Source organism: Protopterus annectens, chromosome 8.part0 (genome assembly GCF_019279795.1).
Source record: "Protopterus annectens isolate FY-2018-M chromosome 8.part0, PAN1.0, whole genome shotgun sequence".
NCBI classification, from domain to species: domain Eukaryota; kingdom Metazoa; phylum Chordata; order Ceratodontiformes; family Protopteridae; genus Protopterus; species Protopterus annectens.
Window position 1 is genome coordinate 1,094,278,944 of NC_056741.1, and position 72,089 is coordinate 1,094,351,032.

Consider the following 72,089-nt stretch of genomic DNA (forward strand, 5'->3'; position numbering starts at 1 on the left):
ACATAAACCAGCCACGGGTAAAAGGTTTTTTAAATATTTAATAATAAATACTTAAAACACAAGAGAATACTACTACACCACAGTGCTATTCAAGAGTTCAGAGATCACACAGAAACTTAAAATAAATCAGTTGTGCAGTTCTGACATAACAGAAAAACACTTAGTCTAATTTTCTTCTAATTTCCTAGCTATTCCTACAAGAAAACATACTTCTGAAATAACTTACTTATGACAACAGGCAGTGCTGAGGTTGGATATCAAGACAAAAATGCTCACAGCATCTCTCTGAGCAATAGCTTTTAAAATCACTAACACATTTCTGCTGGGCCCTCCCAGATTACATCATGTTTGACACTTAGGTTTTCCCAGTATACACATTACATCACTTTGACACTTAGTCTGGAGTTCCCAGGCTAACAGGCTACATTATTTAATAATTTAACACCTGCTCAGGGAACTACAACAATAAAAGATATTTCACATGTGCTCTCTAGTAATTATTCCTTAAGTTAAAACAATAGAAAGAATGTGTTCAGCTAGCCTTAAAACAATAGGCAGGATGCTTACTCCAGACTCATCGACTCCAAATTCTAACTTCAAAGGACATATAAAACATAATTTTAATTTCAAAGAGCATTTGAAATGCTTGGTTTAGTTTTTCTTACAGCAGATGGCAATGTTGCTACAATCTTGAAGTTCACATTTTACAGTGTTTTCTTTCATTTAAGAAACAAGCCTGTATTTTATATTTATATTTACAAATGTCAGAATTATGTATCAAATTCTATTTGACTAGGCTGGCAGCCTTCACCCCCTCTCTACCAGTCTTCACAGAGGGTAAAGCAGTTTTTAAGTTTGGGGAAAAGTGTTTACTTCTGCAACTTTCATTTTTATAATTTTGAGTCGCCAGGCTCATATGTTAAAGTTTATTATGACTAATGGTGAAAATATGAGGAATGCTTTATCTGCAATTCCTCCCTGTGAGGTAAAATCTGCTTTGTGTGGTTTGGTTTCTTTTATTTTTCAGGTCACTAGTCATTTAAAGTGTGTTTATGATTGTAGATACTACATCCAGTGAGGCTGTCACTGGTACTGTGCTGAGGAGGTTTGCCTGGCTTTATTCCTCGGAATCTTCTAGAGAATGTAAAAATTAGCTTTTAAATTCACCTTTTGATAGAAATTTTGGTCCCACTGCTGCAAAGGGTATCAAAAATGTTATGACAGGATTAAGCTGATATACAGGGAATTTCTCAGATTTTTTTTTATCCCTCACTCTCTAAATTTTCCAAAGGTTATTTTGCTCCCTTGCCCAGCTGTGGCAAGAAACAAAATTCAGTGGCCTAATGGATAAGGCATTGCCCTGCCTAAGGCAGGTATTTTGTTTTTGAGTCCCATCTGAGGTGATATAATCTGAAGCTGGGAGGCTGGCATAATGGTTAAGGTGTTTACCTTACAGACACAAGGTGCAGGATTTGATTCTCACATAAGTTAATTGTCTAGACTTAAAATAGCCCACAAAGGCAGTTGGCCTAGTACTAGCCTACATTTAGGGTGGTAGTTTGGCATAATGGTTAAGGTATTTACCTTACAGACACTAGGCAGAGGTTGATTCTCACATGGGTTAATTGGTTAGGTTTAAAATGGCCCACAAGGGTAGTTGGCCAAGTACTAATCTAATCTATAATCTATGAACAAACAGTCTTGTACTAATCTAATCTATAATCTATGAGCAAACAGTCTCGTACTAATCTAATCTATAATCTATGAACAAACAGTCTTGTACTAATCTAATCTATAATCTATGAACAAACAGTCTCGTACTAATCTAATCTATAATCTATGAACAGACAGTCTCATACTAATCTAATCTATAATCTATGAACAAACAGTCTCGTACTAATCTAATCTATAATCTCTGAACAAACAGTCTCGTACTAATCTAATCTATAATCTGTGAACAAACAGTCTCGTACTAATCTAATCTATAATCTGTGAACAAACAGTCTCGTACTAATCTAATCTATAATCTATGAACAAACAGTCTCAACAATGTGCTGGTAAGCAGACATTATAAAAACAATGGTGAGGAGGTTCCCTAAAAGAAAGCAGTAACCCCCAAAACAAAAAAAAACATTTAAAAAAGTCAGAATGAGTATGAAAAGGGCCTTGTCCCACCTCCCACCCTGGCAGTCTCCTATCTCTTCCAGAAGTGAGATTGTCCAGTTCTCTCTCTCTTTGGGAACAGGTTGTTTCAGGCAAAAAGGTTCTGAGACTGACTTAGTGCGAAGAGATCCCTCCTTTGTAGGGACTTTTTCCACATTACCAGACCAAACCCCTCTGTTCCCTCCTCTCCTACAGCACATGCTTTATCAGGAGGGGGGTAATAGAAATAGTTCAAAAAACACCAAGAGCAAAAGAAAACCCCAAAACACAATTTCACCAGCACTCCACCAGCATTTCTTTATTCAAAAACCAGCGATCTGGTACCTCGGCAATTCACCTTCATGGATCACAGTACATTCTAATTTCAAACAGATATATATATATACATCCATCACATCATACAGCTGTCAATAATTCAATCAACTAATTAATTATATATTAAACATTTAAAGTAACAGCATTAATAAAGCTAACTAAATAACAATAACAAATAAGTATTAAACATAAATAAATACACTAATAAATACAATAATAAATACAAACGTAAATACAAAATATGAAATGTTGAATGATAAAATATTAAATACCCAATTCCTGATTCAAACCAAAGGGCCTAAAGTCTTAAACTTTAAAATCATCCTAGTTTCTAACTCTAGCAGTTTAGCCACAAAATCACCCCCTCTAGACAAAAAAGGCGTACCAAGCACACAAAATTTCAAACTACTAGAGGAATCACCATGTTTATCATGGAAATGTTTAGCAACAGGGCTAGCTCCATTATAATTCCTAATGTCTTTAAGATGTTCTAGAACCCGAATCCTAACCATACGCTTAGTTTGTCCTATGTACCAAACATCAATACAAGAACAGCCCAGCATATATACCACCCCTGTCGATCTGCAGTTGAAATAGAACTTAGGAACAAATGTTTTACCATTAATAATGTTTAAATTCATAGCTCTATCACTATGAAGTTTTATTTATTATTGTATTTATTAGTGTATTTATTTATGTTTAATACTTATTGGTTATTGTTATTTAGTTAGCTATATTAATGCTGTTACTTTAAATGTTTAATATATAATTAATTAGTTGATTGAATTATTGACAGCTGTATGATGTGATGGATGTATATATATATATATCTGTTTGAAATTAGAATGTACTGTGATCCATGAAGGTGAATTACCGAGGTACCAGATCACTGGTTTTTGAATAAAGAAATGCTGGTGGAGTGCTGGTGAAATTGTGTTTTTCAATAGAAATAGTTCCTCTTTCCCAATGGGGAAGAGGAGGTTTTTATTCAAGAATATTTCTGATGCCAAAAAAATAAAAAAAGAAAATGCCTGGAGATCAGTTAAGGGCCTTTTTCCTTAAACAAGTTTGTGATAATGCCCAAGTTCAAGATCCTTTCACAACACAATATTTTAGCCCTTCAAATCCATTTGAGATTTTTGGTAACCTTAGATTTAAAAGATGCTTATCATCACATTCCTATCCATTAAGGCTTCAGATGTTTCTTAAGGTTTTATACATCTGGATGACATTATCTACTCTGCCCCAAGAATGTTCACAAAGTGTCTAGCTCCAGATAAAGCACATTGCAGGCTACATAGGATCCACATTTTTCCTTATCTAGATGTCTTGCTTATCTGTGTAGACTCTTTTTTAAAGTGTCAGGTGTCTCTTCTCTCTTTGGTGAGAGATCTCATATGCAGGCTGGGATTCCAAGAGAACCTCAGTACAAACAGCTTTTCTTCCACAGGAAAAAAATGTATCTACATTGAGATCTATTTCAGGGTTTTTCCCCAGATCCCTCTGGTGGTACACATACAGCCACTGTGGACTGGGGGTTAGCAATATATTCTGTGACTGTTGGGATCTCCCAATGGGCAAGGGAGGAAATACAGCAGGAGTCTGAGTCTCATGGCATCTATGATTCTCATGATACCTCTGGCAGGACTCAACATAAGAAAGATACAGTGGTATCTGAAGTCTCTTTGGTCCCAGCACCAGCACCCATTATCTTTTCAGATTCCAGTTCTGGGACATTTGAGAAGATAAATCACTTGGTGGAGACATCACGCTCCCTGAATCCAAGTCTTTCATTCTCACCTCCTGCTCCAAACAACCAGTCACCACATTTACCTTGCAGTTTGCTAGGGGGATAAAAGTGTAGGGTATCTGGGACAACAAGCACATAAATGTAAAGGAGGACAAAGACAGATACAAGCACATAAATGTAAAGGAGGACAAAGACAGATACAAGCACATAAATGTAAAGGAGGACAAAGACAGATACAAGCACATAAATGTAAAGGAGAACAAACGCAGACACAAGCACATAAATGTAAAGGAGGACAAAGACAGACACAAGCACATAAATGTAAAGGAGGATAAAGACAGATACAAGCACATAAATGTAAAGGAGGACAAACACAGACACAAGCACATACATGTAAAGGAAAAGTTTGCCCTTATCAAGGCACTCAATTCTCTAAATCACCTTTGGTCCCCAGGGCCACTTCAAGTTGTTACAGATAATATCACAGTGATGTGATACATAAAAAGTGAGAGAGAACCAGGTCTTACCTCATTTGCAGACTAGACATGTTATCATGGGATATGGCTTGACAGCAGAATCTCACTCTACTTCCTACCTCCTACATTCTGTCAGAGCAAAATTGTGTGGCAGACAAGCTGGGCAGAACAAGGACAGGTGAAAGACAGATCTTCATGAATGGAAACTAGATTGGGGGCCTTCCAAGATCTGATCCATCTATGTGGAGTTCCTCAAGTAGGCCTTTTTGCCTTCCTAATGAACAATCAGCTGGCAAAATTCTGCTCCAAGACTTCATGCAACAATGCCTGAAAGACAGATGCCTTTTCCTTTCCTTTCCTTGGACAGGAATATTACCATATGCTTTTCTGCCCTTCAAGGTCATTCTGAAGATTCAGAAGGAATCCCCCAAAATAGAAGCTCATCTGGCTGACTCGAGGTTCTTAAGATTTAAAAAAAGTTTTACTCCTTGTTCTAGCATGACCTCTGCAAGAAGTATTTCTGAGTTGTAAGGACTTATGGAAGGTCAACCTTATTTAGTTTTCCACAGGACAGGGTTTCCTTGAGAAGTAATCCCTTCTTATGCTTAAAGTGGCATTCAAATTTACTTAAAGCCAAACTATCCATAGCCATGTGTTATTCCCTGAGCACGAACATGAGGGATACTACATACCTTTAATGTCCACAGACAGTTCAGTTACTATCTTGACATTACATTTTTCAGAACTTCTACTCAATTGTTCATTTCTTGTTAAGTTAAGGAGAAGGAGGAACCTGTGTCAAAGCAGACTGTTTCCAAATGGATATCTTGGGCTATTACCTTTTGTTGTACCCACCATGACAGAACTATTTCAGGCAGGGTCACGCCATATTCTATCATGACTTAGTTTCATCTATGGCATTTTGGGAAGGGTTGAATTATAGAAGTATTCTAGAAGAAGCAACTTGGTCCTCTGTACATACTTTTACAAAGCACAACAAGCCAGATTCCTTCTCCAGGTCTAGGTCAAGTTTTGCAAGGGCCATTCTCCAGAGTTTTGGGGACTCGTGTTTGTTTTTATTTATTTTTTCTTTTGTTTTATTTTCATAACATTTGTGGTTTTCTGGCAAATCATTTAGGAATGAAGTCACTAAATAATGACAGACATTGAGTTTCAGACTTCATACCCTTCAGAAAAATGCATGCTAAAGCAAGACCTGTTATTCTGTCAACTATCTAAGTTTATACAAGAGCAATTTTTAGTACTGTTTGTATGTTCCCCCAATATATTTGGCCATGTCCAGATTATCTGCATTAAGAGGTTGAGAGGTATGAGCAAATAAAACTTTATAGAATTAGGCATATCCAAACCTATCAAATGTTCCTGATTTTGGCTCAAAATGTTGCTCTACCCATAATAATTCCTCCACAAAATGACAAATTTGGAAGAAAACGTGGAAGGTTTACAATTAATAAATAATTGTAATGATCAGAGTTATAGATTACTTTTAATTTCAGAAATGTATGTAGATTCTCTTATTTTGTCAGCTGCTCAAGTTAACAGTACTAATATTAAAACGTGTCCCTTCTTTGACAGATTCCCAGCTGTATTGTGTGGCTATTTTATATTTTGGAATCACATTTTTGGTCCATTTTTCATACAATTGTGGTTTACTGGTAAATTAATGGCAAATCATTAAAGATTGAAGTCCCACTTCTATTTATGGTTTTGTCCAGATTTCTTGCTCTGAGGTTGAGAGGTATGACAAATGTGTCAGGGCCATCACCGTCAGCCAGAGACATTTCAAATTGTGACATACTTGTTGCACCCCACTCCCCCATGTAGTGACTCTGGATGTGTCCAAGCAAGGCAAGGAGCAGTTATGCAGTGTAAGTGTGCAGAGTATCCTCCCATCCAAGGTAGACATAAGAACTACAGTGGCTTTTCATCTGTCCTTGAGTTTGCAGAATGTTCTGGTTTTCTGTCATATTTTTGGATTTAGGACTATTGAACGAAAGTTCAATAGTCCGAATTGAAAATACTGGAGCACACTTTAACGAAAACGCTTTCACCGAAAAAGTGCTTTCATTAAAGTCCGTCCAAAAAAAAAAAAAAAAAAAAAAAAAGACTACATTTATTTTTATGCAGGGGGGCAAGCCCCCCTGCACCCCCCCACCCCTCTACTTTTATATTCTCACTCCGAAGTCGCACTACAGTGGGGAAAAGGGAATTCTCCCTTAACCGCACCGTAGTGCGACCGGCAAAACCAGCATACATAACTGAAAGTGCTGCTTTGGTGAACAGCACTTTCGGTTATGTATATTCGGTGATTTCTGCTTCGGCAGAAAGTGCCATCGGGGATCTGTACGGATCCCTATTTTTATATTGTTGATTTATGCTTCTTATTATTCAGAAAATGCATGTTGTTGCAGAGCCTCTTGCTATGTGTTTAAGTAGCAGTGCTTTAATGACCATCAGGTAAGCTTGTCTGAGATTGTAAAATGCAAGTAAGCTTTAATAAGCATACTGTTAAAGAATTACCAACACTGAAAGCCTTTTTGTTGTTGCCATGCAGAGAATATTTGCATAACTAGATTGCATATAAGCCTTAGGTATTGAAATGCATATGACAGTATTTGTAATAAAGGGCAGGATTACAGTATTTTCAGAAGCTTGCTACATTTGTTGGAGATTTGCAGTCATCTTTGCAGGCTTTACATGCTTATGTTATTAATCACTACGAGTATTCTAATTTGTACAAAAAAAAAACATTTACTTATATACTTGAAAGAATTGTCTTTTAAATATTGATCTGTCATATTAATTATTTTTTATTTCTTGGAGCTTTTCTCCCCGGGCCTCTACTGAAAATGGACATGTATCCAGCTAGACTAGCCCAGTCAACAAATGTAAAATAAAATAAAAATAAATAATAAAATAAAATAAATAAAATTTACCTGTAAACTAAACAGAATGCCACTCTATCATGTGTGGTCCATAACCTCTGCAGTAATCCTTTAAGCAATTTATCTTGAGCTTGTTTCTTGTTTGCTGTTTATTTTTTACTTTGATCACCTTTTCCCCTTGAAACAAGTAGATATTTTTTGTCAGGCAGCAGGTCTTTTTTGGATAAGAAACATTTTTACAAGTGGGGGTATCACAGAGATTGCTACTTTCAGCATGCTACTTGGTACTTTAATAAAGCTGAATATAAATTATAATTAGAACTGCGGTGCAAGGAGAAGTGGTTTGAGTTGAGTGCTGCTTGTTTTTGTATACTTAATTTTGACTGGCATTCCAGTAATGTATTTAAAAAGTAATTTCTTTTTTCATGCCTCACAACCTTTTTGTTTCCATCTAGATATTAAGTAAGCTGTCATGTAGCCAATGCAATGAAATATTTTTTTTCTTCTACACTTCATTTTTTCTTGATTGGACTCTCATAATGACAGTTTGGCATCCAAGGCAGCGTATTTAATTAAAGTCCCAGTTTTTGCAGTTTTTAGCATAGACCCACCCCTTTCTGATTTGCCACACCCCTCCCATTGGCCTCACTCATTCAGCTGTCTCCTGCAGCCCCCCTTTGAGTTGAAGCCACCAGCCACCTCTGATCAAATGTGTTATCAAGGAAGTAATTGTATGTTTGATGTATATTAAAACACACTTTTGCTGTGTCAGGAGTTTTACTGTTAATAACAGTTGGACCACATGAGAGCAAGATGTCCACTTTACCTGACATACCCTTCGTCTGGTCTCTTTAAGTAATACTTTAAAAAACACCTTCCTCCTTCGGTGGTTGAGGGGTATTAGCAGCTGAAAGAGGTAAGCGTGTGCCATTTTAGGCAACAGTCATCTTGCAGCTGTACCTACCCACCCCTCAAACTTTAGTTACCAAACTCGCCAAGGTACAATCACAATTCTCTTCACAGCAGAGTGGGTCTGTGTACACCCATTTATGTTGTTTACACTATATTATTAAGTACAGTTCTGAAGCAATAACATGTTTTGAAGCATGCTGTTTCCTTCTTCACAGTACACTTTGTTTATCACATTTTTGAGTGGATGACTGCTTTTGATTCATAATGATCCAGACATACTACTAGAAGCTACTGCCTCATTTCATACCAGATGCACAACTGAAATACTGCTCGTTTGCTCATTTCTCCCTTTACAATATGTAACCACACAAAATCCATGTAGTCCCACACTTGTACATCAAGACAATAATATACTATGAAGAACACCACGAACAATTACTACACAGGGGAACAGCTCGGATTAAAAAATACTGTAGTTTATTAAAACAATAAAAAGTTAAGCACTTTCATCTAAAAAGTATAGACTTCATTAGAACCCACTTACATATCAACTTGCTGTTTAAATAGAAAACACCACCAATAACATCCATCTTAAAATTACATTATTCATAACATGATTAATTAATTCAATGACATCATATCTCCCTCATGAATTATATAAGGAATTGTGAACACACACACACACACATATATATATATATATATATATATATATATATATATATATATATATATATATATGAAAGATGTACCATTTGCATCCTTGCTTCAATAATAGGTTTAATAGGAATATGATCATTAATACCAGGTGGGGTGGTGGCATTCAGGAGTATTTGCCATCTTACTTCCTTTTCACCTAATAATGCTTTCACATTACCCCCCCCCCCCGTTTGACTGATTCAAAACTTCTAAAAGGGTGAACGTAAAGGTAGAACAACCCCTGCTGTCCCTTTGTTTGTGTCTTTCAGCTTTTCCTGGTTAGGGGTCGCCACAGTGGAACTCCGGTCCGCTAATGATTGGCAGTAGATTTTTTATGTGCCGAGTTTGCCAGCCCTGACACACAATCATCAACGAAGGCACACCCATTCACGCATGCCTCCACACAGAAGACGCTCTAGTTGAGAATCAAATGGCACAACGTCTTGCTGTGAGGCGACAACGATACCGCAGCACCACCACCGCTGCCGTATGTTGATGTGCCTAAATAATGCATTATTTGCATCCTCCTTTCTAATGGCATACAAATGATCGTATATCCTATCTTTAAAATGCATCTCAGTTTTACCCACATAAAAACTGGGGCACCCAGTACACTTAGCAAAGTAAACAACATTCCGCATCTGACAATTCCAACTCTCAATATCGTTTTGTTCTTATTACCCACTACCAGGAAGTTATCTTCCAAAATAGCGTAACATTGACTACAACATCCACACTTGGTAGTACCACCCTTACCAGCCTGTATGGGTAGTTTCATACTTTGAAATTTCTTTTCAAATTACATCCTATCCTGTGCACAAACTTGGGTTCATCCCCCACTAGTGCAAAAATCTCCTGGTCACACTTCAGGATGTTCCAATTATTTCTTATAATCTTTTTAACTTGCCCTGTAGTGTCGTTAAAGGGCAATACACATGCTCTGCTAAACTTATTAATTGTCTTATCTTTCACCAAGTGATTGCTATTGCCCATTTCCATTCCCAACAAGGGTTTATACCTATTCCCCCACTCACTACTAACATATCTAACTGCATCCTCCACTACTGGTGTGGGATAACCTCTCTCCTTAAACATGGTACCTATGTATTTTAGTTCTTGGAACATCTCCTGATAATCGCAGGTCATACGAGCTGCTCATATGCATTGTCCCTTAACAATGTTTTTCTTTTGCCTAGTGGGGTGGCAACTGTTATACTCCAGGTAGGAGTTACTGAAAGTCTCCTTTCTGAAAATTCTGGACTTGAATCCCGTGATGGTTAGGGAAATTGTCCAGATAAGAAATGCCTTCCTTACTGGCATGATGTGTAAAAGACATAATATTGGATATTCCTATTTAGTTACTTTTCTGGCTGTAGCTGGATAATGTCTAAGTATTGTGTAAAACAAGGTCTAAGCCAAACATAAATGAGGGTGATTAGAGACAGTAAAGAAGCAGTCATTTTAAAGAAGGTAAAAAAGATAACAGTGACTCACACAAATCCCATTATACATCAATGGCATGGGAATTCACACATTCCCACATATAAAAGGAGCTGGACGCATGTAAATAGTTGATAAATTCTTCAATTTTACTCATACTTCCATCCCATAAAATAAACACATCGTCTAGAAATCTAACATAACTTCTAATGTTTTTGATACAACTGTTATTCAAAATGGTCTCATCCTCCCAGTCCAATAACAAAAGATTGTATATGTATGTACAAGCCTTAAAAGTGTCCAATTGCCCCTTTAAAAAAAAACCCCAACCTAATAGGAATATCCAATATTATGCCTTTTATAGGGGGATGATATTTTGAAAAATCCCTCTGTGTGGTTTGCATAAACACCTTCAAGGAGTGAAAGTAAATCCTTTGCATGTAATAAAGCTTCATATGTCAGTTCCCTACTATAAGGACCCACATCCATTTCCAGAGTCCCAGTTTATCTGTTGCTGTAATCATCCAAAAGGAAATTACCAGGGAGTGGGTAATGCTGTACATAACGATTTAGCGAACTTAAACTCATCTTAAGTCAAAACAAAACAAAACAAAAAAAATAATAGTAAATATATAATTGTACAGCATTACTAAGTATTCAAAAGTAATCCAAGCAAGGCAGGCAGTCTGTTTCATATATTATTATGACAGCTACTGAGTAGGGCAGGACCAGCTCGAATGTCACACTGATGGGGGAAGGGATGTGAATTTAACATGTGTACCATCAACACTTTGTTTTACAGCACAATAAACCACTCCCATGCCTGATAAAAAGTATATATATATATATATATATATATATATATATATATATATATATATATTTAGAAAGCTTGTGAGGAAATTATTACTTTATTTTTGTTTTACTTGGATCACTTGTATGTGTACTTAATAAAGGATTTTTGACTGGAAACAGACTGTCTGCCTTCCTTGGATTACTTTGAAATACTTAGTAATGCTGTACAATTATATATTTTCTATTATTATTTTTTGTTTTGTTTTGTTTTGATTTAAGACAAGTTTAAGTTCGCTACTTCTACTACTATTGTCTGATCTGATTAATATACAGTGATTAACTAGAAATATATGGACTGAAAAGTTCCTTACGCTGTCTTGTTTTTGAACCCACTACACTTTAGTGGGTTGTTTTGAAACTTTGGGGATACCACGGAGATTACTTGTTTTTTTGTTGGTACTTTGGTTTCTGAGACCAAGGTTTTGTTCCATCAAAGGATCCCTGAATTGGTGTGGAATTCCAGCATTTTAAGACATGGATAATGACAGGCTAAAAGATTTACTAACTGTACCTATCTGGAATGATGCAGGAGCAGATCAGATACAAACGGATACAGAAAATGGACAGGGAAGAATGGGCCCAGAAAATATAAATTCAGAGACTTTTTCTAAACTAGAAAAGCAACTGAAATGCATGCAGGGTCTCTACTGGGAACACATTTATTTACTACAAAGCATAGATAAGAAGAGATTACCCCGAGGACTTAGACTGAACAAAAGATCAATGTGGAAAAGTATGGATGATTCACTTTCTAAGGAATGGGAAGATATTTTAGAGGATGCCAGCTACAAACTTATTCGTCTGCTAGTAAGGAACAACCTTAGTGTGCAGGAAGCTACAAAGGCTGCCATCACATCTTTAAAAACAACATTGGAAAATGAGAACCACAATGACCTAGATGCTAAATTTGAGCTGCTTAAAAAAGAGTGAAAGGGTATGAGCAGTCCATTAAAGAAAGAAAGATTAATAAAATGAAATGAGATCAACTGGACAAAGATGATCCTGAGAGACTTACTAGGAGGTACAATAATAATAACAACAGCAACAGGAGAACCAACAACAGACAAGGTTTTAGTTATTACAGGGGATATAAGGGAAAGTATAATCATGCCAGCAGACCTCAACAGGATTTTTCCAGGGGAGATCCTTGGACAAAACCAGACAGGGGCACAATACAGGACCACCAGGAGACTGCCCCTCCAACATCTCATTCCCCACAATCCCAATACCCTCTGGCTATCAACACTCCGCAGAAGCCTTTGACATTACAGAAGGATCAGGACAGGAACATAAGCCACAGCGGCAACCAGAACTGACAGAGAGTTCTACAGGACAAATTACAGGACTACCAGGACAACCAGGACCACAGACAATCCAGCTACCAGGAGAAGCAGCACCTTCACAGAGACCAGTTTCTTCAGGAAGACCAGTATTGACAGCACAGACATCAACCACCACACCAATACCAAAGCCAGCACCAGTACCAGAACAAGAACGACGACCACCACCAGAGCCCCAGAGCTTATCCCTCTTACCAGGTCCCTCCATACCACAGCCACAATGAGGAATACTACTACAACCCATCGAGATTTGAGAAAGCAGAGGAGGAATTCCAGAGGTCTCATACTCTATCCACGAACTCCCAGGGAGACAGGAGAACCAAACAGTGGACAAACAGTGGACAGGGGTGAGGGAAATACAATAACTTGGCAATCCCGACTGGAACCCTGACTACAACCCAGGTCCCAGGCTCAGATGGAGGAACCAGCCACAATAACAGGTACAATAACAACAACAACAGATGCCACAATAACAGGTGCTCAACTTATCTGGAACCACTCTGTTAAATCACTGACTGAAGAGGAAAATAGTGTGTTGTCCAAAGGACTTACTTTTGTACCAAGCTGCAGGAATGAGGTTGCTCAGGTACTGATAGACCTTAAAATGTTTGTGAGGAAGCTCAACTTAAGGGTATATCTTCATGGCAAAAGTAATGACATTGAAAATAAGCCTTTTGATGAAACTATAAAAAGGCTTAGCAGCTATTGTCCACCACTACATCAACACTAGCTGCTTTTGAAGTGAAATGTGAGATGGATATCAGGAAACTGCTTAAAAAACCTCCTAAGAAAAAACTTTATAACACAGGCCAAAAGAAAAGCATTGCTTGAGCTAGGCAATGATAAATCCAGGCGTGTAATGAAGGCAGACAAGGGAGGAGGTATACTTGTGACTGATACCACTAGCTACAACCAAAAGATAGAGAACATGCTGGAGGATAACAGATTTTATGTGTCATTTACCATGGATGACATAAAAAGAGCATATGATTTATGGAACACTAATCTCACCACATTATGAGAAGAAAAACCTTTTACTGAAAATCTTTATAATTATTTATGGAGCCCATGCCCATGTTTACCTTACTTTTTTGGAATACCAAAGCCACACAAGAACAGAGAAGACCCACCTTATAGACTGGTGGTAGCAAGTGGAGGTTCCCTTACCAAAGCCACAGCCATTTACCTTGATTACTTGCTGAAACCTCTAGCAGAAAAGTAAGTCATACATAAGAGATTCAATGGATTTTTTGAAGAAAATAAAAAACATTACAGTGGAAGCTGACAGTATTTTATTAACTACTGATGTGGAATCCTTGTACACAGTGCTCCCTCTCAATTACTGTATAACAGCAGCTATGGAGTCTTTTAAGAAACATAATCGGGGTACACAGGCACAACTGCAAAAGTTAAGCAAGCTCATTAATCTTGTACTGGTCTTCAGTTTCTTTACTTTCAGTGGCAAACACTGCAAACAAAAAACTGGTATAGCAAGGGGGGCTGCCATGGCTCCCAGCATAGTTAACATAGCCCTGGGCAAATGGGAGGAGGACTTTGTGTTAAACAACACGGACCACATGCAGCATATGACATGCTATTTATGTTTTATTGATGACATCTTTATTGTGTGGGAAGGTGGCACCTTGCAGCTTGGAGACTTTATCACTTACCTCAATCAAACAACCCCCTTCCTGAAGTTTACCTCTTCCCATAGCTGTACTTCAACCACTTTCTTAGATATGCAGATTTCCAAGGACACCAACGATAACAGAATCACCACTGATCTATTCAGAAAGCCAGCGAGGGTTAACTTATTACTCCACAGTAAAAGACTACATCCTACAAAAAACAAGTATAATGTAATGAAGTCCCAAGGCTATAGATTAGCTAGAATTACCACAGAGATGGAACCATTTTTGAGAAACCTGAACAACTTAGAGAATGATTTTCTAGTGAGAGGCTATGAAAGTCAGATGTTAAAAAACATCTTGGAACCCATTATAGAACTGAAAAGGACTGAAGCACCTTCACTCAACCTCCCCAGTAGAAAAATGTTAAGTAATTCCACAGAGAATAACAAATGCAAAAATAGCTGCATCCTGACATACACTTTTGATTATCACAGTATCAAAAATAATATTGAAGAAAACTGGGACATTGTCACAGGAAACCCTTTTCTGATTAACATCTTAGGTGAAGCCCCATCATTTGTTTATAGGAAGGCCAGGAACATTAGAAGTTTTGTTGAATTTAAACCTAGACCATATGAGAAAAGCACTAAAAGATGTCAAACTAATTGTACATTTTGTATATTTATACAGCAAAGTGATAGTTTTTATTGCCCTTATTTAAAGTAGATCATTAAAACCAGTGCAGGGGGCGACTGTAACACTACAAAAGTAAATTACAGGGCACAGTGCAATGAATGTGATGCATTCTATGTGGGCAAGACTATAAATAAACTCAAGTGTAGGATTTCATGTCATCTGTCAGAAATCTGCTCTGGATGTAAAAATAATGCACTAGCCAAACACCTTTCTCTTCATAAAAGACACACAGGTTTTAAGTTCCAAATCCTGGATCGCATAGACATGGGTGATCTTGAAGGAGACATCCCGAATATTCTGGAGAAACATGAACTCATGTGGCAATTAAAGCTGAACTTTTTTAGGAAGCCTGGACTAAACTACAGCTGTTCAATTAAAAGTGCACTGGAACTTTGAAAATTGCCACATTGTTTACATGAATAATTGTATTTTATTTTATTTTATTCTACAAATTGGTTTTAAATACCATTTTAAATCAGTTGAAATTTAAGTGTATATTTTGTTTCCATCATCAAACATACATTTTTTCTTATTTTTAATTTTTTTTCTGGTTCTTTTTTCCACTTTATTCAAAATGATGTGTAATAACAATACTAACTAATTATACAATTATATATATTTTTATAGATTTTTTTATAGATTGTTTTTAGGGTTCTTGTACACAGAGCTGAATAAGTCTAGAAGGACGAAAGCGATCTTTGTTAACAATAGGTTATGAAAATAGAAATTGATTTTTCATGCAAAATGTATATGTATATATTTCTATATATTTTTTGATTGCCAAATGAACTAAGGTTGATATATTTCCAGCCATGTAATATATTGTCTTGGACAGACTTAATAATCTACTTAATAATCTGGTTAAATAAGAGGTACCACATCATTATAAATTTGATTTAAAGTACATAAGGGTTATATATTATTATGACAGCTACTAAGTAGGGCAGGACCAGCTCGAATGTCACACTGATGGGGAAAGGGATGTGAATTTAACATGTGTACCAATAACACTTTGTTTTACAGCACAATAAACCACTCCCATGCCTGATAAAAAGTATATATATATTTAGAAAGCTTGTGAGGAAATTATTACTCTATTTTGGTTTTACTTGGATCGCTTGTCTGTGTACTTAATAAAGGATTTTTGACTGGAAACAAACTGCCTGGCTTGCTTGGATTACTTTTGAATACTTAGTAATACTGTACAATTATATATTTTCTATTATTATTTTTTGTTTTGTTTTGTTTTGACTTAAGACGAGTTTAAGTTCGCTACTTCTACTACTCTTGTCTGATCTGATTAATATACAGGGATTAACTAGAAATATATGGACTGAAAATCTTCCACACAGAGAAGTTTCTTACACTGTCTTTTTTTTGGACCCACTACACTTTAGTAGGTTGTTTTGAGACTTCGGGGATACCACGGAGATTACTTGTTTTTTCCAATTAATTACAGTGAGACCAAGTTCATGTTTGGCCTGGTCAGATAAAAAGATGAAAGAAACATGGTCTTAGGGGCCTTGGCAAGGTCAATAAACACTGCTCCAGTGAAGTTACCTAAACCTACCCTGCAGAAGATAATGCTGATGACCTCCATGGTTGACAAGATTTGTGCAAAAATAGACTTTTCATATCCAGTTTTACTGAGATGACCATACTGAGTTAGACAATCTGAAGCATGCTCCTTGAAAATCATAAACACACATATTACCCACAACACATACTCACGCAGTACACTAATATACCACCACACATTCCCACATATAAAAATGACTTCATGCAGGGATAACCCACCTACACCATAACAGAGACTGAAAATCTGTTGAGACAAATTCCATGCTATACTTCTCAAGATACCAGTTATAATGCTTTGAAGTATTTTTGAATGTTTACTATGACTGAAGAGGCAAATGTATATCACTTGCTCTAACATTTTTTGCATTTCTTCTTTGTTTTTAAATTAACAAATAAAATATCTGCGTTGTGTAACCTTTCCCACTGTGTATGGGTTTCATAGTCAGTACCATCCTGTCTATTTTTACATGAAGTTAACAATTACAATATCCAGTTCACAAACTCACTTTTCCTGTGGTTCTCTCTATCTTTCCCAATGTAAGAGTTTAAGAGCATCATTTCCGAATTCTTTTTTCTTTTTTTTTCCTTCTTCCATGAATGATTCCCATTCCATAAAAAGTATTATGTGTTTGTCATTTATGCTACTGTTCCTAATTAGAATATTCAGAATTCTTGTTTTCCATTCAAGACTAATATTGTAATGTATCACAGCATAGGTGATGCCTTTCAGACCCATTTATTATAGCATTTCTGCTATGATCAACTAAAGTGTAACAAGAAAATTAACATTTAGTTGTTTTCTGTTTTGCTGTAACATAGGCTTTCCTTCTAATACAATTCCAGTCTCATAACTGCAATGGAAAAATGGGCATAGTAACTAACTCTATAAGTTTCCTAAGCATACAGCATGTATTACACTGATCACTCTACTTGTTCCATACTTATAAATCTCACACATACTCACATGCACACACACGGGCTGCCCATTGCATAAACCATACTGCTCATCACAAAATGGCTGCTTTAAGGCAGTCATTAAACTGGAGAGAGAGGACCATTTCCTGCAGCCCTGAGAGTGAAAAACCCACTGAAATAGGCACAAAGTTGTTGTAGCATATAAATAATCCAACTTTTGGAAGATGGATGATAAATGCATTTTTCTTGATTAAAGGGAAACCCAATCTCAGAACTTAAAAAAATCTAGTTTTTCACTCTTTGTTTTCTGATCTGTTTTAACACCTCAGAATCACTCTGGCTGCTTCTTACAGGATTTTAATAAGTTTTCTGAAAAAGGGTTGCCAATGGAGGCAATACTTCTCAACTGTACAGATTTTCAAAGACTGTCCTTATTTTGCCTAATATTTTGAGTCATTTCTCATAAAACTCTGGTGTTCTGGCCAATTATTGACAAATCTTTGAGAGCTGAAGTCAGAAAATAATGACAGACATTCGAGTTTCAGACTTCATACCCTTTAGAAAATTCATGCTAATAAAAAAAAATGTTGTTATATCAATTTTCTAAGTACGTAAGAGCAATATTTAAAAGTGTCCCTGTTTTTGGGCCTTTAACCCTACATTATTGATGGCTTTGTCCAGATTTCTTGCTCTAACAGGTTGAGAGGTATGGTCTTGACATATCAAAGAGATCTCATTTTTCTTCAAGCCTTTCTCTTTCCCGTGATCCATTTTAAGTCTGCTTTATATGAGTCATGCTGGACATAAGGAAGCAGTGATGTATTCTCATGCAACTGACATATAATGGGATTAGTATCAGTCACTGTCATCTTATATACCTTCGGTAACAGGACCAACTGATTGGACTGCCATATAGACCTTGTTGTGAATACAGATTTCATTTGTCATATGAAGATGCTGCAAGCTTTTTTTATTATTATTTATATTTTTACATATTTACATTATTTTGCATTGCGATATGCTAAACTATATGTGACTTTCTAGTCCCTCATTCCAGATACAATCAGTGGGACTATGCTCATTTATTTATGGATTATTCTGTTTTATTCATTTTCAACTAAGATCCATTACAAATGGAAAACAGAATGTATGATAAAGCATAATAGAAATGACACTAAAATATGCTCGCTATCGTATAAATTGCATTTCTGTTAGATTCTAGTCAAGGCTTACCCTAATAATAAACATTCAGTAGAACTGTAATGAAAAGTTATTTGAGATGGCTATGCAGACACTTGCCTGTACAAGCATGCATGTATGCACACAAACGCACATTCACACCTTTGACCAAAGGTTGTTTTTAATGACTGTGCTTCATTTTACACATTAGTAAGAAGATATGCTTGAGTAAGCACACACAATAAACACCCATGTTTTGTTGGGTTTTATTTTTTGTGTTCTGCAGATGTCAGAATCTAGCACAACTATAAATGAATGTGGCATTTTCTGTGATATCAGAAGTCTCCAGATGGAATCAGTTTGTTTGAAAATAACTACATGTAACTTGCACTTTATTCAATAAATATTTATGCAATTGTAATAAAACAACTTTCTGGTTTAAATATTTATTTTTCATGTATGTCAGGGGTATAAATGTAATCATTTGCCAACAACTATAACTGTATTTATACATATATTTTTATGTGTACATTAATCTGCCATTTAGTATAAGTGATGCCTGAAAAAGGTCATTTAAATCTGTTAAATAAACATAAATAACACAACTTTAGACCAATAAAAAGCATTATCAGTAACACAACTGTATGTAAGCTATTAACAGAATTGGATAAATAAGTTCATAAGTAGTTGCTAAGCTTGCAGTTCAGGGGACCATGAGGACACTAGACCAAATTCCCAGTTGTCTCCAAGCATGCTCTGGTTAATTGACTTGCCCTAGGTCACACAGTGGGTAAATGAGGACTGAGGGAATTAAACATTGTATCACAGAAGCTGCAGCTCACAAGCTTAACCTAATGTACAAGTTGCCATATGTAAAGACAGATCATGACAGTGGGCAGCAATTCAGCTAACACAACACTGTGCTCAGAGAAAAACTCCACCCTAGAACTAAAAAAAATCTGTTTTTTTCACTTGATCTTTGTTTCCTGATCTATTATAATACCTCAAAATCATTTTAGGTGCTTTATTTGTAATTTGGAATTGACAGTCCCCTCCTCCCACACCACCTCAGAGGTGTTAAAACTGTCACTGCACTGACAGACCCTTACAGAGTCAATTCTTCTTAGACTACAAAAGAAAACTCTGAACAAAGGCCTGCAATTTAGTTACTTTTCTGGCTGTAGCTGGATAATGTCTAAGTATAGTGTAAAACAAGGTCTAAGCCAAACATAAATGAGGGTGATTAGAGACAGTAAAGAAGCAGTCATTTTAAACAAGGTAAAGAAGATAACAATGACTCACACAAATCCCATTATATGTCAATGGCATGGGAATTCACAGTTACTCCCTTATGTCTGGCATGAGTCATACAAAGCATTATGGGAAAGAGAAAGGGCTGAGGGAGAACAAGATCACATTGATGCATCAAGCCCCATTGGTAGCCATGTTGTGGAAAACAGGCTAAAATTACAAATAAAGCACTTAGAGTGATTTGGAGATGTTAAAATAGGTCAGGAATCAAAGATAGTGCAAAAAAAAACAGATTTTTTTTTTAGTTCTAAGGTGGAGTTTTTCTTTAATTTCGGAAGGCTGTAGAACAATGGGCAAACATAACTGACAACAAGCATACCCAAAGACGTCAAAAATAGTTTAAGGGTGCATGAAAATATAATGTAATGTTAAGCAAAAAAGGAAGTATGGTGGATCAGTGGTTAAGGCTTCTGTTTCACAGCTCTAGGATTAAGGTTCTGTTCTTCTTTTGGAGATTGTCCTGTGTGGAGCTGGCAAGTTCTGCTGGTTCTACTATGAATAGCCAGACTCCACAATCCTGAGCAACAGAAACACAAAAAAATAATGACCAAAGCACATAAGGGTGAAACAATTAACTTTAAACATTTTTTGCAGGGAGGCAGTAAGCTCCCCCTCCAAAAATAATGTGTGTGTATGCGTGTGTGTGTGTGTGTGTGTGTGTGTGTGTGTGTGTGTGTGTGTGTGTGTGTATATATATATATATATATATATATGTGTGTGTGTATATATATATATATATATATATATATATATATATATATATATATATATATATATACACACACACACACACACACACACACACACACACACACGTATGTATATATATATATATATATATATATATATATATATATATATATATATATATATAAAGGGGGGGAGAAATTTTGCAAAGTGCCTGGGTTAGAATGACTATTTAAGAACATGTGGGAACCTTTGCAGCTTATGTTGACAGTAGAAATTGTATACGGAGTCATGTCTCTGGAAAGGTCCCTTGATAAAATGGAAAATAAAGTCTGATATGAAAATGTACATTTGGTGGGATTAGCAAAAGGAGGTGATGTTGTTGCTTTGGTGAAATGACCATAAGTAGGGCTTCCAAGAAAGCCTGTATGTGTGAATGTTACCAATGACAGGGGGAGATCAGACCCTCCAGGCAGGAAACCTTGTCATTAAATTATTAAGTTACATAAGTAAAAGAGCAAAACAGTGATTGGATGAACAGGGAACTGCTAATACAGAAGGAATAAGTAAGGGCAATGGAAGATTTATCATGCTGTTGTTCAGTGAGACAGAATGAAGGAAGGTTATCTGATGTCTTAAGCAAGCAGTTGTCTTGCAAAACTTCAGTACCATCAGTAGTGGCAGTGGTACAGAAGTTTAACTGATGGAAATCTCCTTCTATGATGGAAACAAAAATGTTTTTATGTTCTAAAACTGAAAGAGCTATACCCTAAAATTATCTTGTATATACAGTAAATCAGCAGCTTTGCTGTTTATACAAAGGACAAAGTAGGGAAGAGCTAAACAAATGTATTTTTTAACTTTGTTCCCAGAATGGCAAAAAGAAAACATGAATGATGTAAGTAAATTCCCAAGAACTAGTTTGAATCAGGAAATGAGGCATCTGGCAGAACTTTATAGGTAAGTACCAGGCAACCTGCCCTTGTGGGCCATTTTCCCTTCAAAGGTGGCCATTTTCCCTTCAAAGGTGAGAATCAAATTCTGTATCTTTAGACTATGAGGTAAACACCTTAAGCATTATACTAATCCCAAACCCTCAAAAAATTAGCTTTTCTGTGATATGAACACAGGACCTCTCTCACCTGAAGCAAAAATCATACCTCTACACTAAAAAGGCAGAGATAATATAAGTTCAAAGAAAAGTTCTAGGCTTGCAGTTTCGGGGACCATTGAGGAGCCTTGCCCAAATTCCCGGTTGCCCCCACTGTCTAAGTGACTCCCTCATGGTCACACAGTAAGAAAATGAGGGCTGAGAGAATCGAACTCTGTATCACAGGAACTACAGTTCAGTCTTAACCCTGTGCACCAACTGCAAGATGAGGTCTTGTTCTGCACGAAGTATAATCAAAAATGGGGAAAACATGCTTGTAGTTTGAAGTAATGATGTGACTGAACATTTTGTCATACAGTTAGAAGAAAAAATTGCAGAGGGGCAGAAAAAAGTAACAGGCCTCCTGGACTGCCTGATGGAGATGCTGGGGGGGTATGGTCCTCATGTACAGAGTCATGAAAACTGAGTAGCAATAGAAATAGATCAAGGTCCAGGGGTGATGACTCATGTGATGACCTAGGTGTATCTTTACTCAAGGAGGAAGAGGAGGAGAGGTAAATGGTCAGGGGGTAGCTGAAGTGGGAAAGGAAAAAGGGGAGACAGAAGCAGGAAATTCTTAAGCTAAGCAAGGATGCAGGCAAAAGGTTGCAGTGTAAATGGTGGCTTTGTGTATTAAATGGTGTGGGTGCTCTGATTTTTTTAATGTTCTTTTTTTGTGAAATTTATGTGCATTTTTGGCTCTGAAGAAGAATGAAGATGGGGAGACAAATACACAATCATTCATGTTGGAGGAAAACACATGGAGAAAACTGAAAGCATGAAGTACTAAGAAGGAGAACTGTCAAGGATTTGTCCAGATTTCTTGCACTAGTGTCTGAAAGGCATGGTGGGTTGAAAAAACAATGCACAACAATTTACCAGAAAAACATAGGTTTTATGAGGTATAGACCAAAAACATGAGTCCAAGACATTCTGTGAAATCAGGGACAGCTTCAACTTTGCTTCACCCAAAGACTCAAATGTTCCAATGTGTTTCATACAAAAGCACATTAGTCCTGTAAGACGTAAGTGTAGGGACAGTTTCAACTTTTTTCACACACTCACTAGAAAACAAATATTTTAACATATTCCCCACAAAAACACACTAATCCCATGGGGCCAGATAGCAAAATTACAAGATGGTAAGTTGTTTTTATCCACCATTAGCCCTCACCACCATTTATGAGCTGCTATCAACAATGGTTTGCCAGAAAGCCAAACGTTTTATAAAGTACAGACCAAAAAATGAAATAAAGTCAGGAACAGTCTGCAAAATCATTGACAGTTTCAACTTTGTTTTATATACTATCAGGATCCAGAAAGTAATACAGACTTTAAACTGAGCAAACAACAAGTTACTTTCATCCAGAGCCAGCCTGTAGTTCCTGCTAGATTGAAATTGTCAATGTTATATCTAGGTGCCTGTTGGATTAAAAAATACTTACCCCATGTTACCATAACCCTCTACATCAGTCTGCAGCTTTTCACTGCATCATTTAATAATTAAGAGCTTTCTAATCATTGCCTTTCCAGTAACTCATGGGAGGACAGCAAGCAAAAAGCTATGGCACTGTGCAGATGGTTGCTGGGGTAATTTAATTAATTAATTTATTTATTTTTAAGTATAAATTCTTTCTCTAGAAATAAATAAAGTAGTGTCACCAGCCTTTACTATGGATATGCAATTGATCAGTTGCAAAGTCTTATTTAACACCTCTCTCTTTTTTTAATTAAAAGCAAACTCAGTTCATTAATGTTCAACATATAAGTTAACTAAAATGAGTTGGTGCTGAACTCAACAAAACTTAAAAAATAAATGATTATGCTGGCTGATTTTGGACATTACAGGAGCTATGGGCCCCAGGTGGTTGCCCAAATTGCCCCTATTATAATCCTTCACTGTTTATCACATTTAGTCTTTCAGATTACTGTTTTATAAAGCTTTAGTACTCTTACCTTATTAAAAATCTGCATCTTGCCTAAACGTCCTAAAACACCACCCCTTGGGTGAAGAATATTGGTTTAAACTGACTTCAGATGTGATCTCAATAATGCAGTACTCAGCCACTGCAATCACAACTCAGTCGACCAGAGATATGTATTTTATCTGTACAGTTATAATAATTTTTCACCTTTTGACTCTCATTTTCTGAATACAACATATCTGGCTATCATCCTGCGGCTTTGGAGTAGTACTTTTCGGTAATATCACCGGATGGACATTTTCCTTCTACTTGCATGGCATGCCACTCTCCTGGGGGCACTGAATCATTGCACTTTATACAATATTTTACATGGCAACATACATCTTAACTTCTTTGTTCAAGAATTTTGTACAAAGCCAAAATAATAAATGGACATAAGCTCAAACTCAGGAACAGTTTTTAAATGTTACTCAAATGAACTTAAAATCAATACAACAAAAAGTTTTGCATCAATGTGCATTTTGTAAACAACAAAGGCATGATACTCTAAATGACCGGCATTGCTGAGTGACTGTAAAACTCGGTGATCTATCAGGAAATTAATAATTTTACAAGGTAGAAAAGGACAAAAATATAGGGTAAATGCCGGTAATCATGAACAATCTTTAAATGTTACTCTAATCACTTAAAGTTTAGTAGGACAACAAATTTAGCATTAATATGCATATTTTGAATAATAAAAAGTATGTAGCTGTACATGGCTGGCATTGACTGTAATGTTCTGTGATTTAAAAAGAAATCGAAACTTTTATGAAGGACAGGCAATAATATTAGGCAAAATCAGGGAAAACAAGAAAAATGTGGGACAACTGAAAGGTATAGATGACAGCATTGGTGTTGTCACTATCTCACTCACATGTGGAACCAAAGAAATATCAGCAATGTTGAAGCAATGTACAACAAATTATCAGGTGTGGCATAACTGTTTAGTACCTTGACAGTACTTAAAGCAGCTAGTCTACAAGCTCTGCCTTTAGCTGCTGGAACTAGAACTTTTCCAACTGCTGTCAGTACCTGTTTACTTGATGCCAGTACAAAAAAACCCCACAAAGTACCATATCTCATGCTACTGGTAACCAGATCCACTGCTGCTATGCCATATTTGTTTAATACTGGTGAGGATGTCTGCTTATGCCATTCCAATGAGTCATGGGAAGGCATGCTGCTGCTGCCAATGACTCGCTGCAGTTCTTTTATTTATTTAAATTATTTTTTTTTTTATTTAAAGAAGTGTTTATTTACTTTAAGTAAGTAAATAGATGGATAGATAAATAAATTATTTAACTAATAAATATAGTGTCCCTGTCTCATTAGCATAAATGGCCCATCCTGATCAAGTCCAGATTGTAGACAGAGTATGCAGAGATTAAGTGCATTCACATCATTTTTTTTGAGTAAAAAAAGTACTTTTTGCTAGCAGCTCTTATGTTCAGCTGGTAGACTAACTTAAATGAGTTGATACTTAGTGCTGAACATAAACAAAACTTTATTTGTTCTGAGTTACTGTAGTTGGCTGGCTGACCATGGGCAGCCTGCTTAACTTGACCCTATTATAGGCCTCCACAAGGAGTACATGGTGGTAGTTTGATTTAGGTGGTAGCACAAGGTGGGATGAAGGTAGCTATGCAAAGAAGGAATTTGAGGAACCAGAGAGGAACATAGTGCCTGGAATATTGAGGTGCACATTAAGGGGAGAATAAGGGAGTTAGTAAAGATGCTGCCTGTAGAATGTGATAGTGAGGGTAGGGGAAGTGAGATGTTTTGTAGGGTGCTTGGGACAGCAATTATAAAGTACTGATGTAAAAAAGGCATATATGTATAGACTGTCCTTTAACATTTCTCTGCTTTTTTTATGTTTTGCCTTTTGTGTAGGATTGCAAAGAGATGACAGTGAAAAAGTCCATGGGACGAAGCCCTTTTCTGAAAGTCAGATATAATGAGATACATTGCAATCAAATGTTGTTACTATGAACATGACACTCATGCAGAAGGAAAATAGAGGTACGACTGCTGAATCTTACACAAATGTACTGTATAAGCACATACACGAGGGCATGGATCGTGTCATAACCCAACAGAACCAAGATGCTATCCTCCAAAAAAGGAAGCCAATCTAAATCCCAACCATAAACAAACTCTATAACAGAAGGAAGAAGCTGTTGCAAAAAAGAGTAAAATTCCAAGATTGGAGGTACTCCCTAGTCAGCCTCAGCAAGAAGCTGAGATCCCTTATAAAATCCTCCAAAGCTAGTTATGAAAATAAATTCACCACTGATTCCAAAGACAGCCAGAAAGCATTCTACAGCTATGTCAAGAATCTCAATGGCAACACTCAGATCTGCTGTGAGCTACAGCACAATGGCACTAAATATACAGAACCAACTGATATTGCCAACGTCCTGGCAGATAGGTTCAGTGATAACTTTACCCCCTCTCACCCTCCAAAGGGCCCATCCTAATACCAGGAGAATGCAAAGCCCCTGTAATCACGGATGAACAAGTAAAGACCGCACTCTCCAAAGCCAAGAACACAGCAGCCATGGGACTAGACAACATCCCAGGCTGCATACTGCACGAACTACAGAACGAACTGGCACCCCACCTAAGTACCATGTTCAATCATAGCCTCACTTCAGGCAATGTGCCTATTGAATGGCACACATTGACGGTTATCCCACTCCACAAAGGGGGTGCCACCATGGTCCCTGGAAACTACTGCCCCATTAGCCTGATAAGCCTGATTTGCAAGGCCGTAGAACGTATCATCTTGGAACTTATAAATAAAGACATAGGTAACCTCCAAACCCTGGACGCCACTCAATTTGGTTTTGTAAAAGGTAGATCATGTCTACTAAACCTGATTGACCTCTTTAAAGCAGTCACTAGAGCCGTAGACAAGGGTAAGGTAGTGCACACAGCCTATCTTGACCTCGCCAAGGCTTTCAATATCATCCCCTACTCTGGAATTATAGATACCCTCACTAAACTGGGCGTACATCCCTATGTCACAAGATGGGTGGCCAACTGGCTCACTGACAGAACCCACACAGTAAAAGTAGCCAACTCCAAGTCTGATTTCAAACCAGTGATGAGTGGAGTACCACAGGGTTCGGTCCTGGGTCCTCTCCTGTTCAGCATCTACTTCTCTGAAGTGCAGGCCAACACAGAAGGTCTTTGGCTAACAAAGTTTGCAGATGACTGCAAACTGGGAGTCATAATAGAATCACCTAATGATGTAGACATTCTACAAAAGGGCCTCACAGAGACAGATGCTTGGTGTCAAAGTCATAGCCTCAAGCTCAATACCAAGAAGTCCATTGTCATGCCCTTTGGGAAAAACTTGGTACTCATGAACTACCTCATAGGCAGTAGCCACTAAACACTGAAAGTGTGATGAGACCTTGGGACACAGGTGGACAGTAGTCTCTCCTCTGACAACCACATTGCCACGGTAGTCAGGAAATCCTTTTATGTGGCATGCCTCATCACAAAAGGGTTCTCCTCTAGAAAAAAGGAGGTTATTGTTCCTATCTACTCATCCCTCATCAGACTCATTATAGAATACAATGCACCATTTGGCATGTATCTCACAAGACACCTACAACAATTGGAAAGGCCACAGAAATACCTCACTAAGAGGATTACTGGCCTCAAACAGATGCCATATGCAGACCATCTCAAAAACTTCCAGCTCTACTCCGTCGCATATCGCCTACTCAGAGGCAATCTCTGCCTAACATACAAAGCTATGTCAAACCCAGAGCTGTTGGACATGCTACACTTAAAGAAATCCCAGTCTCTCCAAACCACATGCTCCAGGGACCTAAACCTTGTCACCACAATGAACAGAACATGCTGAAGGGATAGATTCCTGTCCCAGAAACTTCTCATACTCTGGAACAAATTACCCATTCATGTCAAGCAAAGCTCTTCAATGGCCCTCTTTAAGAAAAATCTTGACGACTGGATGGGAAATAGAAAATTCACCCTGGGGATCACTTCTGCGGCACTACTTGACAAGGGCACAGGAAAATAATTTTCCTGTGTGGCAAAAGCCAGGGAACCTTTTTGGCTAGGCTTATATAGGCCCCAGGGCTGATAGCCTAGTACCCACCTATGAACCTGTGAAAAGTGCAAATTAATAATATCCAGCTTTTGTAATTGACTTGGAATTCTGTATTACTGGATTTCATATGCTGTATGATTTCATGTAAAGTGCTGATCAGTGTATGTAGAGAGATCGGATAAGGTACATACATGTAAGTAAGTTTAGGAAGAATATGATAAACGTTTAAGGTGAGTCAGTAGAAAATTTCCTGCTAGATATGGGTGTAGGAGAGTTCAGGCTGGGATTAACACTTGTGTAAACTATTGACTAGACAGAGGGACACCCAAGTAGTCTGCAGGCCAGGAATGTGGAATAATGGTATCCATGGATACATAAGGGCATTTAAGTCTTTATGTCTTTAGTGGGGGCAGACAGGAGAGGAGCAGAAAGAGGAAGAGAGGTAGCAACATGCAACACTGAAGGAGTTAAACAATCCTGTCAAAAGAGAGTTAAGTACTGGTCAGACTGAAGAAAGGTATGCTGAGAATAGTGTTGTTACAGGAAAAATAACTTACAGTGGAAAACATTGCAAGAGGCAGAAGACTATGGTAATTACTTCAAAGGGAGTTGGTTGAGATGGTACAGGGATGTAGAAAGCTGGAGAAAATTAGGGAGCAGCAAGAGAGAGAATCTTGATTAGGAGGAACTTTAATGTAGTTTTAAACTCTTAACGAGGCAGACTTTTGGGAGAATTAAATAGCCATAGGTGGTGTGAGGGAGCTGGAAGGCATGGTATAGAAGAGGTAGGGTTAGCTGATGTTTGGAAGGAACTGACAGAATTATTTAGTAGTGATGGTAGAGATCAAACCAGTAGATTAGCTGAGATGTTGCTTGGGAATAAGCCTATTGGAAATGTGAGATAGATGAGTGCAAAGGGGTATGGTATTTTGGATCATATCATGGTCAATGCAATGATGGCTGGTTGATATGAAAAAAATAGTTTGTGAATTTGCAGTGTGTGTGTGAGGTGGGTGTGTTACGAAGCAGCAGAACTGGCTTAGTATAATGCAAGAAGATGTAGTTTTGGAAATCTGGGGGAGATGAGGCAAGTATCCACATGGGGAGGGTTGCACTTGAAGCAGTATGTAACCATTTGTATGTTGATAAACCCAGAAATCTTCATTACTAACCTATCATCTATTAACTGGAACTTTCTGAAAGTCCTTCCCTTAGATGATGTTGTAAATTAACGCAATACAACTTTCATGAATATCCTAAATAGCCTTGCGCCCCCCCCTAGAAGGAAGAGACTAAAAACCAATAATATAATTTTATTATCCAAAAATAGAACACTAATGCAGGACAGAGAAAAATAATGGAAAGAAAGGCAAAAATATAAAACAGCACAATATCTTCAAAACTTCAGAATGTTTCGTAATTGTACTAAAAAGCAACTTAATATAGACAAAAAAAAATATATATATATATATATATATATATATATATATATATATATATACTATAATACCTTTCAGAATAATAGTAAACACAACCCTAAACAAATCTGGACAGCCATTAAAGAAATTTTGCATACCAGCGGTCATAAATTCAACCGTAACCCTTCTCCAATTAACTCATCACTTGAAACCACAATACAATTAAACTTTTATTGCATAGGTAATACAGCATCTCTCACCAAGATCATCATCATCTATTCCTAACCCTGGCTAGCAGCCACATATCACCACATCCACTTTCACTTTCACTTTCACCTACTCAAACTCAAACCATGCTCTACTTCAGAGGATGACTTTCCAAGTAAATACCTTAAAATAGCAGCTGATAACATTGCCTACCCTCTTTCAATCCTTATAAATAGATCTATCCAGGAATCTCATGTTCCTTCTCTCTGGAAAAAGGAGGAATTTCAATAGCTATTACTAACTTTAGACCAATATCAATCTTCTCCCCGCTCTCCAAAATGCTTAATGTACTCAAAAACAATTGACAAACTATGTCCTGCAGGAAGAACTCTGTCCCCCACACAACATGGCTTCCATCCTTCCCATAGTACAAACACTGTACTTCTAACCCATATAGATACTGTTAATGAAGCAAGAGATAACAGTGAACTAGTTTACTTCTTTTTTCTAGACTTGTCTAAAGGTTTCAACACAGTTTCTCACAGTAAACTTTTACTTAAAATGTCCTCATTAGTTCTGTCTCAGTCCACCCTTCTGTGGTTCAAAAGCCACCTATCCAAATGTATCAGTCAGTAAAATGGCACACCACCCTCTGTCCATACCTCCCAGTCACCACCAGTGTACCAAAAGGCTCTTTCATTGCTCCCCTCCTCTTTAAGATTCTCACCAACACCCTCCACACATCCATCCAACAGGCCTCCCTAATAAAGTATGCAGATGACTCCACACTCATTTGTATAACTGACAAGGTGGCACACCTCCAAAAAATTACTCAGGAAGCTTTCACAGCAATTGAAAACTGGCTTTGTAACTCACAGCTCATATTCAACCCTAAAAAAAAAAACTATTACTTTCCCCCCAAATCCCTCTCTCATGAAAACACACCATTTAAAGTCCTCTCTCTTGATAATACAACCATTGAAGTCACTTCTCATAGCAAATTATTAGGGATTATGGTGGATGATAATCTTAAATTCAACCTGTACATATAAAAATTGCATAAGAAAAAACTCATAAAAAACTAGGGATGCTTTATAGAGCCAAAAACTTTCTCACCAGCACAACTAAAGCTACACTTGCCACTACTTATCTCCACCCCACTTCTTTATGTTGTTCCCATCCTTACTAACCTTCAGTCATCACAAAAATCAAATCTTGAGCAATGCTGTAACAAATTTACTAAATTTGCAGCAAATACCCCTTTCAAAACCCACCACTATTTAGCACTAAAAAGCCTAAATTGGTTAGAACTCCCCTATCATCTATCATATACATGGCTTCTTACCAACTATAAAATTATCCAGAATACATCTGCTTGTTCAGCACTCATATTTTTAGTCCATTTCTCATAAAAGTGTCATTTTCTGGCAAATCACTGGCAAACCACTGAGGACTGAAGTCGGAAAATAATGGCAGACATTTGATTTTCAGACTTAATATCCTTCAAAAAATTCTCAGTAATTCAAAACCTGTTTATCAACTCTTCGTGTTTGCAAAAGCAATATTTAGTGTCCCTATTTTTGTCCCTTTGTCCCTCATTATTTGTGTCTTTGACTAGATTTCTTGCTCTAAGAGATTGAGCGGTATGACCAAGCAGAACACTTTTGTTGAAGACAACAAGCCAGCAGGCTTTCTTAAATCCTTTTTCAAGATGTAAGAAACATCAGTGGAAAAGCTTTTCATTTAAATACTTGGCAATAACCGTGAAACAATTAATCAATCAAACACATAGTTAAAGCTAACTACCTAAAATGTTTCATCGTTAAAGTGGATTTAACATTGTTTGAAACATTTAATTCAGGACTTTTATCTGCCCTTAGTTAATTTATCCAGCGGTATTCTATACATTCAGTTTTGGTTATTATATCGCCTTCTCTAAAATTAGAGGGTATACGTTATAACATCATGAACTTAAGAGAATGTGTATCATCAGAATCACTTATATCTTATAAAGGGCATTACTATCCAGCTTTCTCCGTATTTCAGATAGATGGTCACAAATTCTTTCTTTTAATTTCCTGTTAGTTTTACCAATATAGAATGCAGGACAGGAATAACATAAAGCAATATATACCAAATTCATGGATTTACAGTCTGAGTAAGCAGAACTTTTATTGGCATGTTTCTATATATAAATTTAGAAAAATTACAATTATTACAAGGAAAAGTCCCTTTGTGTTGACTTATTCATCTTATATCCATTTGATCTAATTCCTTATAACATAGCTATGCTTTAAATTCATACCTTTTTACTGACTAAACTCAGGTCTGCCTCCTACATGTTCATGCAATTCTTCAATACTTATGCTAGTGCTTGTTTAAGACATTTTAACCAGTTAGTGCATGTATTATAAGCTACAGTGAACCTTACTCTACTAGTCAAATACATTTTTCCATTACTATTATACTGCCCCTTCCTTGAGAAGAATGGTTTACTCATAGGGGATCACTCCCTCATAATTCCATTCTTAATATTATTAAGTCCAATTCATTATAACCCTTCTCTTTAAAATTGATAATAAGGCCTCCCATCTGTTCCTTAAGTACCTCATCTTCTGTATTTACTCTAACTATATGTAACATCTGACCCCTAGCCACATTATCAAATACATGTTTAGGGTGCATACTTGATCTATGCAAATATATCATAGGTTAATAGGTGTGTACTAGGCTAATGGCCCTGGAGCCTTTACAAGCCTAGCCCATAGAAGTGCCATGGCATCATGCTGCCCAACATTAGTTCCCAGTACCTCTATCAATTAGAGCCACTGGAGTGATCCCGGGGTGAAGTTTCTATTACCCATACACTCATCATGATTTTTCTTGAAGAGGGACAGCAAGGTGCTCTGCTTGAGTCTATTCCAGAGCATGGGCAGTCTCTGGGTAAGGAACCTGTCCCTCCAGCATATTCTGTTGATTGTGGTAATGAGGTTGAGGTCGCTGCAGCGTGTGGTGTGGAGAGATTGGGATTTCTTTAGATATAGCATTTCTAACAGAGCTGGGTCAGACATGGCTTTGTAAGTCAAGCAGAGATCACCTCTAAGTAGGGGATATGAGACAGAGAATTGCCGGAGTCTTTTGAGTCTGCCCATGTAGGACATGTGTTTAATGCCTAGGATCCTCTTCATGAGGTACTTCTGTGGCCTAGCCAGCTGTTGCAGGTCTCTAATTAGGTACATGCCAAATGGGGCATTATACTCGATGATTGGTCTAATGAGGGAAGAGTAGAGAGAGAGAGAGAGAGAGAGAGAGAATGACCTCTTTCTTCCTGGATGCAAAACCCTTGGTAATGAGATGTGCCACATAGAAGGACTATCTGACCACAGTGGCAATGTGGTGATCGAATGAGAGGTTGCTGTCAACCTGCGTCCCCAAATCTCTTATAACGCCTTCAGTGTTCAATGGGCTCTCATCAATGTGGTAATTAGTGGGAAATGAGTTTTTACCAAAGGGGATGATAGCGCATTTTTTGGCGTTAAGCTTAAGGCCATGGTTTTGACACCAGTCATTGGTCTCAGTGAAGCCTTTCAGTAGGATTTTAAAATACAACCAAGACGACTGATCCAAGAAGTAAGCAATTTTAATGAAACACTTAGTGCCTCAGCTTGCACAGCCTTCCAAGAGTAAAAACACTACAAAACACTCTTTACTTAAATACAGCATATTGCATAGGACAATTAATCAATTAGGCATACAATTTAAATCACATACTTCCAAATACATTCCTTATTGAGTCCATGAGGCTCCAAAGTACCATACTTTAAGTTGTATTTGTTGCCTTTCTGTAGGATGTCTGCATCACTTGGGGAGTCAATAATGGCTCACAGCTTGCAGTCGTCTGCAAACTTGGTCAGCCAGAGTTCCTTTGTGTTGGCCTGGACTTCTGAGAAGTAGATGCCAAACAGGAGAGGACCCAGGACCAATCCCTGTGGGAATCCACTCATGACTGGTCGGCAGTCTGACTTGGAGTTCGCTACTTTCACACTGTATGTTCTATCTGTGAGCCAGTTTGCAACCCACCTAGTGATATAGGTATTTTTCTTTACCTCTTTCACACAAACCTTAGTTTGCTGGTCAGTATCCTGCTTTGTTATGTTAATATCAAAAAAATTGATGTCATGTACAGAGATCCATTTCTTAAAATGTAGAAATCCAACAGCATTCATCAAATATTCAATGTAAAAATCAGGTTCTGTTTCATTTCCATTCCAAACAATAAAAATGTCATCCACAAAATGTTTATAGAAGTACATAACATATAGATATTCAATCTTCTATAAGAAAACATATTCCTTCTCCCACAAAGTCATAACTGTATTAGCATATGTATTAGCCACTGGAGTTCCCATGGCTACACCTTGTTTCTGTAGATATAATTGATCATCAAACAGAAATACATTATTAACAAGCACAATTTCCAGGACCTCATGTATTTGACTACTAATCAGTTGGCTGTAAATATTTAAATACTGCCTAACATATTCAATCCCAGAGTCATTTGGTATGACTGTAAGTAATGAATCAGCATCAAATGTAACAAATACATAACCCTTATTTATTTATATTTATTTATTTATAGACATTTGGTGACCGGGAAAGCCTGACTGGGTCAGGAAGCCATTTTCAGTGGAGGCGTAGGGGACATGAAATATTTTACAGTTATAACTAAGCAATGCATACATTTCTAGAGGAAAGTACAGGCATTAATAGTTGTTAGTTATACCTAAGCATACATACGTTCTTAGACATTGTACAATTTATCATGCGGCTAGATGATACAAATTCTAGTTAGAGTTGTACGGTACTATCAGAGAAGACTAGGTAATACAAAAACATAAAATACAGTAGTTTTGCTTTGTATGTATAAGGATAAAAGTTCAGTAAGAGTAAGACACAGGGAAGAGGGTATGATTGTTTAAAGACAGTAGCAGAAGTGAGGGATAATTGAGAGAGTTTAAGTCACGATAGGGAGGTTAATATGAATAGATACTCTATGAGGTATAGGAAAATATTAAGGAGAGGAATTCAGTAGGGAGGTAATGTGATAGATATTAAATGAGATGTATGAGAATATTTTAGTGAGATATTTGTTAAAAATAAGTAGTCATAGTAGATAAGGTAAGAAGATGTATGAAAGTAGTTTAGAAAATCTAGAAAGGGGGAGTTAGAGAGAATTAAAAACAACTTTCCAGGTGATAGGATAGGAAGAGAGTTAGTGATGGGGTGGTAGAGGAGATGTAACAGGAGTGGGAGAGGAGAAGTCAAGAGAGAGAGATTAAATGGGGTAGTCTTTAGTTAAAGACCAAGGGCAGATGTGAGTGTTGAGAAAGCGATTTTTTTAGTGTAAGTTTGTAAGTCTTAAAAGAATCTAAGGCACTGATATTTGGAGGTAGGCCATTCCATAGTCTTGCAATGACATAGCAGTAGAGGCTATGTCCAGCTCTTTTGCTGGGTTTATATACATTTAACAGCTGCTTATTTGTGAAATGGAGATTTCCGGATGGGGTATAAGGCTGTAAGATAGGTTTTAAGGCAGGAAAGTTGTCCAGTTTGGATATTACTTTATGAGCAAGAGATAGATGTACAAAGTTAAGGTAATGGGGAAATTCTAGCCAGTTTAGTTTGTTAAGAGCATAACAGTGGTGGGTGAAGTAAGATGTCCCAGTTGCAAATTTAGCTATTTTATTATAACATGATTGAAGCTTGTTCTTTATGGGCATATGGAGGTTGGTGAGAATGGGGGTCCCATACAGGAGGGAATGGAGCATGGAAGGTATTGGAAAGTATTTTTGGTGGGATTATCCATGAACTGTTTGCATCTATAAAGTTTACCAAGTTTGAAATGTGTTTTTTTTTAATTGTACTAAGTATATGTTGGTCAAATGTAAGTGTATTATCTACAGTGATACAGCGTAGCTTTGCATGAGTTACAGTTTCAATTTCTGTTTGATTTTGAGAGTATATTTTGAAATCCTGTGCAAGTGGTTTTGGTAAGAACTATAATAGCTTAGTTTTACTAGGAATGAACAGTGACTGTGCTTCATTTAACCAGGTTTCAATCGAGATGAAGGCATCTTGTGCCATTTTTAGGTGATGCTGAAAGTTGTTGGAGGTGGAGATAACAGTGGAGTTATCAGCGTACTGAATTAGTGTACTTTGAAGGGAAGCAGTATGAAAGGTTAATAATGAAAATATTGAAAAGCAAAGGTCCTAGAATGGAGCCTTAAGGAACTCCTGTTCTATTAATCTGCAATTCTGACAGGCTAGTTTGCCACCTAACACATTGTCTGTTGGTTAACTAATTGGAGAACCATTTTTGGATAAAGTTGAGAGCAACCTAATGTAGATAGCTGTTGTAATAGTTTATGATGTGACACTGTATCAAAGGTCTTTGATAGGTCTAATAGGATTACTGATGTTAATTGGCCAGCATCTGTGGTTTTGTTTACAGTATCTGTGAAGGATAGTACTGCTGTGGTAGTGCTATGTGCTGGTCGAAAACCATGTTGGTAGGCACAAGGAGATTGTTATCTAAAAAGATGTTTTATTAGTTGCATGTATATTCACTTTTCCAATATTTTAGATAAAGGGGAGAGGATATAAATGGGTCGATAATTTGATAGTTCATTTGTTTTTCCTCTCTTGTCTAAGGGAATGATGATGGATTTTTTCCAAATTATGGGAATTTCAGATTCTGTGACAGATCTATTAATCAGAATTCTGACTGTCTAGGCTATTGCGTCAGCAGCAAGTTTTAAATATTCAGATGGGAGGTTATCAGCTGAGAGGTAGCAAGGTTTTAGTTTGATAAGAAGATTGTGTATTAAGAGAGGTAGGTATAGATTGTAGAGAGAAACTAGATGACATAGGGTTGACTGAGGAAGTATCCATGGAGAGGGGAGGTATTTATGCTGGGGTTATTATTAACTGAGTCTGGTAGGATTTGATTTTCTGTGAGGTAGGAGTTTATATTAGGTGTAGAAAAGTTTACAAGTTTAAGTATACTATCAGTATAGTGGGAGATGAACACATCAGCTATTTGAGAAGGCTCTTTTTCTGGGTCTGATGATGGGTTTTGTGAGGTTCCATGGGTAAGGAGTGCTGAGATGGTTTTCCACAATTTGGGGGGTTATTGGTTTGGCTGGATATTTGTTGAGAGAAATCATTTTTTGTCAGCAATGACTATTTTTTTGCCTTATTATGTAGCTGATTATATTTAAGTTGGTTGGTTTCATTTTTAATTCTATGCCATTCTTTTTAGGCACAGTCTCTAGATAGTAATATTTGTTTTGTGGCTTTTGTTAGCCGGGGCACATGGTTTCTTTTTGTCCATTTGGTTTGGAGAGGAGCTAAGCTGTTAAGGGTGTCTAAGAAGACTTTATTGAAGTAATTTATAGCATCTTCCAGTGGTAGTTTTTTAATGGGGACTAGTTTATAGCTTTTAAGATATTGTTAAATAAGTGTTGATCGAATATGGTTAAATTTCTTGATGTTTTATAGATATGGGGCTTGGTTTCATGAGGAGGGGTCCTATAGATATATGCTGGTAAGTGATCACTTAGGGTATTTAGGAGAGTGCTGGAACTGGAATATTTATGGGGATCTGTTACTAAGATCCAATCTAAGGTTGCACCTAGCTGATTATTTGTTTACAATTGTTTATTTGTAGGGATACTAAGAGAATATCTGCATTACAAAAAGACGAGACAGGTTTGGGGAGGGGAGTTATTACAAAGGTGTTACAATAAATTGACGCTACACCACCTGCTTTTTTGTGGGTTCTGTCATTTCTTAAAATTATATCCAGGAGGGACTATTTCAGTGTCTAGAATGTGTGGTTTTAACCAGGTTTCATTAATTGCCACTATATCTGGGAAGTAGTGTGTAAGCCATGAATGAAATTCAGTGATTGTATTGCATATACTATGTATGTTTAGTGTTATTAGTAATAAAGTTTTAGAGGGGAAGATTGATAGTAGGTGGGAGACCGTGTAGGTCTAGGACTGTGATGAATATCTCCACAGTGTGAAAGTTTGAGGAGGTAGTTTATGAGATGATAAAGAAGGCTAGCTTTATTAGTGTGCTTGGATACCTTTGTAGGATATTATTTGAGTTTTGGTAGGGGTAGGAAATAATTGGATTTTAATGAGATTAAGGTGGCTCTTATGTTAGAGAAACTATCTATGTGGATATGAAGAGGTAAGGCCTGGGTGCCTGTTTTTATATGTGCAGGTATTAGAATGCACCTGAGGGAGGTGGATTGTATTAATATGTCTAATAAGGTGAGTAGGGATATTGCGAAAATGATGTAGTGTGATGGAGAAAGCATAGTGTTGAGTTAAAAGGGTAAGTAAATTAGGTATAGAGGTAGAGAGAGTAGAAAGAAAGAGAAGAGAATTATGAAAATTGTAATAGGGGTGTCACAGTGGGAAATCCTGCTAGCCAAGCTATCTGAAATTTTGTAAGTAATTATATGTAATTTGAGAATATTAATATGATTTATATAGAAGTGTGACAGAAGGAGATACTGCAATCACTTTGTAAATAGTGATATGTCATTTGTGAATATCAGCAGGATGCAACTGCTTGTGTTACCACTATATTAGAACTGTATGTCATATTGTATAGACTTGCGCTGAAGAGATATTTTATACAGTATTGTAATTGTTTAGATTTATGTATTTTAACAGGCGATTAGCTTGCAAAACTTAAGAATAGTTGAGATTGAAGTACTTAATTGATGGGCCATAAACAAGAGATGTTATCTTTCAGTTACAGTCAACAGGAAACAGGATGTCTACACTAGGGATCTCTCTATGTTGTTTTGTAAGTGTTTTATTGTTTTATGTCTTCCAGCAGTTGCAGACTTCTCAAGGCTATGCACTTTCACAGAGAGATCCTAAATGCTACCAGCTGCAATGGGGGGGGTTAGGCTGGGAAAAGAAATTAGGTGACAAAAAGTGATGTCATGCTGAAAGTAGCCCAGCAGTGATATCAGATATTATTTTAAGAGGGCAGGGCATTTTGTATTTTTGTCTTTGGCCTGGAAACATCCACTCACCACTTCTGCCTGCTTGTTGTTCTGTAAGTAAGTTTTTAGGGCATAGTAACTCTTTTAGATTCAGATAGGAATATAGTAAAGTATAGCTTAGATGTTTTCTTCATTTATTTGAGACTGTCCTGCAATATTGTTTTATATATTTTCTGTGATTTTGAACTCTGATGTAACTGATTACTTACTGAGTATTCTATTGTTCTTTTATTATTTATTATTAATTATATTTAAACCTATCATTGTGGCTGATATCTGTGAGACATATTAAGCCCATAGACTATGTGCATATCTATTTGCTGACATTCATCAGGCCACTTCTAATAGCCTGGCCCTTGGTCAAACTATCATTTGGATTAATAGTAACATTACACAGTAGGATTGGCCACTCTTTGCTAAGGGCCTTAAAGCAGCTGATAAGTAGTGTCTGGTGGTGGTGGAAATTACCTTATAGTCTGGGAAGAAGGGGGCATAGCTAGCAAATCTGTACCAGCTTTTCCCAGGTGTGTGTGTGTGTGTGTGTGTGTGTGTGTGTGTGTGTGTGTGTGTGTGTGTGTGTGTGTGTGGGTGTGTGTGTAAATCAAACCTCAAAGTGTGTGTGTGTGTGTGTGTGTGTGTGTGTGTGTGTGTGTGTGTGTGTGTGTGTGTGTGTGAGCTACTTGGGCAGGGACACAAAGCACTGGTTGGACAGAGAGGGTGCTGGAGATCTTGGCTTGGCCACTCAGATGGGATCTCAACTCTATAGCTGTACCAGTGGGAAGTCTTATCTGGGATCTGGAGAAAGAGGGAGAAACCAGACCCAGACTGATTGTGGTCCCTGTGTGCTCTTAAGGAAAATTGCACTTTACTGTGCATGTACTTGTCATCTTCCCAGTGTGTACGTCCCCCACTGTTGCCAGTGGTGAGAATTGAGGCTCCTTGATTGCTAGGCCAGTGCTGGGGTGTCAAATGGGTAAGAGTACAAGTGGAAGTAAAGTGGGAAAAGAGTTTTTTTGTTGTTAGGAGAAAACCTAAAGGAAGATGAAGAAATTACTATTTCATAAGTGTTAATAGAGTTAATTAGCTGAGAATTTATTGTGTACTGTTGGTGAGGGGGAGGAGTTATGCCAACTATAAATGTAATTGATTAGGGGGTGGATGGGAATGGAGATAGAATAGGGGAGCAGCGTGAGCCCCAGCAAAGTGAGGGATGAATGGAGTAGGCAGAGCCAAGCCAAGGTAGATGCAGGCAACAAAAATAATCTTTTGTTATCAGATAAAATTGACAAGTTGACACATGAATATATGAACAATCATCTGTAGCACAACACCAGACCGTTACTCTGAAGGAGAGATTGAAAGAAGGCAATAAAAATGGTGCAAGATACCTACAGGGTGTTTTAACTGATGCAAGGCATGCTGGGAGGTAAAACAAAACCAGAAACTATACCATGAGAACAGGCAGTTCAATGTGTAAATACAATGCCCCTGTTTGCTGGACCTGACCAATGGAGATAGGACAGAAAAAAAAAATCAGAGCAGTTGTAATTAAAGGCAAAGGGAAACTATGTACTACATATGTGAAAGTAAGATAACCTGGTAGAAGTAATAAATGGGACAAGCTGTAGGTTAAGAAAAGCAGAATAATGACCGAGAGGGAAAGGTTTCAGATAGCTTAAAGGTGGAATACAAGTATAACTAGAAAGAGAAACTGGTAACACAGAAAATAGTGTAGTAGCAGTATTGGATCAGTGATGTGCTTACAGCCAACACACACAGATTACCAACAGGAGATAAGTGCAAATGACAATGTACATTAACTTTTGAATGCAGTATTGCTAAACTTTAGTCTGTCAGTGTTGCAGCAACAATTCTGGCATCAGGCTGGGCAAAGCAGCATTCTGCACTGTGGATAAGCTGGTGTAAATCCTTTAGTTATCAGATAAAATCCACAGATTCAAGCATGAATATATGAACAATCATTTGTAGCACACCACTGGACCTTTACATTGAAGGGAGAGATCAAAAGAAGGCAGTAAAGATTATTCTGTTCATATAACTGATGCCATTCATATAACTGTTGTAAAAAATCTTTACTGTTAGTAATATGACTTTTGGAAAACTTTAACTAGTCTCTCAGTATATATTCAAGATAGTGAGAGATAGGTTCTGTTATTCATCTTCTAGCTGAGACAAATAGGTCTCATAGGCGAATTTTGTTGATCTTTATGTATCTTAGGAAGATCATAGTAAATAGGTGTAACAGGTTTAGGAGTGAAAAAACTCAATATGTTTACACTTACACATTTAGATACACTGTGTGTGTGTGTGTGTGTGTGTGTGTGTGTGTGTGTGTGTGTGTGTGTGTGTGTGTGTGTGTGTGTGTGTGTGTGTGTGTGTGTGTGTGTGTGTGTGTGTGTGTGTATACACACACACACACACACACACACACACACACACACACACACACACACACACACACACACACATATACATCACTCCTGATCTTACTAATAATCTAATTTAAAGACGTTTGTGTAATAATTTTGTAAACATTTGAGTCAAGTGTTGAGTGACATACTCTTTATGTAGTTATCTTTGTTCATTACCACAGTTCTACCCCCTTTATCAGGAGATTTGATGACAATTTACCCCCTTTATCAGGAGATTTGATGACAATTTCCACATTCCTTTCAAGGGCAGTGAGTGCTTGTCGTTCATCAGCATTTAAGTTCTAAAAGCTATGCTTAAAATTACCATTTAAAACCTATATCATATAAATCATTCTCACATGCTTTCTTAAGCACTAGGACAGCATTATTACTAAAAGGTATAAATGTACTTGGTTTACGAGGATGGTTACTCTTATTTTCAGTTTCTGTCATCCCAGGAAAATTAAGTTTCAAAGTAAGTTTCCTTGTAATGAGTCTAAGGTCAGTAAAAAAGTCTGATATAGTCCCTGCAGAAGTAGGTATAAATCTTAGTCCCTTCTGAAGTGCTGAATGCTCAGCTTCAGTTAAGCAGTATGTAGGTAAGTTAAAAACAGAAAAATTCTCAACAGTTAGCTCTCTCACAGAACAAGAAGAGGATCAACTGCAGAATGCTACACAGAAAATAAGGGATTACCTCGATATTACACACAAGTTTAGAAAGATTGCTATTAAGTAACTGTTTTTAGATAATAACACTAGCGCCAAAAACTTTTAACACAACTCAGGCAACAGAAGTAGAAAGGGGTGTCGCCAAGCTTAAGGAGCCTATAACAAGGAAGGTAACTAGAGATCCTGTAGAGGTAAATATTACAGAAATTCTATGAAAGTCTGTATAACGCAGAGAAATATGGAAGTCAAGAAACGATACAAATGGAAATGTTTATGGTAGAATGAAATATGCCAAGGTTACAGTTAGATGAGGTTCAATTACTAATGGTTAAGATAGGAGAAGATGAGATAAAAATTGTGATGTATAACCAATCTACAGGAAAGTCCCCAGGAATAGATGGCATTCCTGTAGAAGTTTGAAAGCTAGTAGGAAAAAACTGCTAAAGCTCTGGAAGTTTTGGTTTACTGTATTTTAAAAGAAGGATAAGTACCAACATCCTGGAAGTAATAGCTGTACTATCTAAAGAGGGTAAAGATCAATCAGATCCAGTTTCATCCATTTCAATACCAAACCATGATTATAAAGTGTTCATGTCTATAATGGCTAAAAGAATGGCAAAAGTAATGTCACAATTGACAGATATGGATCAATGTGGCTTTGTGGCTGGGAGGGAACATTTGACAACATTAACAGAACACTGATGATCCAGAAAGAAGCAGAATGTAAGAAAATACCATTGCTGTTGGTGGGCCTTGATGCAGAGAAAGCATTTGACAGAGTAAGCTGGGAGATTATGAGCAGGGCAAGGGAAGCATTTGCATTTCCTAAATAAATAATATGGTTGATCAAGAGAATATATGAGGGATCAGAGGCAAAAATGCAAGTGGGTGGGGTCCTCTCTGATAATTTCTGCTTGAGCAGAGGAACCAGGCAGGGGTATCCTCTTTCCTCTTTGTAATTTGCATTATATTTAGAACCAATGGCAAAGAAAATAAGGGACTCATAAATTAAAGGATATAATTGGTATGGTAGTCAAAAAAAGCTGACTCTGTTTGCGGATTATATTATTTTATAGGTGACAAAACCAGAAAAAGACATTACAGTGTTGTAGAACATTATGAGGCAGTTTCATATCTTTTCAGGATACAAAATTAATGAAGCTAAAACAAAGCCAATAGCAGTAAATTATATATCCACATATGAATTGGTTTAGCAATATCCATATTTATAAGGACATGATAAAATGAAGTATTTAGGAGTATGGACTAAAAATTATTGTGGTATGGTAGCTAAGGATATGTAGGGAGAGACTCAACAAAAGATAATACAAAAACTGATAAAATGGAAGCTTTGTTATATGGATATGGATAGTAAGAGACCAGATGGCTTAGTGGTTGAGGTCTTCGCCTCCAATGCACAAGGTACAAGGTTCGATCCTGACCTCCGACTAATGCCTGCTTGGAGTTTGCATGTTCTCTCTGTGTCTTCGTGGGGTTTCTCCCATGTTCGAAAAACATGCTGAGTGTTTCCATCTCAAACTCACCAATGAATGGAGCTGTGGGCAGCAGCACAGACTCTACATGGTGCCCAATGGGGGGAAGAGTTTTAAAAAGACCAACCGCTTTGGGCATCTATTGTGGTGCGCAGTATCCTCAAGATAGGAGAACACGGATCACAAACTGCACGCCGTGGTAGGGCTAGCCACTTGACGGTGTAAAATATGGCTCTAGGTGATTCGATCATGTTGACTGTCACCACAAAATGGACATGGGTAGTTACCAGTGACCCGGCCTACTCTCTGACCCATGCCAGGGACCCATGGTGGGAGGGGTATATGTGCCCCTATTGGCCAGTGTGTGCCCACCATAAAAAAAAAAAAAAAAGCCCAACAGCCCTGGGTCAATAGGCTACTGGCTGGCCGGTGTCTAGTTGCCCAACCTGGATTACCTGGGATAGCTCTGTTGAGTGAAAGTTGGACATAAAACCAACCAACCTGCCAAACATGAACTAAGAATTGCTACACTTAATGTAGGTTCACTGACAGGATGCAGCTTAGAAGTTAATGACATGATGATACGGAGGAGGCTGGACATCCTATGTATCCAAGATATGAGATGGAAGGGCAGTGCAACAAAGCCACTTGGCTTGGGATCCAGACTCTACTACTCAGGTGGTGGACAGGCTAGAAATGGTATAGGTATTGTGGTGAGACAGAGGCTTCAGAAGTCAGTGAGGGATATCATCAGAATTAATGACAGACTCATGGCAATCAGACTCCAGTGTAAAAAAGAGTGCATTCAGACAGCAGTTTCAGGACCTACTAGATAAAGCAGGACAACATGAATTGGTGTTGATAATGGGTGACTTAAATGCACATATCGGGACAGACAGAACAGTATATGAGGACTGCCTGGGTCCACATGGGTTGATCAATAGAAATAAAGAAGGAGAAGCCATTCTAGACTTCTGTCTGGCAATGGCTTGATAGTAGCCAACACATGGTTCAGAAAGAGAGACAGTCACAAGATCACATACAAGAGTAGCCAACATGCAACTCAGGTAGACTTCCTCCTAGTAAGGAAAAGGCACTGGGGTAGAATCCATGATTGCAAAGTCATCCCCAGCGAAACAGTCGGTTAACAGCATAAACCAGTAGTTGCCACAATCAGCTGCAAGCAGTGGTCAGAGAAGGCTCTAAGGTCAACACAGACCAGACTGAAGACCTGGAAGTTGACTGGAGAGAAAGTACAGCAGTTCAAAGAATTACTCAGGGCTCTAGCACCCCAAGAAGAGGAGGAAATAGGTGGAGTTGAAGAAGAGTGGCAGCGCCTAAAAACAGCATGTGTTAGGACTACAGATATGTGGTCGAGCCAGGTATGGAAACAAGGTACATAAGGAAAGCTGGTGGTGGAATGCAGAAGTGCAGGAAGTAATCAAAAGAAAGAAGGAGTGCAGGAAGACATGGGAGATTGAAAAGACTGACCAAGCTAGGAAGGACTACTGGTTGGCTAACAAAGAAACTAAGAAAGAAGTTGCAATAGCAAAGAATAGGGCATCAGAGGCACTCTATCAGCTTCTGGAAAGTGACTCAGTAAGGGGCACAAAGAAACTAAACCAGGTTGCAAGGCAAAGACAGAAAGATAAAGAAGATAGTCAGACACCCTTCATAAGGGATTCCAGCAACAACCTGCTTACCAGCCCACAGGACATCAAAGGCAGATGGAAGGAGTATTTCCAGCAGTTTCTGAATGAAGAAAACCCCACAGAAGCGGTACTACCCCAGAAACAGCCTACAGTGAGAGTAGAAGAGGAGCCCAGCTTAGAAGAAGTAAGAGCAGCACTAAGGAAAATGAAGTCAGGGAAAGCAGCAGGCTTAGACGAGGTCACAGCAGATATGATAAAGATGCTGGGTGTGCTAGGGGAGAAATGGCTCCTGAGGGTACTAATTGCAGTGTGGAGAGAAAGGCATATTCCAGATGACTGGAGAATAAGCATACTCATGCCAGTGTACAAGAACAAAGGGGACATCCACAACTGTGGACAGTACAGAGGCATCAAACTCCTACCACATTGCATGAAAGTTCTGGAGAGGGTGATTGATAAACGGATACGCAGAATGGTAGAATGTAAGATGGGAGATGAACAGTTCAGATTCAGATCAGGATGCAGCACAATTGACCCAATGTTTGCATTGAGACAGATACTTGAGAAGAAACTAGAGAAGAGGAGAGAGTCAACTGGGCTTTCCTAGACTTGGAGAAAGCATATGACAAGGTCCCAAGAAAGCTGATTTGGGCAGTACTGCGGTGGTTTGAAGTCCCAGAAACATTGGTAGAATTAGTACAGGCTATGTACAAGGACCCAGTGACTCAAGTACGAACAGTGTTTGGCCTCACTGAGGGGTTCCCAGTGGGAGTGGGTGTACACCAGGGTTCAGCTCTGAGCCCACTGCTGTTCATACTGGTAATGGTCTACATCAGCAAACAGGTTTGAGGGGTCAGAGCAACAAAGCTGCTGTATGCAGACAATGTGGCAGTACAGGCAGACTGTGATCTAGAACATCAGCAAAGGATAAGAGAATGGAATGCAAATCTGAAGGCACATGGGATGAAACTAAGCACAGATAAGACAGTGGTAATAGCAGCATATTGGGAAATCAGAAGAAGCTGAGAATAGAGATAGATGGGAAGATAGTGGAGCAGGTAAACAGCTTCAAGTATCTGGGAGGGGTGGTTGAGGAGAAGGGTAGTCTAAATGAAGAGGTCAAAGCTAGAATCAGAGGGGCTGCAGCCAACTGGCATAGAGTATCAGGTGTATTATATGACAGAAGAATGCCAAAGAAGCTGAAAAGTAAGGTGTACAAGACAGTGGTACGACCAGTACTACTGTATGGTACAGAAACTTGGGCAGTAAAGGCAGAACAGTTGAAGAAGCTAGAGGTGATGGAAATGAAGTGCCTGAGAAAGGTGGTAGGATGCACACTGCGGGACAGGCGAAGAAATGAGGACATAAGAGCAGAAGCCAAAGTAGCTCCAATTGCAGAAAAGATCAAAGAAAACAGATTACGATGGTATGGGCACATGTGTAGAAAAGCAGAAGACAATCTGGTGAGGGAGATTTGGGACAGACAGGAAGAATGTAAGAGGAAGTGAGGGCATCCAGCAAAGAGGTGGATGGATTGTGTGAAAGAAGATCTGCGACAGTCAGGCATGAGTGTTGAAGAAGGCAGGAGAGTGGCACTAAATCGAGAGAGAGTTGGCGACAGTTAATACGATACCCCGACCCCATGTAAATGGGAAAAAGGGGATGATGATGATGATGATGATGAGTAAGATACAAGCAGTTAAAATGTTTTTAGTCCCATTAGTTTTAGTCCCATTAGTCTTATACACAGGTCAGGCATATTTGTATAAACCAAAGGAGAAGTTGTGAATAACAATTAATAAAGGAAGGACTTTATCTGGGAGGGGAAGATGACAAGAGTCAAGTGGTATAAGGGTATAAGATGATTCTTCTAGTAGAACAGGGTGGATTGGGATTACCCTATTTGAAGGGGTATTTCAGAGCTACACAGTTATGGATCCTATACATAGCACAAGCAGAAAACTATAATTCAAAGTGGAAAGGGATGATGAAGAAACAGGGGGGAAGATCAAGAAACAAGGAAAGACTGGGATTTTGGATGTAGGACTTTAATGAGAATAACAATAACCATACAGACTATTATATCTATAAAGTAGCAGAAAGTATCTTAAGAACTAAACCAACATGGGAATTGAGAAAGGAGATTCTGCCGATAGGGATGACTGCAATTAGGGATATAGACAATAGGCAAGAGGGGGCTGGAATTTATTGGAGAAACTGGCAAAAGGAACCAAGGTATTGGGAGCAAATAACTAGAGAAGGGAAGATGATAGCATGAGAAGACTCCAAGAATTTATTTGGCTTTCAGGTTAGAGATCACCGTCCCTATCAAGGATTGATATCAGAGTATCAGCAAAGAGAAAGAAATAGGGGGTCCTAAATGAAACACCAGCACTGGTAGAGTTTTTAGTAGAATCTAGAACAAAAGCAATTAGTAGAGCATATAAAAGATTGCATGACAACTCTAAGAATCAATCACAGGAGATTAGAAAGGATTGGGAATAAAGAGAGATTGGATAAGCAATTCACAAAGAAACACTGGGAGGATATATGTATGTCTCCCAAATATGCATCAAAATCTAGAAGATTTAGGATTTGTGCTTGGAAATGTTTACATAGATATTTTATACCCCAAGCAGACTGCAGAGATTTTTTCCTCAGGTAGACAGCAAATGTTGGAACAGTAATAGGGAAGAAAGAGGTAATTGGAAACATATTGTCTGGGAGTGTGGTGAGTTGGTGGACTTTAAGGATTCTCGGTGGTAGGCACTGTTTGAGACATTGGGTGGGCAGATTGGTGTGATGAGGGACTTGATTTTTCTGAGCTATGATATAGAATCACAATTACCTAGACATGGTAAGGCCTTTCTGTGTCTAATCATGGTGGCTGCCAAAAAAGCAATTACTAGAAAATGGAAATCAAAATCTAAACCAACTATACGAGAAGTAGTCAATATAGTAACAGAGATAAAACAACTGGAAATTAGATTTTTTGAAAAGGGTAGGAGCAAACTTCATAGGAAATAACAGGAATTGTGGGAACAATGCATACAGGGGAGAAATTAGGTTTAAAAGAAGGCAGGAGTTAAATGGGCTATGTAATGTTTGACTGAAAATGATTGGGTAGATTATAAGTGATGTATAACGTTTAGAACTGGGAGTGTATCAGTATGGATTGTGATGTAAAATGCTTGCAACTAGGATTGTGTCAGTGTGGTTTGTTTTCATTTATATAAATGCATAATTGCCTATGTGACATCCGGCTATATCCCACTGCACTGCCATCAATTAATGCGATGTCCAGCCAATACCCAACCAGACTGCCAACAATAAATGTGACGACCCTTGCTATCCTGGGTCAGTAACTAAGGAGCTTCAATCCTCACTATTGACTCCAGTGTGAGACTGTCAGTAAAACAGGAGTAATAGTTCACAATTTCCCATAAGAGCACAACAGGAACATGCTCAATAATCTGGGACTGGACTGTGTACTTCTGTAAACCCTTAATATAACTCCCTATTACACACTTCAGAGCAATGTGTCACAGTTTAAGACCTGTGACACACTTGCACTCAAAGTAAATTTAAATCTCACACATCCAAACACTTCTAGGAAAGCCTGAGACAGATTTCCAGCTGTGTCCAATCCCCAAAATAATAGAGTAATGCTGCTACCAATCAGAGAGCATTTATGGCCTTCTAAAGGGGTGTCCAATTATGAAAATTAAATACCAAAGTAAATGATAGCTATGACCAGAAGTGACCAGGCCTTTAAGGTGACCTGGGGAGTATCAAACAGGTATAAGCACTCTCTAATCTCTAAAGAACACACTGATTTCCAGCCACAATGTGTGTGTGTCTGTCTTTCAGCTTTTCCCGGTTAGGGGTCACCACAGCGGAACTCCGGTCCGCTAATGATTGGCAGTAGAGTTTTACATGCTGGCTTGCTGGGCCTAACACACAACCTTCAACGAAGGAACGCCCATTCACGCATGTCGTCACACAGTAGACGCTTTAACTGAGAATCGAATGGGCAACGTCTAACTGTGAGGCGACAACGCTACAACGCTACCGCAGCACCACCACCGCAGTGATTTCCAGCCACAATGTAAAGTAATGAAAAACTTTTAATAACAAGTACAATAATTACAAGAATGAAAATCAATAACTTTCAATAATCACCAGAAGTGTAAAATTAAACATTAGGATAGATGTCCATCACTCTAGAAAAACTCCATCTTGATAACTAAGCTTTCCTAATCCAAATAGAGAATACTGTCCATGATCTAATCTAACACATAGCAGCAATGTGCAGGCTTACAGTTTTTTTGGTGATTTCTCTTTCCTTCAGGTGACTGCAACTCTTCACAAACTGCTCATCTCTTGACAAACTGCAAAGCTTAACAGTCTCAACTGTCTTATTTTTTTAAAATTAACACTCAACTATTAGAAAAAATATGTTTCCTCTCAATCAGCTGTTGAAATAGTCACTGAGCAAGCAGGAACATTCTAATGACATCACCTGCTGTTCAGCTGATTCTCAACAGTACTTTAGAATCTCCCTCTTAAACATGTGCAATTAGAAATGTATCAAAACACTGACAAATTATTTAAACATTTTGTTTAAACAGGGAAATACTGAACATTTTAAAAACCTTATTTGCATATTCACAATTAGACATGCTGGTATACAATACAAGTTAATCTGAGAATATACACAAATCTCCTGCCAAACATGCTAATACAGATGACAGTGTTTTCAGTTTCTTCACATTTCTCCCCCCATTATGACTCAAGCACAATTTTCAAGTGACCGTTGAAAACCAATGCTTCAGAAAAATTTGTCTATCTGGGAATATCAACCCACTCCTCTCATGGACGATCCATCCACATTGGCATTATTAACTACAGTGTGATGTTGCATGGTCATATCATAAGCTTGTAGTCCTAGACTCCACCTCAGTAACTTGGCATTTTGCTTACTGACCCTATTAAGCCATGTTAGAGGATTATGATCTGTGAGTACAGTGAATGTTCTTGCATAAAGATAGGGCTGCAGCTTTTGCAATGCCCACACTATGGCCAAACATTGTTTCTCCACAGCTGCATAACACTCTTCTCTAGGTTGGAGTCTACACCTCAGATAAACCAGTGGGTACTCTTCTCCTTCTGTGGAAACTTGGCTGAGCACAGCCCCCACCCCATAATTGGAAGCATCTACCTGTACAATAAATTCTTTATTGTAATCTGGGCTGGCTAACACAGGGGGGGGGGGGTTCTCTCAAAATCTCTTTTAGTTTTTTGAATGCCTGTTCACAATCTATGGTCCACACTAACTTTTCTGGTTTATTCGTCCTAGATAGATCCTTAAGGGGTCCAGCTATTGTACTCTAATTGGGCACAAATGTCCTATAGTACCCCACTGTCCCTAAAAATGCTCTCACTTGTTTCTTAGTAACAGGATCTGGCTATGCTTGAATAGCTTCCACCTTAACAGGTTCTGGCCTCATTTTAGCACTTCCCAATCTGTGTCCTAAGTAAGTAACCTCTGCCATACCCACTTGACACATGCTGGGTTTAATGGTTAATCCTGCTCTACTTAATCTATTTAAGACCTCCCTCATATGTTGGAGATGTTCCTGCCAGGAATGGCTGTAAAAAAAAGTGGTGTCATCCAAGTATGCTACAGCATTTTCTCCTGTTCCTACCAAGATATGGTCTACCTCCCTCTGGAAAGTTACTGGGGCATTTTTCCTTCGAAAAGGCATCTTAGTAAATTCATGCAATCCGTAAGGGGTTACAAAGGCTGACATTTCTCTAGCAACAAAAGTCAAGGGTACCTGCCAGTACCCCTTAGTCAGATCAATAGTGGTCAAATACCTAGCCCCACCCAGCTGTTCTAGGGCTTCATCTGTCCTCGGCATGGGGTATGCATCTGACTCTGTGCAACTATTTAATTTCCAGTAAGCTACACAGTATCTCACACTACCATTCTTCTTTGGCACTAGCACTACTGGGGAAGCCCAAAGACTGTTAGACTCTAGAATTACCCCCAGTTCTAGCATTTACATTACTTTTTCTTTCAGAGTCTGTTTCACTCTCTCAGATACTCTATAAGGAACCTGCTTAATAGGTTTTTGGGGTCCGGTGTCCACATGGTGCTGCACCAAGTCAGTACACCTAGGTTTCCCTGTGAACATATCCCAAAATTCCTGCAATACCATTTTTATCTCCTGGACTTGATTAGGAGTTAACTACTGCAATATGGCAATCTCTTCCACAGAGGTGTCAATACTAGCCTCACCCAAAGGATCAGTTACCATATCCCTTTGAGACTCTTCCTGCCATTCACTAAGAATGCTCAATACTAGGGACTCCCTGTCATGATAAAGTTTCATCATATTCATATGGTACAATTTCTGCCCTTGTCTCTTACCTACCAAATTTACCATGTAGTTCACATCATTGATTTTCCTCACCACCTTAAACGGTCCCTTCCAAGCTGCTTGTAACTTGTTATGTCTAACAGGAACAAATACCATCACCTTCTGTCCCTCAGCATACTCCTGGGTTGAACATTCCTGTCATACCACACTTTCTTTTGTTGTTGGAACACTGCTAGGTTCCCTTGAGCTAAACCCAGGAGCTCCTTAAGTCTTGTCCAAAAGTTGAGCATATGACCCACAAAAGACTCCTTGTGAGATTCACTCTCACCTTCCCGCTCATCTTGAATTAAATCTAAAGGTCCCCTTTCACTATGTCCATATAACAACTGAAAGGGTGAAAAATCTGTAGATTCCTGTGGTACTTCCCTATACGTAATGACAGATGGGGCAATTACTTGTCCCACTCCCTTTTAAACTGGTCTGCAATTCCCCATAGCATAGTCTTAAATGTAGTGTTTACTGTCCCCACAAGACCATTAGTATGGGGATGGTAGGGGGTGGTCTTCAGATGTTTCACCCCACAATGTTTCCACAGACAAGTCAGCAGGTCTGACATGAAGTTGGCATCTTGGTCAGTCAGTATTTCCTTTGGAAAACCTACCATGCTGAAGATTTCTTAGCAAAGCATTTGCCACCTTCTCTACCTCAGTAGATGACAGAGCCACTGTCTCAGGATGTCATTAGCATAGTCTACTAACACTAAGATGTATTTCTTTCCTGTAGAACTTGGAGTGCTTAGGGGTCCCACAATATCCAGGGATATCCAGGGCCACTCTCTGAAATGGCTCTTTGATAACAGGCAAAGACATTAATGGAGCCTTAGCCTTGTCCCTTGCTTTATCAAGTTTTTGGCACAGTTCCCAAGACCTACAATATCCTACCACATCCCTCGCAATCAATTCCAGGCCAATAGAAATTGTGCATAATACATCTCTTAGTAAGTTTTATGCCCATATCACCTGAGAAAGAAATGTCATTTGCTATGGCTAAGAGTGGCAGACAGTAAGCCCTAGGCACTACCAACTGCATATCAGCTCACCTTCTAGCCCACCTCCAGGAGTCCAATCTCTATACACCAAACCTTTGTTCCAGTATACAGACTCCCCTTTATCTTGAGCCTTAGGTGCCTCCTTACCCATCTACCTCAAGCTTTGTAATGTAGGTTTCATAAGTTGAGCCTGTCTCAACTCTACTTTTGTGAACTTCCCCAGCTCCCCTTCCACAGGAAGCCTAGTCACTTCTGACAGCTGTGCCTTGCTGTCACTCTGGGTATCACCACTCACCTCCATCCTCGCAGTCACCATGTCCAAGGGAACATCAGTACCTTCCAGCAACTGTGGCTCACTTTCAGACTTACTGAAACAGCCACCACCCCAGTCTCAGCTTCAGGTATGAGACCTTTCTGGGACTCTTCCAGACTACTAGACATACATGCCTTTCTTCAAGCCTGACTGAGTGTCACTGCATTTACACAAGATACTGCATTATCAAAGTCATTCCCTATTAGAACATCTGCAGGAATATCATCAAATACACCTACTTGCTTGTTTCCTCTTCTACCCTCCCAGTCAAGAGGAACCCTAGTCAAAGGTATTTGGAATGGGGTCCCTCCCAACGCTCTGACTGGAGTGGACTGCCCAAGCAAGTATTGCTCTTCTCTAACCACTGCAGGGCTCACAATGGTTATGTCAGAAGCTGTGTCCCTCTTAGCAGTTACCTGTTTACTATCTACTAAGATAGGATATAACTTTTGGTGATAATTTGGCACCCTAGTTGTTTCTAAACAACTTACCACTGGCAGTCTGTCATCACCACTTGCTGGCTCCCTCACCTTTTGTTTCTCACCTTGTCTCAATGGACATTTGACTGCTATGTGGCCCCTGTGGTTACACTTGAAACATCTAATCCCTAACTGTGCGCTTGGATTAGTAGTTTCCCACATTACAGATGTACTCTGTTGGAGTGGTTTACACTGCCCCCTGTGGGTTTTCTTATATCCATGTACAGCACTGGGTATCCTTTCTTCTGCAGTGGTGCTCTGCTTGCCAAGTAGAGAACCTCTTTTCTCCCCAACTCCTCTGCAGAGTTGCACTCACGGTCTGCTAACCAGACTTTCATATCATTAGGCAAAGTACTGAGGTGTTGTTCCCTCACCAAAAGATCTGCCAGTCACTCAAAAGTGGTGACCTGACACCCACTCACCCATCTGTGAAAGTAAGTACTTAAGTCAGCAGTATAATCACATACACTTTCATCTGCTTTGCATCTGTGTTCACAAAACGTTTTTTCTATAAGCTTCAGGTGTTAAATTAAAACAATCTAGAAGACAGTTCTTAACTTTAGCATAATTCAAGCAATGTACATCAGACAATTTTGACATGGCCTGAACAGCTTTACCATGGAGTAAGGGAGTCAGGAGCCAAACCCAGAGCTTACTGTCAACATCATATTATCTACATACTGTCTCAAAGATATGAATAAAAGTCAAAGTCATCCTCATCCCTGTACTGAGGAAAAAGTTTACTGACCTGTACAGCTTTTGGAGTCCGGTTATTCCTTCCCCCATTACTTCCATGACCCTCTTGAAGGGTAAGAAGCTTCACTACATGCCACCACTGTCTCTCATTCTTCTCACTCTGTCTCTCATTTTCCTCAGCTTCTACATGCATCCGTCTCTGTTCAGTCTCCAGCTGTTGAGCGTCCAGGCTCAGTCTCTCTACTGATTCCAGTTCAAGACATTTGGCCTCCAGTTCATAATGACGCCATTTCTCCTCAGCCTCCAGTTCATATAGGCATTTCTTCTCCCTTTCCTCAGCTTCCAGATGTTGCAATCTCTCCCTTTCTTCAGCCTCCAATTTCAATCTCCTTAACTCCAGATGGATTATCAGGTTCTCTGAAGAAAATGCAAACTGTCTTGTCTCAGCAGGCTGCACATCAGCAACACCAAACTGATTATCCTCCGAACAGCTGATCTGAGCTTTGGCTGCCACCAAGGCTGAAATAATTTCTTACTTGGTCAGGTTGGCATGCAACAATCCTATGGCTTCACACTCCTTAGCCATCTGAATCTTTGTCAGCTTGCTAAAAACTTCTGCTGACATCCTTGCTTGTTATACCTGACTATCTAACTAAAGAAAATAAATAAAACTGTGGTGGAAATGAAATATTGAATGTTTACCTTGTGGCTGTCAAGAGTGCACACCTTAATGAGAGCTACCCTCAGGCTACTGGAGTCCAATTAAAAATCCCACACCACTTGCACCAATTAAATGTGACGTCCGGCTATACCCCACTGGGCTGCCACCAATTAATGTTATGTCTGGTCAATACCCCACCGGACTGCCAACAATAAATGTGACTTCTCTTACTATCCTGGGTCAGTAACTAAGGAGCTTCAGTCCTCACTAGTGACTCCAATGTGAAGCAGTCACTATAACAGGATTAATATTTCACAATTTTCCTCTAAGAGCGCAGCAGGAACATGCTCAATAATCTGGGACTGGACTGTATACTTCTGTCAACCCCCAGTGTAACTCCTTATTGCACACTTCAGAGCAATGTGTCACAGTTTAAGACCTCTGATACACTCACACTCAAAAGTAAATTTAAATCGCACATATCCAAACACTTCTGGGAATGCCTGACACAGATTTCCAGCTGTGTCCCTTCCTCAAAATAATATGATAATGCTGCCACCAATCAGTGTCTTCATGCCTTTCTAAAGGGGTGTCCAATTATGAAAATTAAATATCAAAATAAATGATAGCTAGGCCAGAAGCAACCAGGCCTTTGAGGTGACCTGGGGAGTATCAAACAGGTATAAACACTCTCTAATCTCTAAAGAACACTCCGATTTCCAGCCACAATGTAAAGTAATGAAAATCATTTAATAATAAGTACAATGGTTACAAGAATGTAAATCAATAACTTTCAATAATCACCAGAAGTGTAAAATTAAATTGTAGGATAGAAGTCCATCATTCCAGTAAAACTCCATGTTAATAACTAAGCTTTCCTAATCTAACTAGAGAGTACTGTCCCTGATCTAATCTAATACATAACAGCAAGGCAAAGACAGGCTTACATTTTTTTTGGTGAGTTCTCTTTTCTTTGAGTATCACTGCACAAAACTTTAACTGACTGCAACTCTTCACAAACTGCTCAGCACTTGACAGCCTGCACAGCTTAACAGTTTCAACTGTATTATTTTTAAAAAATAATAGTCACTGTTTGAAAACAATTCTTTTTCCTGTCAATCAGCTGTTCAAATAATCACCTAGCAACCAGGAACATTTTAATGACATCACCTACTGTTCAAATGATTCTCCACAGTACTTTAGAATTTCCCTCTCAAACATGTGCAATTAGAAATATATCAGAACACTGACAGATTATTTAAACATTCTGTTTAAACAGGGAAATGCTCAACATTCTCAAAACTTATTTACATATTCACAATTAGGCATGCTGGCATGCAATACAAGTTAATTTAAAAATATAAACAAATCTCCTGCCAGACATGCTAATAGAGATGACAGAGTTATCAGTTTCTTCACAGCCTATGTCATAAGTGAGGGTTTAATAAAGATGTTTCTTGTTAATAAAAGCACAGGAACAGACAAATTTATATAGTGTTGCTTAGCTGTAAGATATATAGCAATATATTACAAAAAAAACACTGATGAAGGCTATGTGATTTGTCAAGCCGAAACCGGTTTGTTCTCCTATATTTTCATATATGCTTTTCAGCAATATATATTAAATATTGTCCATATGCCACAGTCTGCTGGTTTCCTCATTTTGTTTTTTTGGAATACACTGGTTTGAAACCTTGCAGTTACCGTACTTGCAGAGATAGTGTCTGTACTGTATTATAGCAATATATGTAAAGTATAATGCTTGTAAACGTGAACTTGTTAATACAGTTTGATTACTTGTAAATAAATGTAAATTTGCCTATGTCCCAAGTGATAATTCAGTAAAGGTGTTAAAAAAAACAAGTTACTTCATCTATTGTCTGCATGTGCTCTGTGTTGTGGGTCCTTGATTCACTCAAATCTGCTTCCTTCCCCTTTCTCATTTTTCCCCTGATGTGCCTCCATTTCTTGGCCATATCTGCAGTGGTGCATCTTACAGAATCTCTGGAAAATCCAGAGAGGTCAAGTGTGGAGAGAATCTGAGCATCTCTACATGGTGGTGGATTCAATGGCAAAATAGGGGTAACGTTGGTATCTGAAGGCTGTTCAGCTTCATTACTTTCAGTTGCAACCATGTTACTCATTCACAGGTTCATCATGTGGCCAGGAAAAAAAACATGCCTCTTTCAGAAGCAGACTATATCATATCTTTGAATGGCTCCTCATCGAACAACTAATCATTGAAACCACTAATCAGCGACTGAACTTTTCAGTGAAAAGTTTCCTAGGGCAAACTGATGGTTGGCCACTATCTGGAATTTGCTCTTTTCCCCACTATAGTATAATCTCAGAGTTGGTATATGTCATTGGGGGGTGGCTGGCATATCCCCCCACCTGCATTGGTATTACATTTTATGGTTTTGTTTACGGTCAGTAGGGTGGACTACCATTGGTTTCCCCTTGGAAACTTTTTGCTGAAAAGTTCATTCGCTGATTGGTGGCTTCGATGATTAGTGGTTCGATGAAGAGCCCTTCGCTGAAGTGAGATTCAATGATATGGTATAGACCCTTTCTAAAGTCATCATGGTCTTTTCTAAACTTTCTCTTTTTAGTGACAGCAATATGTTGTTCAAAAACTGCAATACTATCAAGCATTTCTTCATAAACAGGAATAATCTTTATATGATTTTTATGGTTCAAAATCTTACCCTGTAAAATATTAATTTTGTCTTTAAGCTTATTCTCTATAGGCTTGAAACATTCATTCATTCATTCATTAAAATCATATACTCAGTACAGGTCTTAATGTTAAGTACCTGCCACTTCATAAGGAGGTCTGGATGTGATTTACCATATGCAGGAATATTTAAAATAAGTAAGCTTCTCTGGACAATCTTAAAATGTATATAGGCTTCAAAACTGAGCCATTGCCACTGTAGTTTTTTAAAAGATTGTATTTTCATTTCCAAAACATGGATATTATCTTCCAGCTCAGCAGTTTCAGTTTGATCCACACCTCTCTCCGAGTTTAGTATAGCATTAAGCAGTGGATTCTCCTTAACATCCAGTATTCGATGGATTCTTTTTTGCAATGCTTCCCCTCCATTCACTCTTTGTGTAAAAAGTTCTAAGTTCTCCTACTTGTAAATGGTTCAGTTTTAACCTGCTTGAGCTTTTTTATTTGTACACTGTCTGTACTCGTACCACGTTACTAGGGCCTAGAACTCCTTATCTCTATCCATCAGGCCAATACCCTCCCTCCCATCCTTTAAAACCATTCTGAAAGATTTCCTAGCCAAAAGCTGTCTCTGTTTTTGCTCAACACCAGGATAGACTATAACCCAAATGTGAACAAATACGTATTCATACCTTACATCTCCATACTCTCCCTTCTTCACTCACTTCCTTACCTCTGTCAGTTTGTCTGTAAACTGGCTAAAATTTCTGTAACTGATAAATCATTGTCATATAGCTTGTATTTACTCTTAACCAATACTTTCAGATTATGTCTAATTTGGTATAACTATTTAAACCGTATTTGTTTTTGTATTATTTTTAAAGACTGTAAAATTATTATTCTTAAAATGTTTTGCAATACTTTTGAGCTTTTCTCCCCAAGCCTCCACTGAAAATGGGCTGCTATCCAGTCAGACTTTGCTAGTAATTAAAGGTCATTAAATAAATAAATGGATAAAAACAGTTGAGCTATCTGTCCTGATGTTTCTTTTAAACCATGTTTCATGCCACTGCATATTTTCACTTCATTCACAGAATATTAAATGCGGCTTAACATTTCATAAATTAATATAACAACACACAGGCCTTCATTTATGGTGATCTCCCTGTCTCTGGAGATGCTTTACAGAGATCACATTTCTTAAAAATTTATTATTTTCTGTTTGCATCCACACTATTTCATGGGTTACAAGTTCTTCACTTGGCTTACGTCAACTGCATTTCCTTTCCATTCATCAGGTCCATTGAGATTTTGGGCTGCTGCTGTTTTGTGGATTTCTCATTTCCTTTGTTCACTTTGTACTATACTCTATTGTGTGGACTTACATTTTTTTTCTGTTCACTATTAATCTCTTTTTACCCATTTTCCTCTTCCCCAGTTGAAATAAATATGAGTGAGTTTTTGATACTTTTAGATGAAATAACACTAAGATTTAGTATCATAAATTTCTTATAATAAATACCAAGTTATTAGCTGTTATAGGAACCATAACAGAACACAATCCCCAGGATTCAATAAAGCTTACATGGAGCTAAACTCTGTGTAAGAATAGTGACACGGCTCAAACACGAAGTTCGGAGACTATGCGATCCAGTAAACAAGGCTGGGGGTGTGCATGAGCCTCCCAGCACTATTCCAACACGGACACCATGGAATAATGCTAATCACCTCATTTGCTGGTGAAAACCATGCAAATTAGGTGAATTAGTGATTCAGCAAGCAGACAGGCATCCGTGTTGGAGCCGTGTCTGCTGCAGAAATGTATTTGGTTATTAACCGTGTACATTTCTGCAAAAATCAAAATTGGGGCATGGCAGCTCAAAGTAAAGCATGTATTATGAGTATTAGGCATGCCAAAGGCCAAAACAATGGCCATTGGCATGCAAAACTGTTTCAAAATGATAAGAATCAAATTTTTTGGCCGATTTCAGCTGTTTAAGCAGAGTGCAGTGGCGCGCAAACACGATCATGCAGAAAAAAAATGTAAAAAGACAATTTTATGTGAAAGATGAATTTTGCCATTATAAGGGGCAGCAGACAGACTCATAACAATAACAGATAACAGTGGTAGCTAGGGACATAGGCTCCGGTGTAGTGTTGTTACTAGGGTCTAAGGCAGTGGGGTATGCAAGTGAGCTAAATTTATTGAATAGCAAAATGGGAGACCATGTCCATGTGCACCTAACCATGTAGGAGCTATAATGTGGGGGTGTAAGCAGGAGAAGCAGCTGACATGAAAAGGGAGTGTGTCATGCTTGGTGTAAGCACACTGGAGGTCTACAGCTCCTATTTGCGCTCAGCAAAGCACAGCTAAGCAAGGGGATGTGTCTGAGGCTGCTTAGCTATGCTTAGCTCCTTCAAGAACTGATGAGCATGTTCATATCCAGGGGAGGGCCTTTTCTGCTCAGCAATGTTTACACTAGCTAAAACAGTTTGCACGGAGAGCCACGGGGCTTAAACACAGCAGAAATAGAGAGGAAAAAAAGAAAATCGCAGCATAAATCACTAATATGGACTCTGGCACTCACAGTGGCCATTCAAACTTCTCAGTAATATAGCTGGCAGGTGGAATGTATCATAGTCAGCCAATCACATAGGCGGCATCTGCAGCACACCAGTATAAAGTATTCAAGCATCTTTCATTCTTTTAAACACAATGTAACTGGTCAATGACCAGCAAAACAGAAAAAACAAAAAAATAAAACAGGGTAGAATTGTTTAGTTACGTTCGATAGGAATTGTATAAGAGCCTTTTTTATTATTTTTTATATATACATATATATTATTGTATTGTTATTTTTATTTACATGGTTTAGTATTTTTTGTAGTACATGCAATGTGAATATAATCAATTTACATTAAATGTCAGTTTTTATATCATTGTATGTGAATGCTCTAATGGAGGTATAAAATGATATATAATATATTGTAAGTGTAAAAAATGAAGTTTTATGTATGTTATAGGATGTTTTTACTGGGGTTCATTACTTGACAAGTCGTTTTGGTAGAGTAGTTAGTTGTTAATAATTAATTCATTGTGTTTAAGTGAATATCATTTGTTCTAAATGATTGGTTAATTAATTAACAAGAAATTGTACAAAAGGGGAGAATGTATTGTAAACGAACAACTCTGAAGATGCCTATGGTTTTTAACCTTGGCGAAAGCGCTTAGTTGTTCGTGGATTTATGAATTTTTTCATGTGAACACTTGTGGACTGTGAGCATTAAACCGCTATTGGCTTCATAGTTTCGGTGGAGTTTTTTGTTTTTTCTGTTTTGCTGGTCATTGACCAGTTACATTGTGTTTATCAGTTGTCTACCGTCCATTGCAGCCGCGGGAGTGCTCGTATTGCGCCAGGTTCCAAATTGGTGAATTGTATCAGGTTATTTCGGCTACTTGGTGAATTTGTGTTACGGACTTTTTTAGTAATGGAAGATCTTTTGGCACAAGTATTGGAGTCCGTTAAAACTTTAACGTCTTTGCTGATTAAAGACAGAGAAAGAGAAAAAGAGGTGGCTAAATGTACCAAATGTACTAATAATCAGCTGTTCACAGATAGCCAAGCAGAATTATTTACCTTGCATTCTCCGATTTCAATGACTAGCAATAAGGTTGCTGGTCCTTTAAGGGAGGTTGGTGTTTCTAACCGAGAAACAAGAGATGAACGTAAAGATTTCAGCACGTGGTTCAGTGTTCCGGATGTGGATTGGTCGGTTGGTAACAAACGAAGGTCCAATTCTAACTCTAATAAAAGTACCCCAACATGGAAGGAACAGTTAGCATCCTTTGAGAAGTCCTGTTATAAATTTTGTTCCCTTCAGATGGACAACATGTATCTTTGTAAATCGATGGATTTAAAACATGTTCCCAAGGGTTTGCGGATTTGGAAACTGCCTATGGGGGTTGAATACGGGACTACAGCTCATCGTGAGTTAATTTCCCTATTTGACAAGACTGGTCTTGAAATGTTGGACATTATCGTCAGAAATAATGATTGTAAAATTAAAGAATTACAGTTAAAAATTGATGAATTAAACAAAAGTATTACGAATTATGTTTTATTTGAACCTTATTGTGTTAATTATAATAACGTTTTACATGAAGTTGAGAATTTTGTTAAAAAAGGTATCGAAACTAAGCAACGTAAACTAGTTTGTGACACCCAAGAGTATTTGAATAATGTAGCTTACCCACAGGGTTCAAATGGAGGGAACAATTTAAACATTAGAGGGGTAAATGAACAACATGTAGAGGACAATGTCGAAGGAGGAATGGGAATAAATAGACATGACAATAGGAACCATAATGAAGGTGATTTTTTAGAAAACGGACCCAGGAGATCAGAACGGTTGAAGAACCTGAGTGGTCCGCAGTCCAATCAATGGGGAGGGGGCTGGAATCAACAGGGGAACCAATATTCAAGGGGACAGTGGGGGGTGGGGAAGAGATGGAATTAAACATTGGAAGGATATATGTGAGAGAAAGAACTATGTTTTCTAATGGTAATTCAGAAACAGAACATGAGTTGACTTGCAAAATAATTGTGAGAGAAGGGTTCAGTATTTTTAACTATACTGAATTAGATGTTACAGAAGGTTATTTTAGTCTTCTGAAAAAGGGAATGTCTTTTGTTCCAACAACTAACTTCAGCGTGGCTAAAACAATTTTGAATTTGAAGTTGTCCTCGAGGCAATTGAACCTTCGTATGTTTTTCAAAGATAGGGAAGAAAATACAGAAAGTAGTGGAAGGAACGAATGTAAACATTCTAGTGTATTTATTCCCCCATCTAATATTCAAGTCCAGTTGTTTGAGACATACTGTGAAAGGGAAATTAGAAATTTAAATAAGGTGAAACGTGTTACGGATGGTAATTTGACTGAAAATGAAAAAGAAATTTTGAGTAGTTTGGCCACTGATAAACAGCTTCGCATTATGACACCAGATAAAGGGGGAGGGGTAGTAATAATGCGAAGCATGGATTATAATGTGGAGATGAAAAAAGTTTTGAATGACAACTTTACTTACTTACAGGTTTCTAGAAATGAGGTCAATTTAGCCTATAGATGGCTGGATATTATTCTTGAAGATGAGCTTTTGAAGGGAAGAATTAATGTGGAGGATAAGAAATTTTTAACAGTCTCTAAGCCTGTTATCCCAAAGTTGTTTGGGATACCAAAAACAAATAAATCTTTTGTTAACCCTCCATTTTGACCAATAGTTTCTGCAAGGGGCTCAAAAACAGAGCCCCTTGCAGCTTGGGTTGAAAGGAAGGTGGGGGGTCTAGTTAAGGGGGTTCCACATATTATTCGAGATTCATGGCATTGCCTTGAAAGGCTATCTAAATTTCGTAATTCAATAGATGATTCTATCAGTTTTTTAAGTATTGATGTGGTTAATCTATTCTCAGTCATTCTTCATTCAATTGGTATAGAGATGTGTAACAGTAGTATTCATCAATTGTCCGAAATGGACACAGGGGAAATTGACATAATAGTACAGTTTATGGATATAATTCTTAAAAACAATTTCATGGTATTTGAAGATGAAATATACCATCAGATATCGGGTGTAGCTATGGGGGCAAAATGTGCCCCCATTTTTGCAAATTTGGTTTTATTTGATTGGGAAAATAGACATGTATTAATTTCAAAATTTGCTCAAAAAATTGTGAGTTACAATAGATTTTTAGATGACATCCTGATTTTATGGAAGGGGAAGGCTGAGGAAGTTATTGAATTTATTGAATTTTTGAATGGGACGACTAGGTTTTTGAAATGTACCTACAAGTGGGAGTTGAAATTTATTAACTATCTGGACATTATGTTCAGTGTGGAAAATGGCATTTTGCAAAGTTCCATCTATAGGAAAGAATCATATTCTAATAGTTTGTTGTTTTTCACTAGTGACCATCCCCTATTTCAAAAACGTAGTGTGGTGAAAGGACAGATGGTGAGAATTTCAAGGTTGACCAGTGAGGAAGGAAAATTTAAAGAAGAAATGTATACTTTAATTGGTATGTTTTTAGAGAGAGGGTACCCCCTTAAAATGTTAACAAAAGTTAAAAAGGAGGTAGAAAGGAAAAGATGGAATAGTTTTCAACCAATATTGGCTATGGAAAGCTATGTACAAGTAGATAAATCCAATGGGACGGAGTCTAGAACTACGGGCATGGTTTTACAATATAGTAATAGAACACCTGAAGTTATGGGAATTATTAATAAAGGGTGGGATATTATTTTTGACAAGAATATGTTTTCAGTTATAGGCACTAAGCCAAAAATAATTCATAGTAGAGGCAGTAATATTAAAAATATATTGGAGGCACACCACATGGTCCTTAGTAAAGGCTCTTACATGTCCAAGTGTGAGAATTGTAGGTATTGTAGGTATATTAACAATGGACCTTATGTGGACATTGGTGGGTTTGGGGTTTCGGTGAAGTGTCCAGGAAAAAGCAATTGCAATTCCAAGAGAGTGGTCTATGTGGCCACTTGCCTCTCCTGTCCTGGTTTTTATATCGGGAAGACCACCCGTAGATTAAGGGACAGGATTGGTGAGCATTTGAGAGCTATCAAAAACAAAGATCCACATAATGCCCTATATTTACATGCTAGACAATGTATGAATTTCAATAAGTTTTTATTTTTTGTCATAGATAAAATTACAGACAACAAGTGGGGTGGAGATTGGGAGTCTATTTTAGAGGCACATGAATCCCTGTGGCAGATACGGATGAATGCAATGAGTCCGCCAGGACTCAATGACTTTATTTCTATAAAGCCATTTTTAAAAATAAAACAGGGTAGAATTGTTTAGTTAAGTTCAATAGGAATTGTATAAGAGCCTTTTTTATTATTTTTTATATATACATATATACTGGTGTATTGTTATTTTTATTTACATGGTTTAGTATTTTTTGTAGTACATGCAATGTGAATATAATCAATTTACATTAAATGTCAATTTTTATATCATTGTATGTGAATGCTCTAATGGAGGTATAAAATGATATATAATATATTGTAAGTGGAAAAAATGAAGTTTTATGTATGTTATAGGATGTTTTTACTGGGGTTCATTACTTGACAAGTCGTTTTGGTAGATTAGTTAGTTGTTAATAATTAATTCATTGTGTTTAAGTGAATATCAATTGTTCTAAATGATTGGTTAATTAATTAACAGGAAATTGTACAAAAGGGGAGAATGTATTGTAAACGAACAACTCTGAAGATGCCTATGGTTTTTAACCTTGGCGAAAGCGCTTAGTTGTCCGTGGATTTATGAATTTTTTCATGTGAAAACTTGTGGACTGTGAGCATTAAACCGCTATTGGCTTCATAGTTTCGGTGGAGTTTTTTGTTTTATCTTTCAGTCTTTTATTTCCACAAACCCAGCACCATTGGTATGCACACTTGGGAATTTTAACTGACAAAATGCTAGAGGCTGCTGCTTTGCTACATCTGTATGTGCAACAGACTGAGGGCGGTGATGAGGATGATGCTCACAACCAGCCCAGACCGAGGAGGAGAACAGTGCTCAGACCCAGGGTAACCTTTCAGGGGCTTCATGAGCTGGAGATAGTAGAGAGCCACAGGGTGGACAGGGATATACTACAGCAACTCACCGAGCTGTGCTGGCCTCACCTCAGACCAAGAGCCAACAGAGAGTAACCCATCCCAGTTGAAACAATGGTATGTGTAGCCTTAATAATACTAGCTACAGGTACTTTCCAAAGACCTACTGGTGACATCATGGGCCTCTCACAGGCATCTGCATCCAGGGTACTCCACCAATTCCTGGATGAGGAGAGGACCATCAATATGCATCTCTTCCACTATGTAGCAGACTACCCAGAGGTACTGGGTGCCATAGACTGCGCCCACATCCACATCAAGGCACCACCCGGTGAAGAAGACAGAGTCTATGTCAACCGCAAGGGCTATCACTCTATCAACTGCCAGGTTGTGTGCAATGCCCAGGGCATTATCATGAATGTGTGTGCTGACAGGCCTGGTAGTTATTACAACTCCCACATCTGGCATGCCTCACAGCTGTACCAGACATTTGCCAGGGTATATCCCATATGGCCATCTGGTGGGGGATGCTGGCTATGCACTGGAGCCGAGAATGATGATGCTCATCAGAAATACACACACACACACACACACACACACACACACACACATACACACACACACACACACACACACAGAACAACACCATAATGAGGCACACCCACAAACCAGGAACACTGTAGAGTGTGTGTTTGGGATGCTCAAGTCGTGGTTTCACTGTCTTGACATATCTGGTGGAGCCCTGCAGTTATCTACAGCCACATTGTGCACACATGTTCCTAGTATGTGCCATGCTACACAATATGATCCTGCGGAAACAGCTGCATCAGGAACATTACAGGGAAGGGCCACACAGCCCTCCACCATTGCCAAGGTCTCCACAGGCACAGGGGGACTTGGAGGAGAAATCCCCTGAGCCTCCTTCTTTAGGCAGATGGAGGCATGCCCAGTATGCTCAGGCCTTGGCAAAGAGGCAACACATAACACACACACTGACACTGTAGGGACTCTGGGACTGACACCTCTCTCCAACTTGCACACACAGTAAAATGGATTCCACACACATCACATTGCCTGTACCTTACCATGTATAGGCTGTGTACTGCAGCATCCAACAAAGTCAGCCATCAAGCACTGTCCTCACGAGTCTATATTAGAACATTGAAGTTTCAAAACTTCGAATGTTCTAATATCAAACCCTATTCAGCAAAAGCTGAAAACATCAAACATACAGAACAGCGCACACATACCTAACCTGTTCCCTAACCCTAACTCACCTAACCCGCCCTAACCCTTACGTCCACACAATTGCATACATACCTAACCCGCACCCTAACCCTAACTAACCTAACCCGCACTCAATCGCACACTTACCTGAACCCGACCTGTAACTTTCCACCACAGCGCTGAAAATACCGAAGCAACAGAAACAGACAACCAAATTCTTTCCCTAGGAAAAAATTTGGTTTTCTCTTGCTTCGATATTTTCAGCTTTCGCTGAATAAGGTTTGATATTAGAACATTCGAAGTTTTGAAACTTCAATGTTCTAATATAGACCCGTCCTCACAACTACCACAGGCACAAGATAAGTCAGTCTTCTTAACAATAAATTAATGGAGAAGTACATTGTGGTAGCATATCTATGGTATCACTGCATGCATGCAAGGGAATGGGGTGGCCTACTAGGATAGCAGCAGACAACTGACAGCTATGTGGGACAACAGGAAATGTCCACCAAATACTGGCTTCCCCAGAGTATGCAGTAGTCCCCTAGGTGACAAATCTCACTGCAGTGCATGTGGGGGGGGGCTAACAAACTGGGGGGCTCATAAGTCACATGCATGGATGTTAATGTGGGAGTCTCATACTCACCCCTCAGCCTTACCCAGCAAGTCAGCCATGGAAAACCATAAGGAAATGTCTGACAAAGGCCCACAAATGGGGACAATGATGAAATATTCCCCTACAGACTTACACAGTGATATCACAGCAGGTCTTGCAGTTGCATTAAGGCTCTGAAGGGCAAGAAGTCTGAAACCCAAATGTCTGCCATTACAATCTAATCTGTGGTCTTTAGTGATATGCCTGTACTCTCCAAGACAGGTACAATACTATGCTAAATGGAACCAAAATGTAAAGCCAACATCAGCACAGTCTGTGCAAATGTGTACAGTTGACAGGTGTGTCCCCCTCAACACACCCATATTCTCATAGAAATGCATTAACATTAATGTTTCTGGGGTATTGGCAGCAGAGCACATATTCCCAGGGCTGCCCCAATCAACTTGATGACTTGTTTCCTGTCCACAATATGAAGTCAATGAGCTATGTATATGTATGGTTAATACTTTCAGGATGTGGTCAGCACTTACTCCTGGCTGTTGTGTCTTAGTTGCTAGGTACGGTACTGTGGTTGACAGGGTCCATGTTCCAAGAGCAGTAGTGCCAACTATTTTGCATGTCAACTACACCTACGGTAGGAATTGTGCACACTGTCCAGATGTCAAGATCTGTTACTGCAGGAAAGCTGGACAGGTCAGGGACAGGGGGCCACACATATATGTACACAGCTCGGAGTAACCTACACAGTGCCTAGCATACCTCTCAACTGTACCGACTTTTTGCAGAATGTTCAGAGGTTTGCTTCATATTTTTGTTCTGTTTATCATGAAATTGTAGGGAAATCACGAAAGCCTAAAGTCAGAAAATGACAGATTGTAGTTTCAGACTTCATACCCTTTAGAAAAATACATGCTAATGCAAAACCTGTTATTGTATCACCTTTCTAAGTTTGTAAGGCCAACAGTTAAAACGGTCCCTGTATTTAGGCCTTTGTCCCCCAATTACTTATGGCTTTGTCCAGATGTCTGACTCTAAGAAGATGAGAGGTATGATGCCTAGTAGGACAGCAGGTACCCGAAGGTCAACATGTCACTGGCCAATATCCATACCCCTGAAATGACAGGTTGTCACAGAAGGAGCACAAGTACACCTTGTATATCTGTTCTGCATGTCCTAACATTGCATTCGCCTGCCAACTATTTGCAAAACAAGAAAGGGTAATGTCAAAACATCAATGGCAGACAGTGGAGAAGCAGACATCATATCCATAAGAGAAAACAAGCAAATACCAAACTGGTCTCCCAACTGTCTATGTTTGGCAGAACAGTATTAACAGCTTGTCCCCATGTGTGGGCCTTTGTCTAACTGTCATATATGGGCCTGTCCAGATGTCAGTCTGTGACGGTTTGACAGCTAGGCCAACATGTAGCCTCATAGTAACAAAGTAACACAAACTGTCTGAGGACCACAGCAGATGTAGTGGTGCAATGATGGACAACCTGCTAAATAGGTATAGTCAGAGTTGTGAAGTTCATTACCTTGTGTGTGATGTTACAGCATTTACCCCGCTCACACCAGAATTACAAATACATAATAGCAGCCACTGTGGGCAAAGCCTGTGACTGGACTACAGAAGGACAAAGAGACACACATAAATGGAAGGGGATCCACTGGCCAAACAAATGGAGAATGTGCACATAAGAACAAATTGTGCAGTAATATAGGTGCCCTGCAGTGTATGGAGTCAGTAAACATCACCTGCAAATACACAACACACACCCACATAAGTGGAGGTCTGCAGCAAAACAAAAACCCAAACAAAGGACACTTCAGAGACAAAAACACATCAGAACTCCACAAACCTACACACCATAAACCATGCATAGTCCACACACCAGGGTCTTGCAAACACTAAGGCCTTACCATACACCCAACATATTACTCATAGAAGATTCCACTGTGAGACACACAGATGTGCCTCTCACCAGGTAGGATAAGGAGAAAGTCACAGTTACTCGTTTGTCAGGTACCATAATCTGCCATATCACACATGCACTCAAGTCACTCCACAACAGGTACAGGTTTCACTCCGGCCTAGTCCATGGCAGTGTGAATGATGTCAGCTGTATCTCCCTGGACTATAGGAAGACAGACATTTTTCAGCTTGCTGAATATGTGTCCCATGCAGGTATGTCCCTAGCCTTGAGCAGCATTCTGCCGTCACACAGAATAATGGCTCAATACAAACAGAAAATGATTGTCAGTAACACATATCTCACTCACTGCTGTCATCCAAGGGGGCTCCACTGCCTGGCAGCCTGGGAACATATTATCGACAGACCACACTGCTTTGCTAGAGATGGCCTGCATCTGTCTCACTTGGCCTTCAGGCCTCTGGCAAAGGTCCTTGCCTCCCCCATAGTGCCTTTGTAGGGAAAGTCATTGGGTACATACTACCAACAAAAAATACTCAACAAAACACAAATTAAAGCCCAATCCTCTAAACGCTAGGAGTCTAAACAGGAAAATGCACTCATTGCAAGCAGTCATAACCCTGGAAGATGGTGACATTTCGGCACTCACAGAAACCTGGCCCACAGCTGTGGAGAGAAACCTATCCTTACCTGATCACATATCCTGTCACACAGCCAGACCCCAAAATGTGGGCAGCAAAACCAAAGGAAGTGGAGTAGAAATATATATTAGACAGACACACACCTCCAGGCTGGTCAAACAGTCTGAGAGACACTCCAAGTGCAGTCAACTGTTGACAAGACCCTTATGCAAATTATATGTAGCTATAGGCCAACATATCTGACTCAGGACATCCACCCCACATATCGGGTCCTCTACAGATCTATCAAGATTCCACCCGTCACCCTGATCCTGGCTGACTTATATTATGCAACCATTGATTGGAAATACAACCATGCCAGAACAGAAATGCACATCCTTAGGACAGCCACTTGATACCCCCACAAAATGTGATAATATGTCGGACTTGGCAGTAACCAACATGATCAACCACTGCAGCACCCCTATGGTATCCTTCCTGGTAAGATCCTACAGAAAAGTGGTCACATGTCATATCACCATCTCTCCTGAACCACCTCTAGCCTTGGTAAAAGGAAAATGTCCCACATGCTGATCATAACCACCAGAGGGATGGTATAAACAGCTGAACAGCCCTCTACCCCACTAGAGGAACAGGTACCAGCTTCCAAATGTGCACAAAACTAGTATGGCAGCATATATATAGAGATGCATGGAATCAGGAATATCTGATGGGACAAAATTACCATCTGCAAGGGAGAGTAAACCTGCCCACAAACATCTGCAATAAAGGAACTATATAACAAAAAGATAACATTGCTGTCCAGGACCGAGAAGCAGCAGGTGCACAACTGGAAGTACACCCCTTAGCCTGAACAAACAAATAAGAGCACCAGTGAAATCCACTAAAGGCAACTCCGAGTCCAAATTGTCCACATCTAAGACAGACAATCCTTAGGCATTCCTCACATATGTCTGCATTCCCAAATGAAGCTCCCAGATCTGTGCAGAACTGGTGGTCAAGGACACCAAATACACAGATGCTGTATATATAGCCAATCCACTGGCTGACAGAGTCAGTGGAACTGTCTCCCCTCTGACCCCTATCAGGAAAGCAGGACATCCCCAGTACCTAAACACTCAGTCCTTATCACTATGGAACAGGGTATCACTGCCCTCTCAAAGTCAAGAAGACAGCCTCCATGGGACCTGAATACATCCCAGGCTGCAATCTACATGAACCTAAGCATGAACTGGCAGCACCGTTACACACTCTACCCACCCAAAGCCAGTGTACTGTCTTTGTCACAGCCAAATGGTGGACAGCCACTGTCATCCCTTTACACCAAGGCGGAGTGTTCACTGATCCAGGAAATGAAAGACCCATCAGCCTAACTAGCCTGATCTGCAAGGCCATGCAAATGAATTATCATGGATCACAGTAACAGTGCATTGGCAAAATCAAAATACATTACCCTACACAGTCTGCCATTCTCAGGGAAGGTATGTCAGTGAACTCTGGATGACTTCCCTGATGCAGCCAACAAAGGCATGGATGAGGGAAAGGTGGTGCACACCGGCCACCAGGACCTGGCCAAAGCCTTATATACTATTCCCCATTTGTCCATAGTACATGAACTCTGTCAACTAGGCAGAAATCCATATGTTACCAGATGGGTAGCAAACTGGTTCATTGATAGAACCCACATAATCATAACAGGGGTAGCCAACTCAACCAGTACACTCGTAATGAGTGGCATACTCAAGGGATTAGTCTAGGAGCCTCTGGTATACAGGATATACTTCCCTGAGGTGCAGGCCAAAAACACTGGCCAATGGCTGACCAAATTGGCAGATGACTGCAAGCTGGGAACAGTCATCAATACCCAAAGTGATGTGGACATCCTACAAGAGGGTCTCACCAAAACAAATGACTAATGCCAGGAAACATGGCCTCAAGCTGAATGCCTGAAGATGCATCATCATCCCCTTCGGGGAGACTGATGTCCGCACATAGTATCACATTAACAACAATGTCCTACATACACAATAAGTAGTAAGGCATCTGGCCACTCAGGCTGATAGCAACCTGAAGTCTAAGCACCATGTTGCTCCTGTACAGAAAGCTTCATAGATGGGACAACTGAAATGTAAGGGTATCCCATCCAGAGCAGTCATAAGATCTATGTATGCTAACCTTATGAGGCCAATTATTTTGTTCAATGTCCCCTTTGGCATGTACCCCACAAAGCACATGCAGCAGCTGGAGAGACCATAGAGGTTCCTCACTGGGAGAATGCAGGACCACAAACACCTACCCTACATAGATAGGCTAACAGCACTGTCCCTCTATTCAGTTCCATACAGACTCCACTGAGGTGACCCCTGTCTGGCATACAAAGCAATCCAGACATTGCCTTGATGGGACTGTTGCACATCTGGAAGTCAAGGCCCACTCAATCAACCTGTAGGAACAGCATCAACCTGGTCTGTGATATCAGTACAGCTTGTTGGTGTGACAGATACATGTCCCACACACTCCCTCATCTGTGGAATACACTCCCTGTCCCACACACTCCCTCATCTGTGGAATACACTCCCTGTCCACATCAAGCCAAGTGCCTCAATACCCCTAGTGAAGTGCTCCCTGTATAAGTGCATGGGAGACAGAAAATACAGTCCTGTGATTCCACCTGTGTCCCTGATGGACAAGGGCTTTGGGTGCTGACATGTCTTAACATGGATGACACTCTCGTCTGCGAGGGTTATACAGGCTTCAGG